Below are 70,837 nucleotides of genomic sequence, written 5' to 3' on the forward strand. Positions count from 1 at the left end.
TTCCGCCTAGAGTAGAGTTATTTGCATAGTTTGTCCTGGTAGGTCGAGTGAACACAAAAGAACGGTTAAGCCGGCTAGAAATTATTAACCAGGAAGATAACGTCTGTGTGCTATGTAACAAACATGTAGAACTTGTGCCCCATTTGTTTCTATGCTGTGAATTTACTTGGCAGGTGTGGAATGCTTGGTTATCAAAGATTGAACAACAATGGTCTATTCTAGGGATAATGAGGGAACACGTTTTGAGTTGGACGGAGGGGCCAAAGAGAAGGGAGGATAGAGAGCAACGATTGAGATGCTTCTGTGCGTGAATATATGGCTGGAGAGGAATAGAAGGATTTTTCAGAATAAAAGCAAAGGTGTTGAAGAAATCACTAAGATGACAGTGTTGAGCTACAACAAATTGAGGTGTAGTCTGGACCCCTTTAGTTGTTGATGGCAATACCAGAAATGACAAAGGAACTTCTTTTGATGAAATTCTGTGATTGTATTTGTTTGTTTATTTGTTCCTATTTAGACTGTTCTATTGTACTGTGTTGAGCTTCTTACGTAAAAAAAAATTAAGATATTTTAAGTTTATGAAAAAAATTAATATAAACTACATTGACTTCTAATAAGTTTAAAAAAAATAAAAATACTTATAATTGAGAAATATAAGAATAATCAAACTGAATGAAATTTACGTTTGACCAATCCAATTTCAAACCCCAAATCATAATAATATTATCTTCTATTCAGTCTTCTGTCTTCGGTCTTCATTAATCTCTTCATTAATCTTCTTAATGCTTCTTATATATATATAAGGAGGTTCTAATTATAAATCCCCTTTTTGTGGACTGGTGCTGGGGAATAAATCCCACACAGAAAAACAGTTGGGTTTGTGTTATCTTCTTATACCTACTTTGTTGGCGGTTCCCTTCTTCGCCACTATTAATTATGACCAACTGAGATGCATGCACGCAATCAAAATTCGTTAATCCATCTAAAATCATATTAGGCCTTTCCTATTTAGTTTAACAAAAATATTATTTAAATAATAAAATTAGTAAAAATATATTTATGTATAAATATATATGTTATTTAATTTATTTTTAATATGTATTTTATATTAATATCTGATTTTAAAATATACCTGATATAATTATTAATTTAATTATACAAAATAAAAAGAATTTCCCATGATGAGTATACAAGTATTGCAAATTGAGTAAAAATAACTGAAATGATAATAAAAAAGAATATATTTGAATAACGTATAGAAGATGCGTGTTAGACGTGTTACAATATCAGATGATCAATATTAATTAAGCTTATATATTATTATCTGAAATATGTGAGGTGGAATGTGCTTCCACGTTTCCAATGTTTAGACGAGTTCCAACTTCCAACCCCCTCTTCATTTGGGAGGTAGATCAACGCGGAGTGGGAAAAAAATAATCCTTTTTCATTCGAGAAATATGATTAATATTGACAAAAAAATTTGATATTGATCCGTGTTGTAATCACTTCAATGAACACTATAAATATTTTTTTCCGGTATCAATAATATTTCTTTGACATATAATTCATTTTGAGCATGTAAGTAAAAGCAAAGTGTTCATTTCGAATTATAATACTTTTAGGTTGCGTTTGTTTACAGGACACACTGAAATATAAATATTGAGATATAAAATTGTGTGTTTGACATAGAAGATATTGATAGAAATAATATATTTAGATACACTAAATTAGTGTATTTTGTGTTCATTCTGACAGGAAAAATACAGAAACACTAACAAAAAACAAAAAACATAAATTATTTTTTATTTTTTTTTATTATTTTCGTTAATTTTTCATAAATATATTTTTTATTGTTATATTTTTTATCTCAAATTTTTTGAATAAAAATAATGAGAATAAATTGAATTTTCATAATTTGTTTTAGTTTATCACCAAACAAAATATAAGAACACAAAATTTTGTGTCTCTGTCTATCGGCAACGTTTGTTTACAGAGATAGGACATTGAGACATGGACACAGAGACACAAAATCATGTTTGACAGAGGAGACAGAGACACTAAATTAGTGTATTTTGTGTCCATCATGAACAGAAAGGACACAGAAACACTAATAAGAAACACAACTTATTTTTCATTCTTTTTTCATTATTTTTGTTAATTTTTCATAATTATATTTTTTATTATTATATTTTTCATCTCAAATTTTTTAAATAAAAAATGAGAATAAATTAGATTTTCATAATTTGTTCTAGTTTATCACCAAACAGAATAAAAGAACACAAAATTTTGTGTCTCTGTCCATCAGTGTCTTGTCCTATCCTGTTCTCAGTGTCTTGGCCTATCCTATTCTCAAAAACAAATGCAGCCAGTGTCTTGTTCTATCCTGTTATCAGTAAACGCAGCCTTAGAGAGTTTCTTTCAATAATTGCAGTAGAAATCGAACCGATAATAAATAAAGGTATATCTATACCTCTACTATTATTGAGGTGTCTTTTTATAGATCTATAAAAGACAATTCAATAATGATAGAGATATATAAAAAAAATATACATAGAATATTGAATATAAATAATAATTATAATCACAAAAATTAGTAATTAGTATAAAATACATATTAAAATATAAATATATATTAAAAATAAATTAAATTATATATATATTTATATAAATATATTAATAATTAATTTTAATATACAAAAAAATATTTTTTAACAAATAAAATCTTATGCAACAGAAACCGTAATTATAAGAAAAGTTGAACATGGAAGTTAGCTCATTGAACCCGTAATATAAAAGTGCTATTTGTGAGTTTTGACAATCTTAGATTAAGACTTACATTATACATAAGATCATCATGACTTTAATTTAAATTCACAGCATATAACATAAATAAGGATGAATATTTCATTTCGGCATCCATGATCCATCGGTGTTAACGTCATTATTGCCAATAAAGAAAGTTATTATATTATATCTATATTAAAATCAATTACTAAAATCTGTTATAAAAATTAATTATTAATATAAAATATAAATATATATTAAAAATAAATTAAATTATATAATTTTATATATAAATATATAAATAACTGATTTTATTGGTAAATAGCATTTTTGTAAAGAAAACTTTTGGTCAAATGAATAACAACAGAATAAAAAGAAAAAGACTTTCTCGTATTATTTTATGTGGATTTTAGCGTTGGATACGCTAGTGTTGCCATTCCAACGAAGCAAATTAAAATTGTAAATCAAATACAGAAACGAAGGGTGAAAATTGAAATGAAAGAACCCCACCACACAAAAATGCAAGTCACATGGGAAATTGTTTAATATTAATTCGTTTATTTCCAATTTTTTATATGGAATGACGCAAGGGAAGATCATATCGTCCATTTAGTATATTATATTTTCATTTTTCAAATAATGCATCTTAAACCATGAATGTATCTCATTTTTTTATAAATAAATATAGATTGACGTAACAGCTAGCATCATTTTGATGAAAACAGCTGAAGTAACAATTACCCTCTTAATTTAATTTTAATTCTGCTACTATAAGAAAATTCTATATCTTAAGCACATGTTTTAAAAACATGTACATATGTTATCTGAATATTTAGTTTCATTTAATAGTCTAATCTTCCTTTCCCAAACAAATTAATTTTTTCTAGAAAATTAAAGACATTAATTAATTAAAAGAAAATATAAAAGCAAAATTTTGTAGTCATAAGTTCAACCTTTTTTAGAGTTTGTGCATCAGAAAATATTAATCACTACTATTAATAATAAATACTAGTTTAATTGAACCATTTTAAAGAAAAAAATTGATAAAATAAATATTAATTAATAATAACTAGTTATGATTTATTTATTTTTTTGAAATTTTATTTAAAGAAAAAATAAAAAAGGGTAAAAACTCAGAAGTGCGCTGAATTTTTATAAAAAGTAATTAACCATGGTTAAGGAGTGGTGGGAGGGGTTAGGTGGATTTGACCGGTCTGGGTTGGTAGGCGTTGGTTCAGTAAATGTAATTAAAGAAGGAAATAATTTTAGTTAGTTTTCCCTCCGAAATTCAGAAAAATGAGAATATAACATGACATAACCCCTCCTCTCTCTCTATTCTCTAACATTCCCTCCTACCACGCCTCTCTCTTTCTCCCACACACAACTCCCAACTACTTCTTCCACCACCCACCAAAACCCTCCCAATCACACAATGGAAGACTCATCAACCTCCATCAAGATTTCGCCCTTCGATCTCATGTCCGCCATAATCAGAGGCAAGCTCGACCCTTCTAACGTCTCCTCCGAGGCCGCCGGCGATGTTGCCGCCATAATACTCGAAAACCGCCAGTTCGTCATGGTGCTCACCACCTCCGTCGCGATTCTCATAGGCTGCGTCATCGCTCTTGTATGGCGAAGATCCAGCTCACACAAGCCCAAGCCTGTTGAGCTTCCCAAGCGCGTCATCGAGAGGGAGCCCGAGCCTGAGGTCGACGACGGCAAGAAGAAGGTCAGCATCTTCTTCGGCACACAGACCGGTACCGCCGAAGGATTCGCCAAGGCCATTGCCGAAGAGGCCAAAGCTAGATACGACAAGGCCACCTTCAAAGTCCTTGATTTGGTAAATAAATTAGATAGCGGAACCTATCAATTTAGCTCTCATGATATAGAAACGCCGATGATTTAGTCCTCAAATAACTAAACAAACTCCAATTCAGAACTACGAGCTTGTTTAGTTCTTTTGAGGCTTGGACTAAATTGGTGATTTATTCAGATGAATACTTATCAGCTGCTTTTCTTTTTTTTTTTCATTAGTTCATTAGTTTATCGGATTTGATGCTTACGTTTTGAGAATGATGATTATGGTAATCAGGATGATTATGCCGCCGATGACGATGAATACGAGGAGAAGTTCAAAAAGGAAAAGTTCGCCCTCTTCTTTGTTGCCACGTAAGCTTCTCTCTCTCTCTCTCTCTCTCTCTCTCTCAGTTTTGAAAAAAAAATAATTGCTGCCTTGTGTTTTGTGATCTTGGTGATTGATGAATCTGTGGTGGGATATGTGTAGATATGGTGATGGTGAGCCAACTGATAACGCGGCTAGGTTCTATAAATGGTTTAAGGAGGTAAGTTTGTTGTCGTTGAGAGAGAGAGATAGAGCTTGCATTGTTTATAGCTTGATTTTGGGTGCATGTGGCTGTGTTGCTGTAATTTCAGGGAAGTGAAAGAGGAGAATGGCTTCAGGATCTTCAGTATGGTGTCTTTGGCCTTGGAAACAGGCAGTATGAGCATTTCAACAAGGTTTGCCCTCACCATTGTTACTTTCTTGTGGATTTGTTAAGCCTTGAGTTCTAATTTTGGAGTTGCATGTTGCTGTTGCCTTATTTTTTTTTCATGACTATGGCTGTTGACACAGGTTGCAAAGGAGGTTGATGATATTCTTACGGAGCAAGGTATCTACCTCTTCCTCATTTCTATCCTTCTTGAGTGTCATGGTTTCCAACTCGCATTTGTAACTATAATATTGCACTAGTATAATTTTCTGAGTGGAGCTTATATGGACATGCAAAAGCAGAAGGTCGAAACTCTTAACAGTTCATCCTGCGAAAGGCGGATCTATTTCTAGCCTCACATTAGCTTTCTGGGTGAATCGTTTTTCTAATCCTTTTGATCTGGTTCCCACGTGATGATCTCACATGTCAAGAGAGAGATTCACAAATCACACACTAAAGTTTTGATGCATGGTTTCTTAAAATAATAAAATCCATCGATAGGGCCCCACAATCCTAACATATATCTCTCTCTCTTTCCACTTATTTCACAAGCCGTGGATTTCAATCCCAAATCTTTTGTACTCTATATGGATTGTTTCCAGAAAAGACTTATTCTTATCACAAGTTCTGCTGGATGTTACTTGTTGTATTCTAAATTCTACAGAATTTATTGAAGTGGCATAACATAACTAGGCACAATTATTGATGAATATGTCTCCAAGGGTCTTAAACAGGGTTAAAATAAATATTGTTGATAATGTAGTTCTCGTACTGCAATGCTTAGTATAGGTTTTATCAATTATTTTTCTTGATGGAATATCTCCCCCGGTCTGATCTAACTTGTCTTCTGCTATTGAAGGTGCAAAGCGTCTTGTCCCAGTGGGACTTGGAGATGATGACCAATGCATTGAAGATGACTTCACTGCATGGTATTGAAATATTCAATTTGACTTGAGTATAGTGAACCAGGACTCATATGCAGATATTGGTCGGTCATTTCTTCCCCCTAACCAATGGCTGTTATTGCAGGAAAGAAGATCTGTGGCCAGTATTGGATCAATTGCTCAGAGATGAGGATGATACAACTGTATCTACCCCTTATACTGCTGCTGTTTTGGAGTATCGGGTTGTTATTCATGATCCATTAGATGCAGCTGCTGAGAAGTGGCATAATGTTAATGGTCATGCTATTGTGGATGCTCAACATCCAGTCAGGTATATTATATTAAAATATTAAATTGCGACTTGGCTATGTCATACAATAATCTGATATGTATGCTTATTCCTGTAGGGCAAATGTGGCTGTGCAAAAGGAGCTTCATACTCCTGCATCAGATCGTTCTTGCACTCATTTGGAATTTGATATTTCTGGCACTGGAGTTGCGTAAGTATCTACCTTTGGAAATAAAACTGTTAAAATATACCACTCCGTATTTAATGTCTGATGCTTCCATTGTCATTGGGGTTATTTATTTATCTATCTATCTTGTAGATATGAAACCGGTGACCATGTTGGTGTCTACTGTGAGAATTTGTCTGAAACCGTAGAAGAGACCTTAAGGTTACTAGGATTGTCACCAGATACCTATTTCTCTGTCCATACTGATAGTGAAGATGGGAAACCAATTGGAAGCTCATTGCCACCACCGTTCCCTCCATGCACTTTAAGAACAGCAATAGCCCGATATGCAGATGTATTGAGTTCCCCTAAAAAGGTACTTCTCATGTGCTTAATGCGTCATTGGTTTCATCCAATAACCCATCTTCTCAAGTTACATACTTTGACCTACCAATTAACAATTGCTTATATTATTTCAGTCGGCCTTGCTTGCATTGGCTGCCCATGCTTCTGATCCATCTGAAGCTGATCGACTAAGACATCTAGCCTCCCCTGCTGGAAAGGTTGTAATCTTATTCCACCATGTGGATTTAGATTAACTTTTTATGCTTACATTTCCAGTTTCTAAGCTATTTTGGTCTATCTGCAGGATGAATATGCTGAATGGGTGATTGCCAGTCAGAGGAGTCTTCTTGAGGTTATGGCTGAATTCCCGTCAGCCAAACCTCCACTTGGTGTATTTTTTGCAGCAGTTGCTCCTCGCCTGCAACCAAGATATTATTCTATCTCATCATCTCCAAGGTCAGTTTGTCTTTTCTATTCATGCATTATTGCTTGTGCTGGTTGGACTGTGTGGATCGAGGCTATTGAATGAAAATCAACCTGGAGTTTGCTGAATTTCTGTTATTTGCTTGTATGCTATCATGATGCAAGATAAAGAATTAGTGCATGAACATATTACGCATTCTTACTAACATATTTCTTATGAAATCCATCTAAACGTATTCTTTACTTAATCAATGTCTTAAGTCTGAGCTTCTGCTCGGTGGTTAGATAATAACCACTTACTGTATTCTACTATGAGCCATGGAGGAAATTTCGCTGTGACATGTTTTCTTTGTTGTAAGTCTTGTTAATCAATAATTTGTGTTGCATTTACACCCTGTCAAAATTGTCTGCAGGATGGCTCCATCAAGAATTCATGTTACATGTGCACTAGTACGTGATAAAATGCCCACTGGAAGGATTCATAAAGGAGTCTGTTCTACTTGGATGAAGGTACTTATATGCTTGTTTCCTACTCTGAAATTATGGTCGTTTGGTTCTTTAACTGTTTCAAGATATCCAATGTTTAATTGTTATTCAAAAAGAATTGGCTTAGAGTATTATTTTTGATGTCCATACAATAGTAAACCCGTCCATCCCCCCTCTTTTTTCTTTTTCTATCTTTTCTCTATTTCTAAACATGACTTCTTGTTTGATTCCAGAATTCTGTGCCATTGGAGAAAAGTCAGGACTGTAGTTGGGCTCCTATCTTTGTTAGGCAGTCTAATTTCAAACTACCCGCAGATAATAAGGTTCCTGTAATCATGATTGGCCCCGGCACTGGATTGGCTCCTTTCAGGGGTTTCTTGCAGGTTTGGACCAACAGATTTGATATTCCTTCTGATAAATCTCGTCTATCCAATCATCTAAGCCAGCTATTTATACTCACTCTTTTTTGGGCACTTCAGGAAAGATTAGCTCTAAAGGAAGAAGGAGTTGAACTTGGCCCCTCTGTTTTATTCTTTGGATGCAGGAACCGACAAATGGTGAGTTACAACCTCAAATTCAATTGCTTGTAAGTGAAGAGTGCTTCAATATAGATTGGATTACCAATTCTTTGTCTATCATTATTATTATAGGACTACATCTATGAGGACGAATTGAACCACTTTGTTAATAGTGGCGCACTTTCTGAGCTCATTGTTGCCTTTTCACGTGAGGGACCCAGTAAGGAATATGTCCAACATAAAATGATGGAGAAGGTACCCACTTCTACCAAGCTTCCAAATTCTCTTACCAATTAAACGTTTCACTGTTCACTCAACCAACACTAAAACTTTTTCTCCAGGCTTCGGATATTTGGAGCATGATATCTCAGGGAGCTTACATTTACGTGTGCGGTGATGCCAAGGGCATGGCTAAGGATGTACACCGTACCCTTCACACAATCTTGCAAGAGCAGGTATTTATGAATTATATTTAGTTTGTCAATTTGTTGTCTTTTATTATTGGCTGACCATAGCCAATTTTTATTGGTTATTGGTGATTTGTAGGCATAGAATTCCAAATAAAATACCTTACAATATATCCTTAATATATGGTCGATTCTCCTATTTGCTAAACTAATCAAGTTGGGTGTGTTTCAGGGTTCTATGAACAGTTCCAAGGCTGAAAGCATGGTGAAGAACCTACAGATGAATGGCAGGTATCTGCGTGATGTATGGTGAAGATCTCCAATGGTAGAAGAACAAAAATAACAAACTATAATATATGAGTCATTGGTAGAATATGTTGGAAGGGCCTATTTGCGACGCCTTCCATTAGTGCCCTCAAATGGGGGAACTACGGTTCTGTTGTCATCACTACAACAGTTCCTATATTCTTTTTCATGTATTCTTTTTTCTTTCTTTCTTTTTCTTTTTTTTTTGGGCTTTTCGGTGTAGCTTATATATTCTGTTTATACCTAGACTATTGAAAAACGCATATTATTTTTTCTTCTATTTTAATGAACCTGTAAGAAAGGTTCAGAGACCTATTCAATACTCTCTATTGTATGAAATTATAAGAGAAAAAGAAATTGTTTGGAGATAAAGCAGCCAAAGTATTGTAATTGGATCAATTTCAATTTTCCGTGTCACTAAGTTCACTGTTTGAGGAATACAAACAAGGTGTTATTAGATTTGTGCTTAGTTTATTCAAGGCTTCCTTTCTTCTCAACGTAATTTTAGGAGTGAGGTGTGGAGCATATTCTTCGAAAATAGTTCAAGGGAAAGTTGATTCAATCAGGCTTCACAACTTATTACATTCCGCATGTTTCAAAAAAGAAACAGGGCTAAATCGATATTTTAATGTGTGATTATATTTATACCAGGAATAAATAAAGTAAATTTGGATGATTAATTCTTTCTTGCATGTCAAGCATATTCAGTGAAATCAAATTTTGTTTCAGTATTTTCAGGTTGTTCAACCTATTTTTAAATTTTTGTGACACGTTTAAATTGAAAAATATTTTGCATTCTAATTTTATCTCATATATTAAGTAAATATAAATATATATCATTTACTATCGGACGAAGCATTAAAATTCATATAGGAATCAAGCCAGGATTAAGGTGACTATATGAGATTTCTACAAGGACTTGTACCAACAAGAGGTGTCACCTAACGTAAGCTTTCGGGATGAGTTAGTAATGCAGATAGATGTGGAAGAGGCAACAGAACTGGAGTTGATGCCATCTGTTGAAGAGATAAAGGAGGCAGTAAGGGATTGCGAGTCAACAAAAGTATCAAAAAGTGACGGATATAATATGAATTTCATCAAGAAGTGTTGGGAAGAAGTTGGGCAGGAGTTTACTGGAGTAGTCTTGGATTTTTTTCGGTCTTCTATGTTACCTAGAGATTCGAATATCACTTGGGTGGCGCTGGCGCCGAAGTTTGTTGGGGCTAAAGAAATAAAAGACCTCAAGCCGATTAGTACAGTGGGTTGTGTGTATAAGGTCATATCTAAGGTATTGGTTCGGAGAATGAGGAAGGTCTTGCCAGAGTTAGTAGGAGAGACATAGAGTGCGTTTGTGAAGGGCAGAAAAATTCATAATGGGGCATTGATAGCCTGTGAGGCTGTGCAGTGGCTGAAGGCTAAGAGGAAGAGTGCCGCGATTATTAAACTTGTTTTTCAAAAGGTATATAACCGGGTCAAATGGAGCTTTGTGGATATTGTTTTGCAGAAGATGGGTTTCGCCATATATGGAAGGGATGGATTAAGGAGTGTGTCTGCTCTGCGTCTATGTCGGTTCTGATAAATGGGTCCCCACTAAGCTTTTCAAGATGAAAAGGGGACTACGACAAGGAGACCCTTTATCGCCGTTTCTGTTTGTGTTAGTTGTTGATGTGCTACATAGGATGATCAGGGAGGCAGTGAGAAATGGCTGCATCTATCCACTTTTGTTTGGAAGGGATAACATTGAGCTGTCGCACTTACAGTTTGCAGATGATACCATTCTCTTCTGTCCTACTGAGGAAGAGACTATCAAGAACTACAAGCGATTGTTACGTTGCTTTGAGCTAATGTCGAGGTTGAGTATCAATTTTGAGAAGTCTAGCTTCATTCCGGTTAACAGTGATCAGCATTGGCGCGGAAGATGTGTTAGTTGCTGGGATGCAAGGAGGAGTCTCTACCAGTCTAATATCTTGACATTTCTCTTGGAGCAAACTCGAGGCTTGTGAAGACTTGAAAACCGGTGATTGATAAGGTGGAAGACAAGTTAAGTCTATGGAAAGCAAAGACCCTAAACAAGGCGGATAAGCTGGTTCTTATTAGGTCTGTTATGAATAGTTTGTCTATCTACTATCTTAACCTATACAAGATGTCGAAGGTGGTAGCGGAGAAGTTGATCTCACTCCAAAGACGCTTCTTGTGGAGTAAAGAGAATGGGAGAAATGAGATACCACTAGTAAAATGGGAAGTGGTAATGGCTCCAAAAAAGGCAGCTGGTATGGGAATTGAAAACGCAGTAATTCGGAATACAGCTTTGCTGTTTAAGTGGTGGTGGAGGTTCTCGAAAGAGGATTGTCCCCTATGGAAGAAAGTCGTCTGCTCCTATAATAACTTGAATCCGAATGAGATGCTGTGTCGTCAGCCTGTACCTACAAGGGGGTCCTTGGAAGGATATATGCCAGTTACAAATCTGTGAGCCACATGTGAGAGAAAAAATGATCAGGGATTTGTATATGGATGTAGGGAATGGCAGAACAGTACGGTTCTGGGAGGATATCTGGTTACCTCACGGTGTTCTTAAAGAGTTGTTTTTAAGGCTTTTCTCGGTCTTAAACCTCAAAGGTTCTGTTATTGGGAATTGCGGGTTTTGGAATGGGTTAGAGTAGATATAGAATTTTCAATGGAGGAGAGAGCTTTTTAAGTGGGAGTTGGCACTAGTAAACCAACTCCATCAAGTTTTACAGTCTGTTCACCTAACATCTGAGAGGGAGGATAGAGTGGTCTGAAAATTTGATAAATCTAGTATTTATTCGACTAACTCATTTGTGCAGGTGTTGCAGGAAGCGGTTCTCCCGGAGGAAATAACAAGCTATAGCTTCACAAGTGCAATTTGGAAGGGTTTCGTTCCACCAAGGATCGAGTTATTCTCTTGGTTTGTATTGGTGGGGAGGTTGAATACTAAGGACAGATTGTGTAGACTATGTGTAATTAACCCAAATGATTGTACATGTGTCTTATGTGGTAAGTCTGTGGAGTTTGCTTTTTATTTGTTTGCTGGTTGTGAGATTTCCTGACAGGTGTGGTGTGCTTGGCTATTCGCTCTTGGAAGGAAATGGACCATGCCTAATACACTCAAACAAACGAATGCTGCAGCAAGAAGAGGTGAGAGGAGGAGGTGGGTGATTGGCTTCTTTGCTGTTATCTGGACAGTTTGGCTAGAACAGGATGATAGAATCTTCAAGAATCAAAGCTCACGTGTGGTGGATATTATTAGTAGATCCTTCTTGCTCTCCGATGAGTGGAGTAGTGGTGAACTCTGATTGTTGATGACAATGCTAAAGATAACTAGGGTTGTCATGACTAGAGTTATCGAATTATTCTTTATTATTTTATATGCTGCACCTTGTTGTGTTGAGCTTTTTCCTTAAAAAACAATTCATATAAGATAGATTTAATTCCATTAAGTTATCATTTTTATTTTATTTGTAATCACAGATATGTTTTATTTGGTCATAGTTTATTATAGCCCCTTCTACGTATTTAACTAACTGATCCAATTAAATTGGTATGACTGCCAACTATCTATATAAGATTTTCTCAATAAATAATTTTAAAACACTTGTTAGGTAAAATGTATATTAAAAATGTTTGATAACAAAACATATTAGTTAAAAATTGTCAAAATTTAATATTTTTGACTTTATTTAATGTATATTACAATAAATAAATAATAAATAAGATAAATTTAGATTGTTTGAAATTATTATTTTTTTTGTTAGTAGGGATATTCTGGTTTCTACATCAATGGCTGTGGCCTTATCTTCAAATTATAGCCTCTACACTCCTTCCCTTTTCTACTCACTACTCACACAAGTCAAAAGTTTTGCATCTTGTGTTTCTGCTTTAATACACTAACGGTGGAAACTAAATCCTAACTAATTTTGTATTTGTTATATATACACTAAATTAATTAATATAAAATACATATTATAAATAAGTTAACCAAATATATATATATATATATATATATATATATATATATAATAACTATTTTAATAACTGATTTTAGTGTACAAATAACATCTTTATTTTTTGATTAACTATATTCATATGAACAATGGAAGGCTCAATAATAAAAAATAAAAAATATTATGCACACATAAAAAATTAATCATAAAATTAGTTACTATACAGTTCCATATAAATATGTGTTATTTAAATTTTTTTAATAGTATATTATATTTTAATATATATGCGTTATTTATTTTAATACATATAAAATAAATTATTAAAATATCATTGAAAAAATAAATTGAAATATGTCATGCATGTATAATGAGTTGAGGACTTGCATTATTCTTCACTTGTAATTATTACAATTTTTAATCGAGAGGAGGTCCACGATGTAGCATTCGGTGATCAACCAAATTATAATTTACTTTGGTTTAATAATTTGATCAGTTTTTCAACCCTTATTAGTGGATGTTATAAATCCACGACACGAAACATCAAGTATTCAAGTTCAGACGTAAGATAAGAGGACCTAAAGTAAGGCAACTTGAACTGAACTAGAGAGATGCATTCTCTCAATTTTTTTAAATTATTTTTGTTAAATCTAATTTTTTATTATATATTTTTTAAATAGGATTAAAAAATATATATGAAAAAAATATTGAACAATAAAAATTATACTTAACATAATACAGAAAAAAAATGAGAAAATCCATTTTCCTAAATCACTGACTTTGGTTTATAATTGCCGTAAAATGTTAGCAAAATAATTTATTAAAGCGAAAATGAATTGCGACTTTAAGCGAAATTTTACTTATTAATTAATGCATACATCATAATACAGATATTCAAATTTTTATAATATAGTTCCATAAAGTGTTTATATAATAATAACAACTGTTTCTCAACCCAATACGTGTAAATAATGAACTCAATTAAAAAAAATATAGATAAATAACTTTTAATCAGTCAATCTTAAATAATTATAATTAATAATTAATAATTTTATATTTTTTAAAAATAAAATTTAAATAATCACTAACTAATGACATTTTAAAAATCATAATTACTAATTAATTACAAATTGGTTGGTAATTGGCTAGCGGAGTTCTTAAAAAAAAAAACTACACAATGTATTGCCAAAATATTAACAGACTAACAGTTATTAAATTGCAGGATAATATTTCTTCACTCTCTTAATGGCTAAAGCGGTGCGCAGTCTGCTTTAAGGGCACTGCCTAAATTGCCGACAAAGAATATACTCTTAAGTCTAATCATTTTTAATTCAAAAATACTATTTGTATACTAAAATCAGCCATTAATTAATATATTTAAGTATAAATATATGTGTAATTTAATTTATTTTCAATGTATATTTATATTTTAACATGTATTTTATACTAGTGACTAATTTTAGTATACACGGAACATAACTCTTCTTAATTACATTCATATTGTCAATGTAAGATTTTTTTTCCTTTGTTGTGAACTTTATAAATCTTTTACACCTCTGGTGTGACATTAGAACCGATATAACATATAAGTTTGGTCCCCCCCCCCCCCCCTTAATATTACTACAAAGAAGAATGATTTTCTTTCAAATAATCATCCCCCAAGCTTTTCCACCAAACTTGTTAACACTTAAAGTTCAATAATCACGTGGAAAGCCGCAGAAGCTGCTAGAGGATTCTGTTAAGTTACGGTTTATAAACCTACCAAACATTCCTACTAGCATTATGGAACCTCAATACCACTTTGAGAAAATGGCCACTAAGTTTAAAAAACAAAATATGTTGTTTTATGAAAAAAGAAAAAAGAAATGTGAACGACACAGCTACTGGCCCAGCATGGCGCACACTCCATAAGATATTGTGATCAGTCTTAATCCTTACCAAACCATTCACTTTTATTTTCTTGGTAGTTGATAGATACTAGATACCACGCCATGAACATGATTTTCATTGTTTTAATTAATCAATTTATTTTTCTTTGTCAATACTTCGGCTTCATTTAACCTATGTTGTATAAATAATTACTTATTATCATACTTACGAGATAATTGCAAGTAAAAACGTAATTAATCCCAAAATAAAATAAGTTTCTTTCAAAACTTATTCATTAGCTTAGAATGATGAGATATGTTTGAAGGATTTGGATCTTCTAAAGTTTGAATTTCACTTTAGAAAATAAAGTGTGATCTTCTACCTTGAATAATTTCTCTTTCATATTTATTCTTAGTTCTACCTATAAAATTAATGGTGAAATATTACACTTTCCTCTCTCAAGTGAAATTCAAACTTTAGAGGATCCAAATTCATGTTGGAAAATGCCTAGCAGACATTTTAGCTCTGTTATGAATGCGTTTCGATAAATTATTACCGCATCGCAAGAATCTGATGGCTAAAACAAATTGAAATTACTAACGACCAATAGTGATAAACATAAAACACCTATCATAGAATCAAGAGAGTCAATTTAGAAATCAATATCAGTTCTAGAATTTACCTTTCCAAAACCTCTAACAGCAAGGTTATATACCAAATTGTCAATGGAATATGGGTTATCACTTATCATCACACAAAACTTTAACCCAATATACAAGCCTGAACATTTATAAGAAAGACCTCACTTTCCAATAGAGAACACGACTATCCAACTATGCAGCAACATTCAAGAAGAAAGCATAGCAGCACCAGACCAGATCAGACCACTACTTCAACTTTTTAAAACTAGGAAAAATCAAATTCAAAACAGTAGAAATCAAGAGGTCTAAACAAGCAGAACATAGGCAACCTATATTGATCCAAATCTCTACACATAAATACACAACCTGAATTTAAGAGGTCTCTAATTATGTTATAACAATGAGATAATTTTATCATTCTAGTCTTCTGCAGCATCATCAATTTCCTCATCCTCAGGCACACCACGAAGGTAGAGAACATTGTTACATCTAGAAATAAAAATAATAAAACAAAACATACTTATTTCCATTCAAGAGGTTTAGTCACACAAATCAAACAGGCCACAGCAATTCATTTTCATGCCAAAGTCACAACTCATAATCACAGATAAAACTAATATATACGTGCTATAGCAAAACAAGGAAATGCATCAACATATACAAAATCTGGATAGAACACATACCTGATTAAAATTTCTCCCAAGTTTCCGGTAAATTGTCCCTCAATGTATTCTTCAGTGTTGGCAAGCTACAAAGAGATCCATCCACACAAAAAACAATGTCAGTAGCTAGGAACTAAGAACCCTAACATGAATAAACTATACAAGAGCAAACAAAATAGGGAATGATTCAGAAAATGCACCTGCAAATTCATATAGGAATCAACTGAAACAAGATAACCTGGAGGGAAAAAAAACATAACCACTAGATGATTAAAATCATGGTTTAAAGTATTTCCGATAACAGTAGAACAATTTGAGAGAGAAGAAAAAAGGAGCATACCTTTGTATTCCATTCCCCACTTCAATTTAACAATAACTGGTTTTCCAGTCAAATTGTTCAAGAAAGGCTTCGGATTCACTGGTATAGTCTGCAAATTTCAGTGTGCAACAAAGATCGCGTGAGTTCAAGGAGTGTGGTCTAGCGTTAATGCAATACAGAGAAGAAGATTAAAGGGATGACAGAGGAAGTTACTCACCGCCATTGGAGGAGGAGATCGCAAAACCTGAAACGCGGCAACAATGGCTGACGTTGGTGGCAACGGCAGCTGAAGTTAGGGTTTAATGAACCAAAAAGAGGGATAAACAATACTTTGATTTTTGTGAGAACTGTACTGGGCTTGGGCTTGTATATTTAATGGGCCTGACAACTTTTCAATTGTCTCCTATTTCTGTAGCCCATTAAGAATGTCAATTTGAAACCTAAAAAAGAAAAAAATGCAATTACTTTTAAATATTTTTATTTCACTATTTTCATATTGCAAAAGTACTACTTGTATATAAAAACCAGGTTTAAGTTTAATTATGCTGTTAAACCTTATTATTTCAATAAATCTAAAATTAGATTTTTATATTTTTTAATTAAGTCTCTATATTACTTTTAATTTTATAATTAGACTATTTTTATGTTAAAAATATTAATATTAGTTAAATATTTTTTAAAAAAATATATGGTCAAAGATCTAGTTAGATTTTTAATTGTGGATATATTTAATTTTCAGAGAAATATTTAGTTAATTTTAATATTTTTTATATTAAGAATGTCCTAATTACAAAATTAAAAAAAGTATAGGAATTCAACTGAAAAAAAAAATATAAAGAATCAATTACAAATTTGGTGAAATTATAATGACTAATAGAGTTATTAAACCTAAAAAATAAGCACTTATATACTTTATAAAATTGTTTAATTTAGTGAAAAAATTTTTTATATTATTGTGATAAGTACAAATAATGATCGATGTGCTTGTTAGGTATATAAGACTACCTATTAGCTCAACCATTTACGCTTAAATCTTTTTTGGTGTCTACTCTTATATTCAAATACATGAATAAACAATACCGAGACATAATAGCCAATCAGCAATAATTAAGATAGATAATTTCAAACCAATACATAGAAAGCACTAAGAGATATTCATGTGCTAAGGGTTGGGTTTGAAATTTGGACACTCAGGTGTCACACAACCCAAATAAAATGTAGTGTAATGTCTCTCTAGTCTCTAGAGACAAATGACACGAACTCCACACAACATCGAATCCCAAAGTGAGGGATTTAAGATCCCAAGTTGAACCGCAACGCGTTGCTTGCGTTCTCAACAAAGCTTGTCACCATTTTTAATTTGTGCTTTTGGTCTCGCTCTTGTGCTGATTCAAATTCAAGCCTCTTTGCTTGTTCATATTACTAGCTTTCTAACACAATATACATAGATGATGTCATGATGGCGTACTATGTATCAACGATTTACCAAAAGCTTATTAGAAGTGATTTAAAATTAGGGTCACATACAAGATTTATTTTATATAGATTTTATACAGATATTTTTGTGTGATTAAAACTAGTGACATGTGTCTTTTTTCCGTTTATTAGAGAGAGTTCCAATATAAATGTAAAGATTGTAATTGTAATACGTACAATTATTTGTAGATTATTATTAAGTATTAATTATTAACTCCGTTTGAAAATGGTTGAAGCAATTAAAAATTAATAAAATTTATTATACTTCTTTTTTTATACAACGACCATGACTTTCTCGATTCAGATTATTGACTCAAGTTTTTTTTTATTTTTTTTTAATATAATATACTAATAGATTAAATAATTTATAATTATATGATGGTAAAATAATACATATTTAACTATTTAAACAATAATAACACATTTTTTTTCTTTACGTCTTTATTCACAACTTTTTAAATGATAATTATAAAGAAATAGTATTCGTATGATATATAAAAAATTGTTAAATATTCATTTATAAGTGTATATTAAAAAAATAATTATAATATAACATGTATTGTTAATTTGTTATAAACATTTTAACATTTTATTAGTTTGTTTTCTTTTCATTTTTACATGAAAATAATTAAACATGTTAAACAAAATTAAGACATTATTAAATTTATGTTTAATTTTTATTAATTAACAGAAATTATTCTAACATGATATATAACTTAGTCAAAGTATATGAACTGTATTTTTTTTATTATTAAAATTATATTGTCTTCACGGAAGAAAGATGATTTTAATTTTACTTCAAATAGTTTTTCAAGTTTATATATCTAACAAGTAAATTCTTAATACAAGATTTCAAACAAAATAAAATTAGATAACCCAATTTTCACTGTTTAATTTAAATACAATTTTCAGCCATATAATATATTTTTTATATGCAACAAAATCATATATCATATGATAACATATATGTGATATTTACTAATTCAAATCACATCAAATAATCATAATCTATCTATTATATAAAAGAGATATAGAAATATTTTGGTGCCTAATTTTTTTTAATGTCTTTTATTGTACAAAATTTATAAGATAAAATATTTTGTATGTGAATAGACTAAATCTAAATATTTATTACATAATTTATATTTTTTAATTTATCTTTTTTTGTATATTTATAGGTTAATATTTTTGTATGAATTTTGTTTTTATTTTTTCTAAAACTAAAAAATATAAAAATAACATTTTTGTTATGATAGACAGGTTGAGTAAAATGGCTCATTTTATTACATGCCACAAAACTGATGATGCAATAAATATTATCTATTTTTTTAAAGAGGTTGTGTGTTTACATAATGTTCTCCAAACTATTGTTTATGATCATAACATAAAATTTTTGAATAATTTTTAGAAGGTTAAATTATACAGTTGGTCCCTATACTTTCAGTGAAATTGCAAATTGGTCCTTACACTTTAAAAGTTTGTTATTGGGTCCCTAAAGAGAACTAAAATTTATAATTTAGTCCTTATCGTTCAAAAAGTGTTGATTTAACAGAATATTCTCAGCATATGCTAAGAATATTCAGTTAAAATAGAGAATATACTGAGAATATTCTGTTAAATCAAACATTTTTTGAACAGTGGGGACTAAATTACAAATTTTAATTTTTTTAGGGATCCAATTGCAAACTTTTAAAATGTAGGGACCAATTTACAATTTTACTGAAAGTGTAGAGATCATTTGTGTAATTTAACCTTTTTAGAATGTTGTGGGATCTGTTGAGCACAAAATTATTATACTCTATTCTAATCAAATTAAAGTGGTAAATCAAATGTTAAGGATCTTATTACATGCTATTGTTGGTAAGAATTTAAAAAATTGAAAAAATTATTTACTTTTTATTTAGTTTGCTTATAGTAGGACCATTCATTCTTCTATAAATTTTTCTTATTTTAAACTTATGTATGGTTTTAATCCTTTTGAACTATTTTAGACTTATTATTTTTATCTTTGAATGATTTTATTAGTTTGAATGCTGAAGATAAAGTTGAAAAGGTTAAAGTAATGCACTTGAAAGCAAGTGAGTTAATTAAAAGGAAAAACAAGTTGACCGTTCAAATAGTGAATAAAGGTCGAAGACAACTTGTCTTTGAATCTAGTGGCTGGCTATGGATTCATTTGAGAAAGAAGAGGTTTCCTACTCAAAGAAAATTCAAATTAGACTCTAGGAGTGATGGTCTATTTCATGTGCTAGAAAGAATCAATGACAATGCTTACAAGACTGACTTTTCAAGTGAATATATGTGCCATCTATTTTTAATGTCTTTGACCTATCTTTTTTTGATTTTGATGCAGGTTCGAGGACGAATCTTTTTTAGGAGAAAGGGAATAATACAAGTTCTGTGGGACAAACTAAAAACTGCCATATATCAATTGCTCCACTTACAAAAATAACAACTAAGAAAATAAAAAAAAATTTGTAAACATGATTAAATCATTTGTCTAGAAAATATATCAAGAATTAGGTAAGATAATGATTAACGATTATAAAAACCTAAATGTTTTACTTTTTATAAATTGTATTAAAGATTCTCATTAGTTAAGGTAGATCAAATAGGCATCACTTTATTATTATTTGTTTTATATTTATTTTATTTTATTTATTTTAGGTCCAATTATGATTTGATCCATTTTTTATTTTAATAAACTTACGAGTTATGGTCTAAATTTAAGAGATATAAACACCTTTAAACTAATCTTGTAGCCATTTTATTTTTTAAATTTTTTGATGAATAATTTTTTTTAATTTTTTTTTGAGAAACTTAAGTGTAAACTAAAAAGATAGAATAATTTCTTTAACTGTTCAAAAAATTAAATTGAGAGAAAAAAATTCATTTCTTCAATTTTCATCTTATTTTAGATTCTGTTCTTTATAAAAAGATAAAATAAAATAAAATAAGAGGCGAAAACAATATTAGAATTTTGTCTATATATTTATATGATGATAAAAAATAATATTAGTGGTTAACATTTAATATCAGTATAATGTTTTTTTATTCTTTATTTTTTAATAACAAGATATTTAATTTTCAATAATTTGTTGTTTGTATTTATTAAAATCATTCGGTATATTTATTTTATTAAATCACTTGATTTTTAATTAATAAAATCTAATAAATTTACAAAAATAATATATCTAATATGGAAAAAGTCAAACTCATTATAATTAAATATACTTCTTCTACTTATAGTTTGAAGTGGATTATACGATTTCGATAGTTTAATCAAATAATATACATATAACCAAATATTTATTATTATATGTAATTTATCTTAATGTGTATTTTATTTATTTAGAAAATTAAAAAAGTAATATCCCAAACTATTTTTTAAAATTATCAAATTAACATTAAATATTTTAAAATATTAAATATATTAACCTCTAATAAAAAAAGGAATAATTTAGGTTATAGTATATTTTATAGGATTTAGTTAATATGTATATTTTGGACACAAAATAAGATTATTATTAGTAAAATATTTTAAATATTTGTATTTAATAAATGTAAAATAAATATATTAAAATTTTAAATTTTTTGTTTATAATAAAAGAATTAATTTATGATATTAACATATATTTTTAAGAGACAAAATAGTTAAACCCTATTTTATAAAGTGACAAATTTCATTTATTTTTCTAAAAATAATTTAATAAAAGAACCAAATTAACAAAAATTGAAAATAGAAAAAGTTAATTTGTCTTTTTATATTATTAAAAAATTAATTTATTCAATAAAATGTCGTGAATTAAAATTTCACTATTTATTTATTAAGTACTAATTTATTTGAAGCAAAATTATTGAAAAAATTAAGAACATTATTTTTGCATACTAATTACTTGTTAAAAATAAAATAAATTCAGCTAATATTAAATTAGTATTATCTTTGTTAATTATTTTTTTAAGTTGTTCGAACAAATTTAATTAAAAACAATGTCTTAATTGTTACTTTTAAAAAAAAATTTTAATTTATATCTAAAATTATTTTATTCTACATGTAGTATAAACGATGTTCTGTAATAATTTTTATTTAATATTATACTAAAAAAACTTTAATACAATCTCAGGTCATCCTTTAATTCTCAAAAATTCCATTTTTACTGTTTCATAATAAAAATAGTAGTCTCTAATTATACTGTAATAATTACCAAGTTTATTTTCTCTTTCTTACATTATCATTACATCACTCAAGCCATGTATTGTAAAATGTATGAACAAAAACGCATATCTTTAAATTTGTATGATTTTTTGCTCTATACACTATAATTCACCTATAGTATGAAATTAGAGTTCATGTTCAAGAAGTCTCTAACAGTAATTAGTAAGGTAAACAAAATCAACAATTTTTTTCATGGTATCTCTGCTTTGGATAAATTAAAAATTAATTTGTCGTAAACTTAAAGCTAGTAAATTTTGCACTCAATTAAGTCAAATCGGAGTTTATGTTCAAAAAGTCTCTAATAATAAATTGTTACATACACAAAATAAAATTTAAATTTTTATACTTACTTAATGAACTAGTAAATTTTACATTCGATTAATTCAAATTGGTTAACAAAATCAACTTTAACCTTGAAACTTGGCCGAGGCTAACTTTGAGTTTGAAATCATGAATGTGTATGTTCTTACGAGGCCGTTCACACATTTGGAAACAGTATATATGTAGTTAGAGCAAGATCAAATATTCATAAATTAAGGTAGTGTTTGTTTAGAGAGACTGATATAAAGATTGAGAGATTGAGATTCAATATTAAAATTTTTGTCTTTATCTCTAAAATTTTAATATTTCAGTACCTCCAAAAAATAGAGATATAAGGGACTAAAATTTTTAGAGATGGAGACTGAAATTTTAATAACATTTTATACCTAAAATACTTTCATTTCAATTAATTAATTCCAATTTTATTCTTTGTGTAAATTAAATTAGAATTTTATTCTTATTTTAATTTTTGTTTCCCATTTTGTACCAAAAAAATACTAAAATTTATTTCAATCTCTGTCTCTTAATCTCTATCTCTCAGTCTTAATATTTATGTTTCGGTCTCTCGAGGAAACACTACCTAAAAGAACATTGAAATTCGAGTTTCCAATAACGATGTAGTAAATTATATTTAACTTTTATTTTATTAATTATTATTAAATTAGATAAATTTTAACTATTTTGTGTTAATTTATTTTGATTACCTGACATTTTCTATTATAGTTATAGGTGTGAAATACAGCTATGAGTGATAGCTAGTAAACACATCATATTTGGGGTTCCTCAACTTGGCAAACCGTTCGGCGACTGCAACGCGGTCGTCCCCACTGTTACTAATTCACACTTCAAATTTCAAGATTGTTTTAACCCTAATTTATTAGTATGTACTACTGTAATCTCGTAGGCAAAGATAACATTGCTTTATCTCTACGCTTTAATTCATTTTCTTATGTCCATCCCCATGATAATTAAACTATAATAGTTATTTAAATTAGTCTTGTGTCTTCACAACAATCACCTGCTACATTCAAATGCAACTAAAACTAGCAATCATTTGTTTTTCCTTTATTAGCTGTTGCATTCATATTTGCATCGGTTTTGTAAAAATAAGCTAATAATCAAATTTCAGACATTTAAATATTTAAAAACTTATATACATTTCAATATTCCAAATTTTTTAAGTTTTAGAACTTTATGTTGACTTTTTCAAAGAAAAAAATTAAGCAATATATATATAATATTCTGAAAATAAATGTGCCTAACAAAATATACCCTGGCACCCAAACAAAGAAAAATTGTATTGAGCTTTATTATTAGATCTATAATTAATAAATTTGAAATATATATACATTAAAATATATTGTCTTTTGTTATAATATATATGATATATGATATATGATATATGACTAGGAGTGGCAACTATCGCCTTCAGGCCAAGCTTTGAGTTTGGTCATAGTTTATTATAGCCCCTTCTATATATTTAACTAACTGATCCAATTAAATTGGTATGACTGCCAACTATATATATAAGATTTTCGTAATAAATAATTTTAAAACACTTGTTAGGTAAAATGTATATTAAAAATATTTAATAACAAAAAAATATTAATTAAAAATAATCAAAATTTAATATTTTTTATTTTATTTAATGTACGTTACAATAAATAAATATTAAATAAGATAAATTTAAATCGTTTGAATTTATTATTTTTTATCATCTTAGCATTACTGAATATATATATATATATATATATTAATAATAATAATTCTAGGATAAACTAAGGAGGAGTGCATGGAATAAAGAAATGGATGCATTTATTTTATGGGGAACACCTTCTTTTGCAATCACAAGCAAACATCCCCACACTCTTCGATCTCGTCCTCTCCCTACCTACAATTACTACCCACTTGCCTAACTTAATTCATTCTCTCTCACTAGCTCTCTGCCTCTTTCCTTTCTCTGTTTTCCACAAATTAATTAAAGCCAGGGAAAAAAGGAGGAAGAGATCAGAGAAAAGTGGAGTTAAGTGAAGAAAGGAAGGGACAAAAAAAAGCATGAGAAGTGTGATTGATGGTGAGGAAGAAACTCAAATAAAAAACAGTACGTAGAGTTGGAGAAGTGAGTTAGATATTTTAGAAAGAGAAGAAAATGAAAAGTTATCATTAGGGGACGTATGCTTTAATAAATGGGCTTGAAAATAGAAAAAACTAAATCAACCCTAGCAAACATAAATTAAAATCGTTCACTATTATAGGATAGATATTAAAATATAAAATATATACTAAAAATAAATTAAATAATATATATAATATTTTTAAAATTCAATGTATATTTATTTATTATGTGATTTAAGAATATATATCAAAATTATTATTAATAAAAAAATTTTATTTTAATAAATATATAATAATTGTATTAAAAATTTTAAAATTATATCTTTTTAATTTTTTAATTAATATTTTTAATGTAATTATTGTGTTAAAATAAAAATATACATATAATTATTGTATTAATGTAAAATTAATAATTAAAAATAATTAAATAATTAAATTATTTGTTAATAAATTATAACTCAAACAGAACAGTTTTTTTATACTCATCTAAAGGGCACAACAGTTCTTTTATACTCATTTAGAGGTAGTGGGAGGGAGGATGCTGGGGTGCGTCGTGCATATAGACACCCATCTGATCCCTTCCGACATTTGTGCTCTTTCTCTCTCTCTCTCCTCTCAAGAAGATCGATCAAGAAGAAGAAGAAGTATATGAAGTCACATACATACATGCAGTGCCCCCAGCAAGAGCTAGCAGAACAAATTTAAAGCCTTCTTTAACTCTCTTTTACCAAACTCCATTCTTCTTCTTAACATTAAATCCCCTTTTCACTTTCACTACTTTAATTTCCGATCCACTTCCATCAGTTTTCATACCTAAGCTACATAACATACCATCCCCTCCTGCATTCATATTTACATCCATCATTTACTCTCTTGTGTGTGCGCGCGTGCGCGTGCGTGTGCGTGTCTCTCTTCTAGTTACTAGGCTACTAGCTTCATCATCAAGTATTGTCCAATATGATGAACAGTTTTGACCCCTCCTTGAAACGGAGATGGCAAGAAAGTAGTGGTAGAAGACAGATCGTGATCGGTGCTGCACCTTCCAGTAATAGTACTAATCCTTCTTCTTCTTTGCCTTTCTATGGTAATAAGAATGGCAAATTGCAAGGCTTCCCTGGCCTCGAAGACGACGATCTAGTTTCCACAGTAGTGCCTGCAGTCACGGTGGTTCTCGAAGGCCGTTCGATCTGCCACCGCATCAGCCTCCATAACCACGGCAGCTACCAGAGCCTAGCAAAGGCACTTCGGCAGATGTTTGTGGACGGTGCAGATTCATCAGGAACAGGAGCAAACTCTGACTATGATGATGATAATAATAATAATAATAATAATAATAATCTTGATCTGTCAAACGCCATTCCCGGTCACCTTATTGCTTATGAAGATATCGAGAACGATCTTCTTCTTGCCGGTGACCTTTCTTGGAAGTAAGCTTCAATTCTCTTAATTTCTTTTTATTTATTTGTTCAAAATTACCGGTAATTATTAATTAATTAATTGGATATTATTTATAATACTAAATTACTAATAATAATTAGGGATTTTGTACGTGTGGCGAAGAGAATCCGGATTGTTCCAGCGAAGGGAAACTCAAGGTCAAGGAAAGGTACAAGTACAAGAGAGGAATGAGTATAGTCTTAGCTACTAGCTAGCTTCTTCATCAGTTGGTTGTTGTTGCTTATTAATTTGGTAATGATTTGAATATGTTGTGTGCATGTAGAAGTAAAGATAGTAGAGAAACTAGTACTCAAATAAATTGGACGGTGGAGGCTAGAAAGAAAATATGTGTGTTGATGATGCATAGAGGAATGAGTCCATACATACAAAAATTCTGGTTCAGTTGTGTGTGCTGGCTATATATATTTGTATGAATAAAAGGGTATTTAATTATTATTCCCAGTTTGAATGAAGCTCTTAGCTTGCATCTTGGTTACGTTTGATTCATTGGAATACGATATCTTTGTTTCATTATTTTATTCTTTTTACCACAGAAAAAGAGAACTGTTTCTTAAATCAATGTTCACATAATACGTTTTCAGTTGGCATGCATTAAGATAGATGAATATGAAAGCTCCATTATTAATAATAAGTGGTATGTAGTAGTGTTTTGTTAGCTTATAGTAGTATAATGGTCCAATATGCATGTCATTAAAAAGTAACAATGTAGTATGTGGAACACTCTCATATTTGCTCCCTTGCTAGGTTAAGTGCACACAAGGGATCATTTAGGCTTTGACATTGATGCATTTCCATATTCATGGACAACTCCTCCACCCTACTTCATTCGCACAGTTTCTCAAGTAGAATCTTCAATGTTCCTTAGATGAAAGAAAAAAAGAAAAAAAAAACGCCTTTTTAAGTCCCCCTCCTTCCTTAAAAATGATTTTTGCACATCATTATATATTCTTAGACAAGCTCAATTAGGGGTCATTTTTTTTAAAATATTTTTTTATCCTAAATTTTAAACCATACATTTTACTTTTTAAATTGTAAATCTTAAATTTTAAATTCTAATCCTAAATCTTAAATCCTGAAAAAAAAGATAAAAAATATTTTTATAATAAAATATTAATTAATATTAACTAATTACAAATTGATTTTTCTTAGACGTATAAAATACATCTAAATTAAGAACTAAATGGAAAATAGATCAATTATTAGTATATTTTACTTTTTCTTTATCGATAACAATGTTGCCCTAGCTCGCTAATATATAGATAGAATTATACAGTATTACAGTATGCCTTTAATAAGAGAATTCAATTCTTAATGAATCGTCAATGGATATAGCAATCCTAATTACATTAGGAAGAAAGCAAATTCCCTCAACAATCCCCCAAAAAAACCTAAGCATTTTAAACTATATACATATTACATGAAGATATCCAAGATTATAAATGTACTGATAACGACGTACTATATAGGAAAAACCCTTTTTCTTTTAGGTACGGTTCTAATTTATGAATAGAAAATATATACAACTCTTGAGTTATCTCGTTTTGCACTCAAGTTTAGTTTCAACTTTCCTTTGATGACAAGTTTGAAATAGTAACAAATAAATAAATAACAATATACTTTGATTATGTATCATTTCTAGTATTGAAATAGTAATGAGTCAAATTAAATATGTCTCTTCCAGTGCCCTTCACTACAAGTGGTTTTGATTCTCTTGTTCTCTAGTTGGTCGTCGATCAAATCTTTAATTATGTCTATACAAAAACTAAAAACTTCTATATTTAATTACTGGACTTTAACAGGAAATGATGAATGCTTACTACCACTTGAAACAATATAATATTTGCTCTCTTAAATAGGCCTGCCCAGGAATTTTCTTCTAGGCCTTTTTTTTTCATGATATCCCACCTTTCAACAAACTAAAATTAATCTGTCACAAATCTGAATTCCATTTAAGTGTCTGTCACTTGTGAATGGAATTTTCTTCTAACTAGATCATGTGAATCACAATCTCCTTGTTACTGTGTTTAACTCCAGTGGCACATCTCTTGGTTCATGTGACAAGATTTGTTATCTTTAGGGTTCAATCTACATATCCATTTCCCTATCTCTCTAATTTCCCCTTCCCTATAATAAATAAGCATAAGAATCACACACTCCTCTATTTAATAAAAAGATTGTTACATGCTACTTGTAGTATATTTATTTATAACCATCCGAGTACTATAATAAACATCTTTCTAAGAGATTAAATTAATTTTAGGATTCACTATGGATCGAATTTTTGACATTTCGAATTTAGCATTTTAATACCATGTTATGATACCACTCATCCCAAAAACTTCAGCTGATGGAAAAAGATAACACTAATGGTTATATCTCTAATACTCCATAAACCTCTATTGTACCTATTGTACAAGTATTCCATTGGTTTCTCATACTTTCCCTTTATTTTATTATGCACACTATATATAATTAGTAGTTTATTTATAACTTAGTTTTTTTAATTTTTTTAATATAACTTTTAATATTGTAAATTAAAATGATTAGTTGTAAATATTTTTAAAGCATGAATTAAACGTATGATCTAAGAGAATAATATTTCCCCTATTATTATTTAGTTCATTTTCAAACAAACATTTTAATTAAAAATATCTTGATACAGTATATTGTACAAATACAGACCTTAAAAAATTTATTTACCTTGCATGCAGATGAGCTTTAATACTATAAGATATTGAGTGACACAAATATATTTTTAAAAAATATATATTTACGTAATTCATTGTAAAATAATAATTTATTTTTTCATTATTTTAGTATCACTGACTCTACTTTATATCTTAAAACACTTCCGAATGAACCTAACATATATTGTGTTCATGTGCATGTGAACCACTACTAACATATATATCTTCCCACATGCTCCTCCCTATTTCTCATCCTACATCCAACTCTAGAGATTCTTTTATCTATCCATTACCAGGTCTTAACTGACCAGATGACAAGTTATGGAACCACCAATTTAAATTTGGAGCCTCTAAATTAGCTTTCAAACCTAAAGGCCAGGGGCAAAATCTTACTCCAATTTATTTAAATCAATAAATATGGACCACAGGAAGATAAATGTAGAGGACCACTGCCAACAAGTCAACAGTTAAGTGAACACTGAAAAGCAGACAGAAGGATGGGGAATCTGATATACATGATTAATGGGGAAGGGGAAAGTTACATTATCCTTGTTTAGTTTGAATAGTTCAAGTAAGTCTTTATGTGTAAATAGAACAATGACATTCCAATTGCTATTGAACAAAATTAATAACATAACATACCCCTTCTGCTATTCAAAAGATTTATTTTCTATTTCCTAATTTTAATCTTTGTACAAAATTAATGATAGAGATGTTGCATGTCAACCTCCCACTCCAAATGACTTGGCTACTAAGTTGGAACACAGGGATTAGTAGTAAATATAATAAGGTAGTGTTTATTTAAAAGCTCCAAACAAGACAACTGAGTTTAAAGTAACATAATGAGGTTTTTATGACCTATAAAAACCAACAAAAAGCCAATAAAGTTGCACTAATTACCAAGTTGGAAATATTATTACCAACAAGCAGTGCATTAGTTATTCTCTCAGAATATATTTATTATTTATTTTATTTCAAAATAGTCAACATTTTTTTCAAAACAAATAGATTGTATTTAAAATTTTAAATATACCAAAGTAATAATCAAACCGACATTTATTTTATAATAGGATAACCAACCAGCTAACACCCGCTTCCAGTTACGTTTCAATCTGTAAATAAACTATGAAAGTTGAAAACCGTTGTTTTATTAGGCAACTTAATTATTACTAGCCTATATAGTAGAGTTTTGACATCAAATACATTCACGTTTTATGCTACATACGTAAGGAAATATGTAATACTAAGCAAATACATAGACCATGGTCCCAAATCCAAAGCCGTATTGGTGAAAGGTGATGGCAACATTATTAGTAGCAGTATTATCAAGAACACAGAATATGAACGTCAAACAATGTAATAGCTGACAATGCAGCAAAAAAAAAAAGACAGAAACTGACATTCTATGGAAATGGATTAATGAGTCATAAATATAGTTGTACATCAGTGGTGCCAGCTTTTTTCTGACCGCAGTGGAAACTGTACGGCATCTGGAGGTTTAACTTAAGCTTCCATTATCTTAGAAGGGTGGTAAACCCCATTCACTAGGGTTGAAATCCATCAATGAGTTTAAGACTAGATCTGCTGTATCATGAAAAGACTTGTCCAGTCTTGGATCCGGAACCATAACAACAAACCTGTGTGACAGATACGTAACAGAAAGAGATCAACATCAAGAATAAATTTAAATCTCTACTACTACATCAAATTGCACAATGTATCTATATTTATCCAAACAACATGCAACTGAATATTGATTTAGGCAAGAAATAGGAACAAGTAAAAACACCACCATCATTACATAGTGTTCAGAGGTACCCGTATCACATTGAATGCTATATTACCATCAGATCAATATCAGACAAAATTTTGTATCCATTTTCTGTTAAGCATGGGATTTGATTGATCACTTTGCTTTTCATTTTTCAAATGATATTATCAGCCCGCTCACGAGTTAGACTTAGATGGAGTACTAAGTTCTTAACTTTTGAAACTAAATATTGTAACATAATTTTTAAAATATTAAAGCTTATCATGCTTGAAATTCCACCAATACCATGCAAGCCATTAGCCACCTCAAACTTTCAGAGCTAACAAATGAGGAGGATTTCAATTCTTGGAATGTTTATAGGTAAGAAATCAATTCATAATTAAGTAAGCAATAACAGATTCCTACTTTGATAACAGAACAGTTGGGACGATCTATCAGACTCAACAGATCCCTTTTTTCAGTGATTGCATCTGGTTGGCAGAACTTATCAGCTGCCGCTAAAAATTAGCTTAGTTTCCACTCAAACTTAAGCCATCATTAGAATATAAAAGAAGGTGGAAGTCAAATCCGCTAACTTGCCTGTGAACACTAATATTTACAATTCATAGTTTTCACTCCTAGGACATACTAAACATATTGCACAACGGTGTGGTGTATCGTATATACTAGAGATTAGAGAAAGAGGCAGAGAATGAAATGATCCTAATTCAAAGTGACATAAAGTCAATATAAAGACGCAATCTGTAATAACTGTTAGGAAGCAATAATGCGACATATGGAACTGATAAATCTATCAACTTATATCCATTCTATTAAACGTCGGAAAATGTTTTTGGAAACAAAATTTGTTTAGATGAAAAAATGAAAATAAAAGAAAAGACAGGGATATTTTTCAATGGCTCAATCTACTTACATCCCAGCATTTTTAGCTGCAAGAACTCCTGAAGGTGCATCTTCAAAAACAAGAATGTTAGAAGGATCTGCCGGTCCACCCTGTTGACCAGCTGAACATTAACTACAACATCACCATATACGACTACTAACTACAGAGTTTGAAATAAAACAATTAAAAACGAATCCAATACCAAGTTCAGATTAGGAAAAAGAAAAGTCAATTGTAAGTTTGTAACCATTCAATCTGCAGTCATTTTTGTCATCTGGTAATTGTAAGGTATTCATAACATGGTAATTGGTATACCTCAAATCTCTTGGCTGCTGCAAGAAATACATCTGGAGATGGTTTGCCTTGTTTAACTTCAGGGTCATCACCAAGAACAACATGATGCATCAAAGCAAAGAGTTCACCATGTCTTTGAGTTTTCAATTCGAAGTGTCGCTTGTGAGAACTGTACATTAAATTTCGATACAACTTCATAAAAAAATTTCCTTCCAAATAGATGCATGACAGAAAACAATCTCTTCTTTATACATCAAAACAAAAACGATAAGAATAAAAAAAAAACATACCCAGTTGCCAAGGCAATCGGAACACCTTTTGCATGTAAATGTCTGAGTAAACGATCAGCACCTATAATATACAAACCAAACAGGGACAATATATAAGCATGGTTGCATATGAAAACAGAAAACTAACCCTTGACAGCAGAGCCAATTTCACCGCTGTCTAAGATATGTGTTTCAAAGCAGCCAAGCATGGCGGCATTGATTTAATTTACTGATATTGCAAAACAAAAAAGTGTCCCGATCTAAGCTACTGCTATTAAAGGCATCTATTTAACAATGCCTGTTTGATAGCATTCTCTAATGATCTTAAATGCCAATTCCAGAATTCTAGTTTCCATAGTTACTAGGGATAGGAATGTTAAATAGAAAAAGAGGTCCAATCTACATTTTTTCAAAATATACCTGGCATGAGCTCACTTGTTGGGAACAATTCCTGAAGCATCTCCTCTCTTTCAACCAAAAACTGCTCGGCGCTAAGAGAATCGCTAATTCCACTCTCTTCAACGAAGACCCTAGCAGCTTCTATTGCTTTCCTTCCCATCATCTTGGCCTTGAGGCTCCAATCGAATGTTTTGTTGTATCTGGCTAGTATCTTTTCCTGAACCTCAGTGTAGAATTTCTCCGTGTCTGCAAAAAAGCGTAATTCTCCATCATAATCATAAATCTCCCTAGCAATAGCACTTGAAATGCAGTTGTTGAATGCATGACTTATGCAAGTAATGTAACAGAAAAGAAAATAGCAGATTCAGAATCCTAAACTTGGCAAAGCTAATAAGAGTGAACGAAGCTGGAGACAAATGGAGAGTATCACATACGAGTAGTGTATAGTAGAGAGAGGTACCGAGCAAGAGACCGTCCATGTCGAAAATGACGTGGGTGATTTGTTTTCTGAGTGAGTTGGGTGCACAAGAATTGGCCATTGCGCTGCGAACAGAGAGAGATCTGATTGGGAAGGAATATTTCTCCCCTGTTCTCTCCTCCAGGTTGCTGATATGGGCTTCTGTTACAAATTTTACGATAGATGGGTGGGCTTTTTTTTAGCCCATTATCACTACTTCAGTCCAAAAAACGGGGTTTATTTTCAGACCAAAAATCCCGCGCACCCAATCACTCTCCACGAATTAGTTTTTGCCGTATATGTCCAATCACAACGAAGCATTTCAGATCCAACGGTGAAAACGTGGAAGTAACTCAATGACACGGATAAGCATCGAATCCAACGGTAGCAAGTGTATCGTCTCATGTTATATAAGCTCCAGATCCCAACTTCATCTCCCACTTCTCACTACACTCGTCACTCATTGTATTTCTTTCGGAGTAGCGTCCATCAGCATCAGCCATGTCTGGAAGAGGAAAGGGAGGTAAGGGCCTCGGAAAGGGAGGAGCTAAGCGTCACCGTAAGGTACTGAGGGATAACATCCAGGGTATCACCAAACCCGCCATTCGCCGTCTCGCAAGGCGTGGCGGTGTGAAGCGTATCAGCGGTCTCATTTACGAGGAAACACGTGGTGTTCTCAAGATCTTCCTTGAGAACGTCATTCGTGACGCCGTGACCTACACTGAGCACGCTCGCCGCAAGACAGTTACTGCCATGGATGTCGTCTATGCACTCAAGAGGCAAGGCAGGACTCTCTATGGTTTTGGAGGCTAAACCTCATCTCAAATTGGGGATTTTTAGCATTGTTTACGGAATTAGGGTCTATTATAGTCTCCGCTTCGATGAATATGCTTTTGTTCATATTATATTGTGGACTAGCTCTTCAATTGAGTATTTAACAATGCTTTTAGTTGTCTCTGAGTTTATATTGTGGATTAGTCATAGGTAGAAGTTGTTGTTTCAATCTGATTGTAGCTCTGGTTTCGTGCAATACGAAATTTATAATAGTATATGATGTTCCGCTTCTGCCTCAGTTCTCCAATTCTATGACGAATTAATCAATTATAGCATATTTGGTGATAATTGTCTATTATTAATGAGTGTACCTTCTTGAAGGTTCATGCCTGGTCTGCACTGGTTGAAACAATCTTGCTCTTTTTTTGTGTATGTTCGGAATTGAACTATGTTCTGAATCTTTGTGAATTAAGGAAAAGTACTGGGCACGTTAGCTGCATTTTGCTCTATGTTTTATTATAATATTCACTCGTTAATAAAAAACTAACTTTGTTCTTCACGATGGAGAATTTTCTACTTCTCTGCTTTGTATATTTTCATTTGAGAATGGAGATTCTCAAACCCATGTATGTTTATGACTGAATGGAGACCAAGCTCTATAATGAAACTGAGTAAATTTTTTTCCTTTAAAAAAAAATGTTTATGATGACTGAAATTGGCCCAAAATGTTAGTAACAAAAAAAAGATTTTCGACCATAAATATACACAATGATCCAATTTAGCGTACAAGTAAGCCAAAACATATATGACATTTTACACCAAGATGAAAAAAAAACATACATGACATTAATGAACTAGAGAATTTAGTACGTAGATTTAAAATAGGTGTTACACAACATATACAAGGGCTTGGTAGAATAACAAGGCGTGGCGGTGTGAAGCGTATCAGCGGTCTCATTTACGAGGAAACACGTGGTGTTCTCAAGATCTTCCTTGAGAACGTCATTCGCGATGCCGTCACTTACACCGAGCACGCTCGCCGTAAGACAGTTACTGCCATGGATGTCGTCTACGCACTCAAGAGGCAGGGCAGGACCCTCTATGGATTTGGAGGCTAAATGAACTTCTCTTAATTTGAGATTTTAGGGTTTAGATTTATTTTCCTAGTTTTGAAGTCGATTTTCTGGATGTCCCTCTTTAGGGACTTGTTTTGTTGATACGAGATTATGACTCTTTTAATGAATGGTGTAAGGCTTTTACTATCAGGTGTATAAATGAAAACTGATTGTTTCCTATTTTCTGAATTTGCTGACTTTTATTAGTTCAATTTGCTCTTTTTGTTGTTGTAGCTTGCAGATTCTTATTATCTGAATATTTATTTGTTTTTGGGTTCTAACTTCTATCTTTGTATAATGTTATGGTTGGGGGATTGATCTTATGTAAGATTAATGTGAATCTTGATTTGTAAGATGAATGTGACTTAGTGCATCTTAATAGATTTTGTTTTTAGCATTTTCATCTAAATGTTTGACAAGGCTATTTTAAATTGAGGCAATCGGTAAGGTATAATTTATTGGAAGCTCAAATGCTCAACAAGACTACTTTAGATCTGAGTTTGTTAAAAGTTGTAAATTTGTAATACATAAGTTACCACACCTGTGAGTAAAAAAGAAAATCGTGTTGCATCTGGCTTTTTATTCGGCTGCTATATGACATCAGGAATTTTTTTCTAATATAAATTATAAAAAATATTATGATTTTTCTGAGATTTGAATAACAATATATTGATATTATTTTTATATATTATTTTTGTCCAAACAATAGTTCTCTGAGTCTATAGCAATCATTATTATCGTCTTAAAAAATATATAGGTGCACTGAAATAAGTTATATTTAACAAATATTTTTTTAATTCAAAATAAAAAAAATAACTATTTCCCCAAAATAAAATACAACTTATTCTTGTGTACTCTTAGGTAGCGTTTGTTTTGAGACACTGGGACAGAGACTGAGAGACTGAGACTCATTATCATGTTTGTTGGCTTAGAGACTGGTACTAAAATTTCTTTCTCTATTCCTAAAATTTCAGTATTTCAGTACCTCAAAAAAGTGAGAACACAAGAGACTGAAATTTTTAGAGATAGAGGCTGAAACTTTAATAACATTTTATACCTAAAATATCCTCATTTCAATTAATTAATTCCAATTTTACTTTTTGTACAAATTAAATTAGAATTTCGTTCTTGTTTTAGTTTCTGTCTCCTACTTTGCACCAAACAGAATACTAAAATTTATTTCTGTCTCTGTCTCTTAGTTTCTGTCTCTTAGTTTCAGTCTTTCAGTCTCTGTCTCTCTACCAAACGCTACCTTATGTACTTTGGAGACCATATAATATTTATCATTGTTAACTTTTCAAATTCAATTTGATGTATTTAAAGTGGAGTTCCTGGGAGAGTAAGGCAAACTCTATAAAATTTATAGAGTTCGTCCGGGTGTAAGCTGAACTTGCTAATTTTTATAGAGTTTGCCGTGGGGTGCGGCGAACTTGCCCAAATACAAAAAAACGTGCATTTGGATAAATAAAGTTTAGAAATGAATTTTGAAAAAATAAATATTTTTCATAATTTATATTAGAAAAAAATCCATGAAATCAGAGTATTCTCTTTCGCCGTAATAAAAAAACAAAAAGTATTCTCTCACAAATATGAGCAAATAAAATACCAATAGTATACAACAACAACAAAAAACGTCTCACTAGGTAAAGGCTATTGACCTCTATCATGTATCATGTCTAAAATGATCTCGTTTATATGTAGATCTCATTTGACCAACTCATAGATAGTATTCCTAAGTATTTCTCTATCTTTCACCCTTTACCCATCTTATATCTCATCCATTCTGCTGACTGGGTATTTTGTCGCTCTTCTTCTCACATGTCCAAATCACTTAAAGCACGATTCTACTATTTTTTCCACAATAGATGCTACCTCAACTCTCTCTCTTATATCTTCGTTCTTTATTTTATCCAATCGCGTATGGCCACTTATCTATTTTAACATCTTCATCTTTGCCACACTTAACTTATGTTGGTGCTCTTCTTTAGCCGTCCAACACTATGTACTATAAAGTATAGCCGGTTTGATAGCAGTGCGATAGAATTTAGATATAAGTTTTAAAGGTACTTTTTTTTATCACATATAAAACCAGATGTACTCTGCCATTTTGACCAACCTGTTTGGATTCTATGATTTACATCCTATTCAATCTCTTCGTTATCCTGTATGATGCACACAAGATACTTAAAATTTTTAACTTTTCGTATGATGTTTCTCCAATCTTCACCTTTGTGTTAAGGTTTCCTCTTCAGTGAGGAACTTACATTCCATATATTCCATCTTATTACGGCTTATGCGTAAGCCATATACTTCTAAAAGCTTCTCTCCATAAATTTAACTTCTTATTTAAGTCTTCCCTTGACTTTTCCATAAGGACGATATCATTGGCAAAAAATATACACCATGACACAGGCTCTTGGATATGCTCTGTAAGTACTTTCAAGACTAATGTGAAAATGTATAGACTTAAAGATAATCTAGTGTAATCTTTGTAAGGTCCCACATCGGTTGGGGAGGGAAACGAAGCATGCCTTATAAGGGTGTGGATACCTCTCCCTAGCATGATGTGTTTTGATGAGTGAGTATGGGGGGCTTCGGCTAACATCCCTATCGTCAAAAGCAAAACCGTAAGGCCTTGTGTGCCAAAGCGGACAATATCGTGCTAGTGGGTGGTCTAGGCTGTTACAATCTTAAACTAATAGAAAATTTCTCTGTCATTGATAAACCGCTATTTTATGATTCATATTGTGTTTAATTGTGTGGTTTTATCAAGTTTTCGCCCACTTATTCATATGATTTGCATGTATTTACAATTCCTTCCTAAAAATATTCTATGATTGGAAACTTGCTTCCTAGAAACCTTTTAGTTGTATATTTTTATTTTCCTTCGTACCATTCGATGCCGTGATCTGTGTGTTAAGTGTTTCAGGCTTTATAGGGCAAGGATGGCGTAAGGGATGAAGAGGAAGCGTGCAAAAGTGGAAGGAACACAAGGAATTGAGGATATGATCAGCGAGAAGTCACACGGTCGCATGGCTCACGCGACCGCGCGAAATAGAAGAAATCACAGTGACGCGCTCGCGTGCTTGACGCGACCGCGCGGATTGGAAGCTGCACGAACGACGCGAATCCGTGGACGACGCGCACGCGTGGTACGAAAAACGCTGAGTGACGCAAACGCGTGGTCGACGCGGCCGCGTGACGTGCGCGATCTGCAAAATTACAAAAGTCGCTGGCATAGATTCTGGGCCGCATTTCAACCCAGTTTTTGGCCCAGAAACACAGATTAGAGCTAGGGAACATGCAGAGACAGAAGAAAATAATTCATTCCGCATAATTTCAAGTTTTTAGATCTGATTTTACTCCTCCCCTAGGTTTTCTCTTCTTGACATTCATAAATTAGGATTTGAAGATTTTTGGCTATAGCTTTTGAGAAGAGTCTACCTCCGGTACTAGTCAATATAGTTTGTTATTTACTTTTCATTTACTCTTTCATATTCTCAATTTGTTCAGAGTTGATATCGAATTGTTTTCATAGTTTATTAATACAAAACTATTTTTACTTTTAATTAATCTCTTTCGTCATTATTTATTATGTCTCTTCTTATTTTTCCTATTGATTTTGTGAAGTTCACATTTATAATGATGGAGTAGTTTTTCAACTTGATTGGGAGTTAATTAAAAGGAGAACCTTGAGTTGGAATACTCAAGAGTTCAATTGTAGTTGGTTTATTGTTGGTTGGCTTGTTAGTCACTAACTCCAATCCTTTCCAAGGGAGAGGATTAGGACTTGTGAATAGAAGTTGACTTTTAATTTGACTTTCCTTCATTTGTTGAGGGTTAACTAAATGAAAACAATGACTAATTATTAATTGATTTTGACAAAATTCTAACAATGATAGAACTTCCAATTAATCTTCTCCCGGTCAAGATTTTATTTAAATCATATAAATTCTCTGATTTAATTTTCTATTCATCAAACTCAAAACGCATTTTGAAAACCTCTGATTGATAAAATAACACATCTTCCTGCAACTCGTTGGGAGACGACCTGGGACTCATACTCCTAGTATTTTATTTCTGAAATTTGTGACAACCCTTTTCTAAATTGACAAGTGGATTTTCACCGGTTAAGAACTGTACTCGCAACGCCATTTCTCTAATGAATTCTTAATCTGCCAATTTCTGCTCACGTCAGTCACGCCACCTTGCGTCTTCACACTAGTTGTAGCCCCATTATACATGTCTATATTTACACGAATATATGCAATTCTTACTCTCTTCCTTTTCAAAACCTTCCATAAGACTTTCCTTGTCACCCTATCATACGCTTTTTCAAATCAATAAACACCATATGTAGATCCATTTTATTACTACGATACATTTCCATCATCCTTCTTAACATGTATCTCGCTTCAGTGGTGGATATGTCTGACATAAAACTAAATTGATTCTCCATTCCTTGTGCCTCTTGTATCAACCTCTGTTCTATCACCATTTTCTATAACTTCATGATATGGCTCATGAGTTTGATTCCTCTATAGTTTTTGCAACATTGTATATCCCCTTTATTCTTGTGGATAGGTATCAAGGTGCTCTTTCTCCACTCATCTAGTATCTTCTTTGACCTTAAAATATTATTAAAAAGCTTGGTTAACCAACTAAAATCTATCTCTCCAAAACTCTTCCAAACTTCCAAACTTCCAAACTTTAAGTTTGGTGTTGTGATGAGCAGATAATTTATACGCTTTTTGACATTGTTTTTAGGTAGTTTTTAGTAGGATCTAGCTACTTTTAGGGATGTTTTCATTAGTTTTTATGCAAAATTCATATTTCTAGACTTTATTATGAGTTTGTGTGTTTTTCTGTGATTTCAGGTATTTTCTGGCCGAAATTGAGGGACCTGAGCAAAAATCTGATTTAGGTTGAAAAAGGACTGTTGATGTTGTTGGATTCTGACCTCTCTGCACTCGAAATAGATTTTCTAGAGCTACAGATCTCCAAATGGCGCGCTCTCAACTGCTTTGGAAAGTAGACATCCAGGGCTTTCTATCAATATATAATAGTTCATATTTTATTCGAGCTTAAATGACGCAAACTGGCGTTCAACGCCGGTTTCATGCTGCACTCTAGAGTAAAATGCCAGAAACATGTCACAAACCAGAATTAAACGCCAAACAGACGTTACAACTTGGCGTTTAATCCCAAGAGAAGCCTCTGCACGTGTAAAGCTCAAGTTCAGCCCAAGCACACACCAAAATGGGCCCCGAAAGTGGATTTCTGCACTTAGACTTATTTCTGTAAACCCTAGTAGCTAGTTTAGTATAAATAGAACTTTTTACTATTGTACTAGGCATCTTTTGACCATGTCTTGGTTATTCTGGTTCCCTCTCTGGGGCCGAAGCCAATGAACACTATTATCACTTATGTATTTTCAATGGTGGAGTTTCTACACACAATAGATTAAGGTGTGGAGCTCTACTGTACTTCGAGAATTAATCCAACTACTATTGTTCTTCTATTCAATTCAAGCTTATTCTTATTCTAAGATATTCGCTGCACTTCAACTTGATGGATGTGATGATCCGTGACACTCATCATCATCCGTCCTTATGAACGCGTGACTGACAACCACTTCCGTTCTACCTTAGATCGAGCGTGTATCTCTTGGTTTCCTTAATCAGAATCTTCATTGTATAAGCTAGAATTATTGGCGGCCATTATTGAGAATCCGGAAAGTCTAAACCTTGTCTGTGGTATTCCGAGTAGGATTCAGGGACTGAATGAATGTCACGAGCTTCAAACTCGCGATTGTTAGGTGTAGTGACAGACGCAAAAGAATCAATGGATTCTATTCCGACATGATCGAAAACCGATAGATGATTAGCCGTGCTGTGACAGAGCATTTGGACCATTTTCACTGAGAGGATGGGAAGTAGCCATTGACAACAGTGACACCCTACATACAGCTTGCCATAGAAAGGAGTAAGGATGATTGGATGAAAGCAGTAGGAAAGTAGAGATTCAAAAGGGATAAAGCATCTCCATACACTTATCTGGAGGTCTACTGGAGATCAGAAATTGCTGAAGAAAGAACAAGATGTTTCTTTTGTTCTATCCGGGCGATCGGAAAGTAAAGAAATGGTTAATATATTCAAGATAATTATGTATTTACAAAATACTGTCTCAATTCATCCTATTTCATCAGATCCGGGATGGGATATGGTTCCGAAGGATGAACTGGACAGTTCCAATAAGATTTCATTCTTGAACAAAAATCCATTTTTTGGTTTATGATTTACATAAGTATCTCTATCTTTATTTTACGTTTTATTTATATTTTAAATTATCAAACTCCATAACCATTTATTATCCGCCTAACTGAGATTTACAAGATGACCATAGCTTGCTTCATACCAACAATCTCCGTGGGATCGACCCTTACTCATGTAAGGTATTACTTGGACAACCCAGTGCACTTGCTGGTTAGTTGTGCGAAGTTGTGACAAAGTGTGATTCACGTTTGAGAGCTCCAAGTCTTTGGCACCATTGTTGATGATCACAATTTCGTGCACCACGCGCCGCCGATGCACCATGCCTCGCCGTCACAACCGCATCGTCGTCACGCACAAGGGGAGGAGAAGGAGAGCGACGGGGAGAAGAGGAAAGGATGACGCCGTGACTGAGCTTGCCGCCGTTGCGTCACAATCGCAGGAGCTTCCAGTTCCACCACCACCATTCGCGCTGTCATCTCCAGTCCGCGCCGTCGTCGTTCGCGAAGAGAGAGAGAGACACGCCGCCCTGGAGTGTGTCACCATGGAGAAGCCACCGCGTTCTGTCGTGGCCGCCATATCTGCTACTGCCGAAACTTCTAGTCAAGCCTCCGTTGCCGAAAACACTGTCGGTAAGATTTTAAGTATTGGGTTTCATTTCTTTTGAGTTTTTGGAAACATTACAATCATTACATGTTAGTTCCAGTTGCCGTCGTCGGAGTCCAGTCGTTGCTGCCGCTTGAGGTGGCTGCAGAAGCTGTCGCTAAACCGGTTCAGAGACCACTGTTGTTTTGTTTTGTTATTACATTGAATATTTACGCTTCAAAAACCCCCGCATTAGTGTTCTGTTCCGTGTAATAGAGTCTTGTGATATTGATGTATTAGGAGTTAGTAACCAAGGTTGCATGTTGTATTTAAAAGTTATTTATGCTGTTGTCAAAGTGTGCGGGGCTGTGATTTGAAGCTGCCATTGAATTCGGGTAGAGACGAAAGAAATTCTGTGAGGCGTTTGGGTTATGGTTTCAACTTATCGAGGTAGGGGCCTTTTTCTGAACACTAAACTTATTCATCTGGAATTGTTATATATGGATACTGATATGAGAAATGTACCTTTAGTGATTGTATAAGTCTTTTGTATTGTTTGATTGTGTTGGATTGATGTGAATGCTTGTTTGACTGGATTATTGTTGGGTTGTGAACGGACTATTTTTGAAGTGTTTCTTTTAAGTTGTTTCTTTTAAGTTGTTTCTTTAAAGTTTTGAAATCGAGTTTAATCCGTTGGAAATTGATTTGAGTTTGAATTGGTTTTCTTGAAATATGAAAATGGTATGCACTTTTAGATCCAGCTTGATTTTGAATTAATTTGATTTTCAACCCATTGAGGAGGGTTGCAGATTGGTTTGGTTAGGACTCGAAAAGGGTAGCAGAGTCCAAGTTTTAGGGGAGGTGCTGCCGAAATTCCTATGAAATCCGAGTCTTTATGAGAAATGTTATGGGAAATTATGAATTTAAGGCCTTTACTATTTTACTTGGAGAATTCTGAATTTAAGACTTTTATTATTTTTATCTGAACTATTTATGGAAGTGATGAAATTATGTTTTGAAAAGAATTATTGAAAAGAGAATTACGACTTAGTCTTGTTTCCTAAGAAAAATATTATGTTTTTGGGTGCAAGTTATTCGGAAGAGATTTATGCTTGAAGGCTGTTTTAAAGGTGAAAAGGGTTTATGTTTTTTTTTATTATTGACTTAAAGATTTTTACTTGGAGGGGTTTTAGTGACTTTGAAAAGAATTTGGATTTCGAATGACAAATCTCATTTTTTGACGTTTTAGAAAAGTTTTAAAGTATTCTTTGAATTTTGGTTTAGCAAAACTAAAATGATTACCGAGCTGTTGGAAACACTTCAAATCTTTATCATTGGGTTGAAATTGGTTTTGGTTCAAGTGAAAGAAATGATTTTGAAAATGTGATTGGAGTAATTCATTACACGACTCGACTTGGCTTAGATTCTATTTTTATTACTCAAATCAAGAAGTTAAGGTGTTACAGATTTTAAACGAATTTAAGGAGATGAGTTATGTTATTCTCCCTTAAAGTCTTGAGACTCTGCTGAGGAATTTTATTACCAAACCCTGTTTTAGGATGGATGATTTTGAGTCTTTCGTAAGAGATTTTCAATTTGGCATTGTTTTGGAAGTTTTAAAAAGATGATGCCGATGATGGCTTTGTTTTGAAAAGAGAACTTACTTTGAGGAAAAATGGCTTATGAGCTTGAAACTATTTGAGAAACGAGCATTTTGAAATTGAGGCAAAGATGAATTTGATTGTTGTTTTCAAAGAAAATTAATTTGAGAAAAAGTATTATATGGTATGAATGATGATTTAACTTGAGAAGGATTGTGTAGGAAGTGCTGTGTATGTTATGAGGCAAATGGTTGGTTATGGATTATGTTATGAGTCGGATGGCTGTGATAAATATTGAATTATGGCTCGGTATGAACTTGTACTTGATTATTGATTAACAATGTGATTTGATGCACTTCCAAATATCTGAGATACGAGTTTTCTTGGGTGAAAGCAGTCGCTAGCCACCACGTGCTCTAGGGTGAGACTCGATACTCTGCTGACCCTATGTCGTAAGTGTGGTCGGACAATATGAAAGTTTTGGATGAGCTCGCCCCCTTGGATAAACACCAGTGTGGGTGTTATATATTATATGATTATGATTGGGAATTACTTGAGTTGGGGATGCATGACAGAGGGACAGTCCAATGGTTAGCTACCAGGACTTGTCGGGTTGGCTTTATAACCGACATATGAGACTCATCAGCCACTAGGACAGGCATGCATCATATGCATATATATGACATTGTTTGGGTGTAGATATTGTATTTGGTTTGTCTATATGAATATTTATATTTATTTGCTAACTGCTCAAATTGAAGTAACTGATTGATTGTGTTTGAATCTTCTTACTCGTGTTTGTGACTGAAAATTAGTTGGATTGTGATGGATTGGCTGTGGATTGAGTTGTTTGGGTCTAGAGTCGTGGTTGATGATGAGGTGGGCCGAAGGCCGTGTTGGGTTTGTGTTTTTGGTTTAGAAAAGTATGAATAACTAAACTGGTTCAGCATAGACTTAATGAACCTATGCTTGGAACACCTTGGTCATTCATACTGTCTAGAAAAAACTTTTAAAAATATTTTTGAATTTTTAAAATATTAACAATTTTCTCTTTTAGAAAGGATTTTGGAGTTTTGATATTAAATCTTTGGTTTTGAAAAGATGTGTAAGGCGATTATTAATCACTATAAAGGTTTTATCTTCATGTATCCTATTATAGTAATTCTCTAATCCCATAGTGAGAACCAGCAAGGACAATGTTCTCACTCTCCTACAGGTCTTTTCTTTTTCAGGTTATGGACGACAGAGTTCAGAAAAGCTCATTTATTCCTTTTCTGTTTTAAACGATGTTTTGTGTTGTATTATTTACTTTTTCCCTCACCTTTATCTTTGCAAGTTTCTATAAGAGGGATAGAAAATTGACTATGTAATGCCTGTAAAGTAATAATATGTGTATATATATATGTATGTATGTATTCTCTGTAAGTATTGTAATTTGTATTGTAAGTATGAATGTATGTTTTGAAAAATTCGGTTTAAATTTTAAACAGACTCATATTTTAGTATTAAATATTTTAAGAGTCATCGTAATACCTGAGCTATTAAAGTGGTGCAGGTGAAAGCGTGATATTTTGATAATTAGGGTGTTACACATGGCTCTTTTTCTAATCACCACTAATCATCATATTTATTTTTCACTTCATTCACCGAGCCTTAGAAAAGGAGGGAGAGAGACCGAAGCTTTCCTTGAAGAAACCGTGAACCTCACCAAAACTTCTGGCATCAATTTTTTATGATTCGTAACTCCTATAAAAAATTTAATCCGATTAAAGTGTTCGTATCTTCCTCCTCTACGCGATGGGGTTACTTTTGTTCAGGAGAAGTTAATGGTGAAGTTACTCCCCCTCCTTTAAAGTTCGGTTCTTTGGTGTTTTCGACGGAAGTTTCTCCGAACTTCGAGTATTTTGATTTCGTACGAAGGTAGGGTTTTGGTAAAATCTCACCGATTAAATGTTAATGTGATAAGTGATTGTTGGTTTGATTGATTATTAGTTGAATTTGATTAAGTTTATGTTAAAATTTTGTTGAATTATTTTTGTTGCATGTGAATTATGATTTTCGGCCAAGAAGAACAGTCCAGCTGGGTTTATTTTGATGATTTTGAGGCTGTTGTGAATGAGAATTATTGATTTACATTTGATGAGGTTTAACTGGCTAAGTGATTGTATAAAAGTTAGGCGAAAAAAGTTAGGCGAATCTACAACTGTAAGACTCAAAAACGAATTAAGATTTAAATATATATTTTGTAAGGAAAATAAGAAGAGTTTTGGTTCTTTGTGAATAGTTGAAATAGTCATGAAGAATTATTTTTGGAGGATATAAATGTATTCTTATGAAAAGATTAAGTTTAATATTATAATTATATAAATTTTGTGGGTAATTTGGGTAATAAATAAAGTTTAGGGATAAATGGATATTTTATAAAAGTTCTGGATTATTATTATAAATATGAAACAAAGAGTAAAGGTTTAAATGTAATTCTATAAAATATTCAGGTAAAAAATAAAAAATTAAGGAGTTCGTGATTTAGAAAGTAATTAATAAAAGTTTAAAAAATAAGGTTTTATAAAATAAGTTTTAAGAGTATTATAAATATTATTTAAAATATTTGTTTAAAATTACTCATTTACATTAGAGTAAATTATTATTATAATTATTATTTATCAAGGGTATTATTTTATAAGAGTATTATTATATATATTATGAAGAATAAAACAGAGAATAGTAAACAGAGTAATTTTAAAAGTTTTAGAGAACACTGACTTAATAAAAGAACCTTATGATTCTTTTTTGATAAGATATTTAGTGAAGGATGAGGGAATAGTGTGAAGATAATTTGATTTATTTATGTCGATAATCAAAAGACTGAAGAAAAGATAAATCGGCACGTGTGATTATGGGAAAGTCACGAGAGGGTGACGATAGTATGGTTATTGTGTCAAAGGATAAATGTTAATAAGTCGTGGGCTTTGTTTGTGAATGATTATGCGGGAACGCTCGTAAATATGGAATGACTTTCAGGAGAAAGAGTCACATGCTCCAGCGGGAGAATCAGCGCCTACAGGAAGTCTAAACTTGCAGAGGTTATGTTGGAAAGCCTTATTCGACTTGCGAGTTGGATAGCGTCAGTGCGGGTCGAAAACAACAAATGAGCTCATCACCTGCACTAGGGTTAGACATGCATCGTACTTGTTTGCGCATACTTCTTGACTTGTGATTTCAGTGTATTATGTGGTTTGTTATGGCTGTGCATGTGTGCTTTCTGATTTATTTCCTCCTGTATCTTTAGTTTGTTAAAAGTTGTTTGTATTCCAGACTTTGTTGCTGTTGGCTAAGTATAGTAAAGAATAAAATGAACTTAGCTTATAACCCCGATCCTACTAAGAACTCTCCAATTCTTACTCCCTATTGCTACCCCTTTCAGTTATAGGTGCGAAAGTTTATTACGAAACTGTAGGAGTATAGAAGAATATGTTTGCAAGTTGAGTCGTTGTTAGAATGTATTTTCTCCTCGCCTTGTTGGTTGGAGTTTTATTCTGAGGGGTAGGTTTTGTAATTGATTTTGTGTATAATACTATAATGTATTATTAATATTAAGTACGTTGATATGCGTTATTCTGTTCTTGTTGAAAAGGTATTTTAACTTTTAGTAAAATCGTCGATAGATTAATGCGTAAATGCTCAATATTAAATAGATAATAAAGGAATTAGGTTGGTAACACCTTACTTTTTGTATGATCATGACGTACCGAAAATTGGGCCGTTACACACATGATGTTAATCTTCCTCGTTGTCATGTTATCCATTACTTCAATGGATTTTCCTGTTAGAGTCCTATGTTTCATGTCTCAAATCTCAATCTTCTGTCGCTTTGACTTATATATTTACCTTTTTCTTTGTGAATTATCTTATTTACCTTCGTCCATTTATGAAAATGCGAAAATCCTTTCTCATTTAATTCTACATGCGAACATTGATGCAGTGACTCTTACTCATTTGACACTATATGCGAGCAATATATCGTGTTGTTTTCGGACAATAACCTAGTTTTATCGCAATAACATTTTTTATCTATGTGATAAAAATTCGACTAAGTTTTTGTATTAATTGTCAAAAATCTAACACAACTTTTTTCTTATTATTCGAAGTTGGGACCAACTATGTACTATAAATATAGCATAGACGGAATTAGCAAATATCAACTGTGTATTTCACTTATTATTGGAGCAAGTTTGAAATTGTTATATGTTTAATAATTATTGCATTTGTTTCTAAAATCATATTATATTTGCGGTTTTTTTATATGAACTTTTAAATAGTTATTTAAGTTCACTTATAAAAATTTGGATCAATTATATAATTCGTTTTTTTAGAATTTATTTGTTGTTAGTATTTTTGGTTAATGATATAATTTTTTGGATACTATTTAAATAATTCATCCTAAATTCCTAATACATAAGAGTTGAGAGATACATAAAAAAATGTTTATTACAATATTCTTAATTTAATTATATTATTTTTATTAATTTTTGTTAAAAATATTTTAAAATTATAGTGCTTTATTATTTCTTTAATAAACGACGACAAACCTTAATGATTCAAATTTCAATTATAATGTTCAAGTGGACTAATGTGTATTACATTATTTTGAAACTCGATAAAAAATATATATTATCTGACTTATACTAAATTAGTAATACATATTTGTTATTTTGAGGAATAATTTGCCTAATGTGAAAATTCATTTGATTCAGCGGTAAATTGCCACGAAATGGAAAGCGGGTCAATCTTCATTCTTCAATCCGCGCCAACTTTGCCTCCACTTATCTTTGGAATTTCGCGTGTTTTCTTTAAGACACATCTCCCAACAAAAATTAAAATAAAAAAGCGCCCGCTACCCCGAATGCCTACAAAATTTCAAATCCGCCAAACACCATTTCAGCCAATGAGAATCAATCGTCACGAATCCAACGGCATAGATCTGAAATCACTCACTCACACGGATCGCTACCCATCCAACGCCCACAAATCCATATCCGAACCCTATAAAATATCGTCTTCCCCATTCACCACATCATTCATTAGCATATTCTTTTCCGCTTCCGGGTTAACCTCATCGTTGTCGAGAGAAAGCTAGCAGCCATGTCTGGAAGAGGTAAAGGAGGAAAAGGTCTCGGAAAGGGAGGAGCAAAGCGCCACCGCAAGGTTCTGAGAGATAACATCCAGGGTATCACGAAGCCCGCCATTCGCCGTCTCGCAAGGCGTGGTGGCGTCAAGCGTATTAGCGGCCTCATCTACGAGGAGACACGTGGCGTCCTCAAGATCTTCCTTGAGAACGTCATTCGTGATGCCGTTACCTACACTGAGCATGCTCGCCGCAAGACTGTCACCGCCATGGATGTTGTCTACGCCCTCAAGAGGCAGGGCAGGACACTCTACGGATTTGGAGGCTAAACATTTCAGAATTGGGAATTTGTTATCACTATGTTAGAATTAGGGTTTATTTGCGTCTTCTTTCTATTCTGCTCTGTTTTTTGTCGATAATTGTATTGTGGATTAGCTTTCCAATTAGGCTCTTTAATTTGTCTACGGATTGTTTCGATGAACTCAAATATCTCGCAAATTTATAGTCCTAGTTAAATCTTGCATCTAATTCAATATCATTTTCGAAACAGTTCAGACTTGTAGCTCTGGCTCTGTTAAATTTGTTATACAGCGTTTTCAAAAGTTGTTTTTCTTCCAAACTTATGGTGAATGCAGAGTATTGTGAATGCAGAATTTAAGTTAGCGTAGTTGTTGCTATCCCTTATTGAATCTATCTTGAGGTTCTGTATTCGATTTGAATTGAATGAGAATTTTTCGTTAAATATCTCCTGTAAATTGTGCTTTAAATTTAAAGGATACCCTGTTGTTTGTTCAGAATATTACTCTGCAGAGTTCGCTCACTCTGTTCGTATCTTGCTCTTCAATGGAATCGTTCGGGTAGTTTTTGAACGTATTCAGCATCTAAATGTTATTTGAGTGTCTGATAAAGCATGGTACATAATTCATTAGTCTAAATCGGTGATACTTTTACTTTTATAACGCTAGATAAGGATTTGAATTTACTGACACATTAGGATTTGGATTACTTTTGTTCTGCTACCTCTGTTTAAACAAGGATAGTTTGAGTTTGAGTTTGGAGAAAAATGGGAGAAGGAAAGACTGTCTAAGTGTACACTACAAGAACTCATAAGTTTTAACATCATACTATTTATGCACAGGAATATTCTGGTTTTGTTGTTGGCAACAAAACCAATTCGTTCTTTCTTCAGGAAAGCTTGGCTTGAACTTTCTGTATTATAATTTTTTTTTGTATATTAAGCTTAAACTTGTTTTCTGCATTCACCTTTATTTTCCCTTATCTTTGCCATCAGTGGGATTTTATTTTTGCATCATGTAACATATTCCACAGGAACATCTTTATTTGGGGTGAGGGAGGTATCCACTATTAACAGAAAAAACATTTCTCAAGACTAGATGTGGATGGACTTTAGACCAAGTGGATGAGTAATTTGGATGACTACAAACTTCACAAAATTAAGGTTAAACTGACTGATTAATAAATACCTTAAGATAATCTGGATATCGATCACAAACACCCCTAGTCCCTGGCACAAGCTCTGAAAAAGGGTTGATGTTAAAATAATATCTTCTTAAGTGTCAGATGACATGATGATTGGGAGGTCAGATGGATCATAAACCAACAGTCGAGTCAATATAATCACAACACTTCTTTTCTCAGATTCTTCTGATTCATAGTTTTTTCCTGCACTTATTGTTGACACTTTGGTTGACACCTTTACAGAGATGATCATCGTGTTGTTCCTCTTTGGAAAAATCCTCATTCCTCTCACGCTGATGGAAATAAAATTACCTTAGCATGGTTAAATTCTGGAGAACTTTTGGAGTGTTTGATCATTTAACAAATAAGTGGTCTTCCTAAAGTATTCTTCTTTTGCTGTAAAGTATTAAAGCATTCTAATACGCCATATTTTTACAAAAATTAGTTTCGTAAATGTATTCTAACTCCCCACATTATTGAGTACAGAACACATTGATGAAACAAAGCACTTACCGGTTGACTGTTGTATGATAATGTGTCTTGGTGCACTTTGTTTTGTCATCTAGCTTTTCTGTACTTTTGAGTCAGAGTCATCGAATACAATTCAAAAGTGGAGAGGTCCACGACGGCGGGTCTATCCATGGTACCATCCTCAGGGTGTTTATTTTGTCAAAGATAACATCTAACCCCAATTCCACGTGCAATAAATTAGCTTCATAAATGAAAGATATGAAACTTAATCAAAACCATCAATTAATACCAAGATTAGAGAAAAATGTAATGCAGCGCTCAAACGAATTTAATGTTATGGGCAACCTATGCTTAAATTCCAACTAAAATAGGCCGGCACATATTTGATTTTTTTTATTCGTAGATGGAGCCATCACTTTCTATTGCAAATTGCAACACATATTATGGAATTCAGAGTATGCAAAGAGTTGGAGCAGTTTCTATTTGACCATTTGCTAATTAATAATAATATTACTAGTGTCTATATTTGTATCTACGTAGGTGTATGTGGTCCTAGTTTTTGTTTATTTTCTTCCTCAACTCTAATTAGGTTCCGTGGCTATAGCCATTGCCCAAAAGAACACGATAAGGTGCACCGCCAAGCACTGAAAACTCATCTTCATGCTAGAGCCCTTGAGTGTGACTACAGCCACAAGAATGGCATGGAATTGTTTTTTCGTGGATATAGACAATGCACTATTCCCTTCCCTTACTTCACCCTCCTCACTATTTTGGGCTTTCTAGATGCCTTTTTTCTCTAGAACCCATCGACAATAAACTTGTTTCGTAAATATCGTTGCATATACTCCAAGCAAAATAAAAAAGATACAAAAGCAAAAGGGCAAACTAATAATTCCCCAACCTCTTTCTTTGTTTTTTCTTCACTCAAATTCATAATAATCACACTGCAGTGAATATATCATGTTGTCATATATATATAACTATTAACTACTCGTATATTTATAAACAAACATTTGCCTCATTTAAAGAAAAGAAAAAAAAAAACAATTCCTCTCTCTCTCTCTCTCTTCCCTTTCACATTTCCTTCAATAATGGAAGAAGAGCATGCTCGTATGATCGAAGACAAGAACAATTATAATGAATTTCAAGAAGTCAAGGAACAAAGAGAGGGAATAGCAATGGTGGAAGAGAAACAAGAGGAAGAGGAAGAAGAAGCGCTCTCACTCTGCGACATGCCGCTCAATCAAAACTCCAGATCGGCCAGCAAGTGCAACAGCATGGACGACGCGTCATTCACCAAGATCCTTCGTCGATCGCCACCGTCGTCATCGTCTATGACGGACACCACGGAGCTCTTCGAGTTCTTTAGCGGATTCAGCAGCAGCAGCAGCTCCGACATGTGCCCCGCTGATGACATCATCTTCTGCGGAAAACTCGTTCCGTTCAAAAACAGACAAGGACCAACGCAGAACCATATGAGGAATCAGGACGTCGTGGAAACGAAGAAACCGCCACTTCGTCGCCGAAGATCCGAGTCACTCTCCTCCGTCGTCACTCGATCGAACAGTGTCACCACCGGTTCTCGCCGCTTCATGATGAGGAACAGCAGGTCTTTGGATTATCGAAGGCTACACGAACATTCCAGCTCCGCCATATCGCAGGTTCCGGAAGTTGATCGGAATTTGTCTTCGAGGAGCGTTGCGGAGGTTGCGACGGCGAAGAAGGCAATGAAGCCGCGGTGGTACTCTCTTGTGTTCGGAACAATGAGGGTTCCGCCGGAGATGGAGCTCAGCGACATGAAGAATCGGCAGGTTCGCCGGAACAGCTCCGGTACGATGTTTCCGGCGATGGACTCCGGCGCCGCCAACCGGAGCTCCGGCAAGGTGTCATGGAAGATTCTAAAGGCGTTGAGTTGCAAAGACCACAGCAGTGTGGCCGTAACGACGTCGTTTGCTTTGCCACAGGCTTCATAGGAGGTCACGTGATGTGCACGCTTTTTTTATTTTTGGTATTGTGACGTGATTGACCTAGGGGATTTAGGTGGGTGACACCAACTGTTATTTGCATGCGAAGGGGTATTTTAGTCATTGAAGTGTTGCTTGGGTGTGAGGATAAATTAAAATGCGAATTTTTAGTATCATAGTAATGATATGGACTTCACGGAGAAGGGAAGATTCTGTACAGTGGCAATCCATGAGGGCATAATCCCTCAGACTAAATGAAAGGATTTGTTTATTTATTATTACTTAGTATTTTCTTTCTTTTATCTTTTTTTCTAAAATTGAAGTTATACTATTTTTGTCTGTTAGGTGGTGACAATTAATAATAGTAGTGAATGATAATCACGAGATCCCCGACAATGACAAGAAGAACGACGGCACCTTATGTTATGTTACATAGGCATCATAATTCAAAATTTGAGATGAATGATGTTATTTGGAACAAATTGATTTTAGTAACGAACTCTATTAATCTTTCACATTTCCTAAACATAATTGACCATGGATTAAGTAGCATTACATGGTGTTTCCTATTCCTAGTTTCATAAGTTAGCCAGCATTATTGCATAATAATAATGTAGTGAAGAGGAAAAAATTGAAGAAATCAAAATTTGATTGATTCTTTCCTCTTTGGCACCTTTGTTTCTCAGAATTGCTTTTGCTTTTGAAGCAAGGATCATATGTCTTTACGAGAAGGTGAAACTTTTTATATCAATTCCTTATTCGTGGTGATATATTATCCCCACACGAATTTTCGAGACATAATAAATATGTATAATATCTTATTTTTATTTTGTTTTATTTTATTCTTTTAAAATTTTTATGTTAGTGTTTTAGACAAATAATAGTATAAGGAAATAATAACCAGTTGAACATTTAACAAATTCGACGTTACGAGATAACCCTGGATATGTCATAATAGTCACACCAATCAAGTCACAAAATTGTCAAATCGTGATACTAAAAGCACAACATAAATACACTAAATGTTAGGAAAACTGCAATTCCATGATACATGATACACTAAAATTCAAATCTAATCATATTCTCAAACACTTAACTAATATAATTTAAGTATCGAAATGTGTTGCAGATTATTTTCTTTTCTGGGCCTAATTCTATTTTCTTTGAAATTAAGATATACAATCTTTCAATTTTTCAATTCGTGATCTCCACTCCTGATACGAACTGTTAAAGTGTATTATTGTCAAATTAGTATAAGTAAAAGTAATAAATCAACTTCTAACATTCTAATTCACTTTGTTTCTTTTACCATGTTTCTCAAATGTTGGACAATAATATCCCTTTTAGTTAACAAGACATATAATGCTACTAATTAGTAATTACCTTCTGCTCCCATTTCCTTGTCTTGTTATTATTAAGCCGAAAACTACAAGATAACCACAGTTAGCTTTAGTTAAAACGAGATGAAAATATCAGAGTTGGATTCAATACATTGCATTACACGTTGTTTGATGAGTGTTGCCTTTTCTGCTTGGGCTAATCCATTAAACTCCGTCATATCACGACCATGAGAACCACGGAAGAACCAACATAATTTTAGTCCCGTGAATTGGATGGAGACTTCTTAGTAAATAGAACCAATAAAGGACAATTGAACAAAGAAGGACATGCGATCGGTTTTTTATTTTTGCCCAAATTAAAATGATGGAATAATTGGCGAAACATGGAATATTGGTTGCGTGTATTAACAAAACATGCGTGACCCCACCATTACTCGATGCTCAATATAAAGCTAAAACTTTCATTGATAAGAACAATATACCACTACGTATTGCACTACGCAATTGGTTTTAATTTCCATTGTATTTTCACTTTTCTCTTGATTATTATTAATAGTACTATCTATGTTTTTCCTAATGATTATCATGCAGACAAGAGACAAGTAGCAATTCCTCATTGGAACAAACAGCACATACATAATAGTAATACTTGAACAAGAGAGATATGATTAATAAGATGAAATAATTATTACAGTTACCTAAATGTATATACCTATAGTTTAAATAATTGGAGTTAATGTGTTCCACTTTACCTTCCGTGATAGCAGGTCTTTTCTCGGGTTTAGTGACACTAATTACCAAGATAAGTGGTCAAAAACTTGGGTAATTATAGTAATAAATCAGCTAAGACAATGAGTTATTTGTAGCAAAAGATTCTCTACTCAATTCCCGTCATAATATTATGGGTCTACACTGCTTGTTGCCTCTGATATTACATTGAAAGAAAGCCTTGCCTCTGAAGCAAGGAAGCTAAGAGAGTTATAAGTGAGTACCGAATAGTAACACAATTATGTTCATGCGCATATGCCATTCATAATTGGATAGATACTTTTTTACTATATTCATCTTTGGATCAACTGAGTTAAGTGAGCAATGGCTTGTTGAACATGATGAAATGATCTATTATTACAACTTTTGGGACTGTTCCCGACCTTGATGTAACAATGATTTTCACTCAATGAACATAGATAAATGTAGCGTATTGATAAAAAAGATTAACTTTGACTATACTTTTGAATAATAAGGCCAATATTATTGTGTCTACAATGATAGTGAAACAAAATACATTTACAGCTTTCTTAAAGAAAATGGGAAAAGAAAAGGGTTTCTATAAGAGAGATATAATCTATCTAATTCAGCACCGTACTATGAGTAGAAAGCATCCATAAGGTGGCAAAAACCAATTACAAGCATGATTGTTCGAAATCAATGGAAGATAATCAACCTTAAAATAATTAATCTCCGTTTTCGAATGATAATTAATTTTCGTTCGTGTTCACTTTTAAAATTTTATTTTTCTACAAATGCATACCAACCCAGCAATGTAACATTACTATTGTTTACCAATCACACCAGTCAAATAAATGGGTGGAAGATAATTTTGTAATTTACATTTTAAGTTTTATAACTCGAATATATTTCAATTATTTTCTTAATCAAGTAAAAATTTAGGTGTACAGTTAGTTAAAGCCGAAAGGAGTATTCACTATTCAGTATTATAGAAAAGTTTGAATTTTAATTGGTTCCACCTTTGGGACATTATTCATTTCTTCATATGTGCTATGAACTCAATAGTATAGTACATCATACATGATCCACCATACTTTAGCTGCTCGTAAATTTTGGAATGAAATTTTCAATTTACATATATACATGATAAATATGTGTTTAGGTTTTGTAACAGATATATAATTTAGTAAAAATTAAAAGAAAAGCTGTTGCTGAATTCATCAAAAGGTTATATAACTGTGGATGAGAAACGGCTAGAAAAGAATATGAAAGGATAAAAAAATAGTTCACTATGCGTTGCACTTTCCAACTTCTTACCAATCCCATCCTAATGCAAGTTTAGAATTTCAAATACCCAAGGGTCTCTTCCCATGCTTGTAAATGGATCCCAGTTAGCAAACTCTTAATTTGACTGATGTTCCAAAACATTAGAATCTCGATTGATTCTCCTCCTTCTTAGCTGATCCATAATGGGATGAAATCCGAATTGAAAATTACAGGAAGCTGAGGAGGATAATGAGTATTATTTTCTAGATATCAATTCGTAGTGTTACCCATTTTCTAGAGGTCAAATGCTCATGTGAACTCCACTCTCAATATGTGACCACCCTAAAAAAATTCTGACTTTAAGACCATAGCACAAGACAGTAATCATTATATTTATTCAGGATCAATTTGATAATACCACTTCCATTTAGGAGATTTAACTCTCAATACAAAGCATGTCTACAACAAAATCTTATCAAATTAGAAGTGACATTATAAAAAATAGAGTGACAATATCCATTCCATAAAAAGATTGTAAAGGATCATATTACCTTTACTTCACATCCCCAATGTCATCAACAACATACCAATTATAGCATCTAATATTTACTATACCAGATTTAGTACAGTCCAAGCTTAATACTTCCCTAAGAGCAAAATCCTTGCCTAGAGTTAAACTAAAGAGATACATGGATAATTGGTTTCTTGAATCCGTGCAACCACCAAATATTGAAGCATGGTTGCACCTTAGCTATGCCTCAAGAATGCTCATTTTGAAGGATTCTTAAAAATGCAGCTCAGTGTGACATTACGAAAACATCAGTACTCATACTAGATCTAATAGCTAGGACCAATACTATACTGTTGCTGTTACTATCTTCAGAAGGTGTTGTTAATTAATTAGTCATCTCTGGTGGTAAATAATGCATTGTGAAGAACAAGTGAAATCCATTGATGTGAAGTATATGACCATAACACAAAGAAACAAAGATTTTCAGACTAATCAGTGCAAGGTACATGAGTACAGGATCAAATATCCAAGAATGCTATATGAACACAACCCAACCAAACCATACAATCTCATTATAACAAAATTAAAGGAGAAAAAAAAATACAGCCCCCTTATAATCAACTATCTGATTACAAATCAATTGCACATGTAAACCCCACTCTCCAATTTATGACTAACCTCATAAAAGTCTGTCTTACCCTCAGAGGCAGGCCGTAGACTAACTCCAGAAAATGATTGAGCTCCTTGTAAAGAGAATTTCACATACCCAACCACCTCAATTTCTTCATCACCTTCACTAGAATCTACCGGCATCCTTGCTCTCAACCTTCCAGGAGAGCCCTTTAACGGGATCTCCGAAACAAGCCACCTCACTTCCTTTTCAGTCCTATTCAACACGGCCTTTGGTGAAAGTTTCAAGAGTGTCGGGTCAACCGGCAGTTTAAGAATGAATGTAACATCAGTCAGAGGAGTCAGCAAATCAGGGTTTGAAGCATATTGTATCATCACAGAGAGTAAACTTCCAGTATGTCGTTTTATAAGCCGAACCCTCAAAGGCAATGGTGTCAGCCTCGGCAGCAAACTATACTTGATTATCGGTATAGGCTCCTCTGAGGCTGCAGTCCTTACATGAAACATCCCATTACCAAGGCTACTAACACGAGAACTCTGCATAGCAAATCTCTTAACAGCACTAGTTCCCTCAACCCGGAATGAGAATTCAGTTTCCTTATCACCAGCAGTTTTAGGTGGCAAAGTCCTGAGGTAAACAACACCCATCAATCCAACCCTTGCAAGCAATGATTCCCTAAACTCTGCACTAATCTCCTCCGAGATATACATCTCAGGACCCTTCATGCTTGTCACCAAATTATCAAGTGGAGTACCAGCACCACTAGCGGCAGCACCCGGTTTAGTTGCAGCATCAGGACCTGTCTGCAACAATTCTAACCCACCTAGACCTTGCGGCTTGGGAGCCTTGGATGGACCCACAAACTCCGAAGGATCAAGCCCACCACCCCAAGCATCATTGAAACCTTCAAAAGCTTCACCAATAGAAACTTGCTCTTGACCAAACTCAACCCCACCATAATTCCCTTCAAACCCTTCAACATTTATCTGCGTAGACTGTGTCGCCTCTGGCGGAGGCAATGTAGTTACCTCAAGCCCCGCCAATGCCAACGTCAAATCAGTAGCAGAAGGATCCTTCGTCTTCTTGAACCCACCCGCAAGATCCTGAGGCTTGTTAATGGCGTCACTGGCGGCAAAAGGGTCCTTTTCTGCCGCAGCCTCCTCCGGCTTTTGCTGCGCCTCGTCCTGATTCTCCGCGGGGACGGGGGCGGGGGCAGGGGATATGGCAGCTGCGATCTCATCACCGGCCTGGAGCGTCTCCGCCGGAAGCTCAAATCGGGTCCCAGAGAAGGCATCGATCGCGGCCTGTTGCTCGAGAGAGTGGATCTCGACGGCTGACCAGGTGTCGGCTCCGCGGATCTTGTTCTCAGTGTCAACGGCAGAGTGGACCATCTTGGCAATAGATTCGCCGTGCAGGGTGGCGAGCATGGCGGCGAGGCGGATATTGCTGACGCCGCGGAGGACGATGTCTAGCGCCATGTAGATCTCAGCGTACTTGCGGCTGAGCTTCTCCGGCGTGACGTCGACGCCACGACAGGCGGTGACGACGACGCTGACGGCCTGGTTGACGATGTGAATGCACTCGAAGACGTTAACGGAGTTATCATGGTCGGCGACGGTTATTCCAAGGACGTAAATTCCGTTGACCAGGCGATACACGATTCGGTAGCGGCTCTCGACGCCGACGATGACCTGGCCGCTGGAGGCGGCAAGGGGGTCATCGCCGATGGACTCTGCTGCGTAGGCGTCATCGGGGACGGCGTTGGGGTTCTTTGCGCTGGTGGCGAAAGCGTGGCGTGTGTGGCGGAAGGCGGAGAGTGCACCGAGGGCGCGTGAGGGTGGGAACCACTCGCGCGTCTGGAGGAGGATGTCAGATCCGTTTGCCGGTTGTAGAGAGAGCGCCAAGCAAGACATTGGCCGTTATAACGGATTTGGATCTGTTAGGGTTGGGTTGGGTTTAGAGATCCAGGTTTTGGCAATTGCAGAAATGAGATTTTGTGTAGCATTCGATTACCATAACTCTAGCTTAATTGGATTATAGAGTCGATAGGGTTCTGATCGAGGTTGAAGGAACGTTTGGCATTCTTGATTTGAGAATTGTAGCTTGGAAGTTGAAGCGGTGAAGAACTGCGTTTTCAAACAGGGAAGAGTGTAGTTGTCAGATGATAGATCAGATCAGACTCACAGTTTTTTTTTTTTTTTTTTTGGTAGTTAAAACGGGGGCTAGACTCATAGTTTGATTCAGAACAGCTTAGACTCGCTTCAGGAATCTACACCATTTCTTCTTCTTTTTTTCTCAACTTATTGGGCCGAATAGTCCATAGGCAGGCCCATAGCTTGTTTGTTTCAGAGTGAACAGCACCATTTGTAGCTGCTATTATTATTATTATTATTATTATTATTATTATGGATTTAGCTATTCTAATGAAAGTTATTCCGTGTTTATATAACATCTAATCATCACCGAGAGTCTAATTATTTTGCTTTGCTGTATATCATATTGTAGTTTCGTCGCCTTATAAGTTAGGGATAAAGTTCAGCCATAGTCTCAAGTATAATTATGAATGAATTATCAGTTCTTCTTACAACGATGCTTAATTTGTCCTTTTTGGAATGAATTTTGATGTTTCATTTGTTCTTCAACAAAACATATTTCATGATCTCAAACCTTGATTGTTATCAACACCAGTGAGCTAAACACTTTTATATTCACAAATTAACATTGTTACAAATTACAAGCCCCTCAAATCCTTTTCATTTATTAGAATGCGTACAAACAGCTAAGCAGCTTGGGCATATATTAAACATGTACCAAAGTAGACGTAACATTATAAATGTTTTGTATCTGTATCTCTATGCTGCTACCAATGATAAATTTTCATAGACTTCTCGTGATAGGTAGCTATAAAATCTAGATGTCAAATTAAATAAATATAAGTTGCACCCGAAAGTAAGTATAAGTGGGAGGGAGAAACAGTGTGGAACTTGCATTAAATATAAGATGAATGTATATACATTTGATACGATATGATTTAGTAGGAACTCCTCTAATCCATGTAGCATGGAGGTTGGTTATCCTTATCCTATGAGTATCCACACATTGGTTGGTTTAATCTCAACTCAACAACCACAAAACAGGAGAAGACTACACTGACTCTGCTGCCCCATTGAACAGACTTGGCTAATTGGCTTATTGAATCCCACATATTCTCTGTATTACTATTTTGTCTCGGGACAATTATCTTATCAAACTGGGCCGACAGCACTCAATAGTGACCCTCCTTATGATTCATGAGGACGACTAAAGCCCTGCACCAAATGCCAAAAACAATCCATTCATGTAATGAAACTCCCCAATTACAAAGCATAACAAGAAAAAAGAATAATCAAATAATATCGTATTAATTTCCATGCATTATCACTGCTGCATTATCAGCTGATTATAACATTTCAATTTTGTAAAAATCAAAAAGTAAGAAATTTCTTTGAAATGAAGCATAGATGCTATGTTTGGGCGGAAAGAAACATGAAAGCTGTCTGCACGTGTTACTTGTGGAAAAATTCACATGTGAATTAAATATCTTGCTAAATGACAATGAACCATCTGATGAAGCAGGAAATGGCAGCATTCATTGTCTCCAGCCAAGTTTATATTAAGTATGTAATATGTACTACCTCACAACAAACTCATGTTTATCTACTTGAAACATTTCAGATGTTATATATAACTGAAACACAAGTTCAAGATTGTAAAATTACCTCTTGAACTGGTTGCTTGAAGCAGCTGTTTAACTCAACTTGAATAAAGCACAAAGGGAACTGCAGTGTAGGAAAAGAAAATACCATTGATTAGCAGGATGGTTTAATATAGAAACTAAGATAGCAAAATCTTTAGCATAGAGGTCTAACACAGGCAAAAAGACTACAATGATTAATCTTGTGCCAGAAAAAAGATAGGAGTACAGAAAATGTGAATATCTTGTGAAAAACTCAACCAGCTATTTAATACCTTATGTTGCTACTATATATAACAATATATTTGTGTTAAATGTGTTCACTATTGATCATCATAATCAAGATTCTACAAATAAAAAGTTTCATGATCTTCTAAAAAAGGTTTATTACTCAACCATAACTCATCACCCGTTTACAGGAAAAATATGGACTCCCAATTTAATACAACATTTTTAACAAGGACATGTGAATAAAGCTAATAGAAGAAAAAAGTAGAGACACATGTCATGCAGATGAAAGTTTTTAGGACCTGGACGTTGAAAAGCTTACCAATGAGAAAAATGGTCAACAATAGAGCAAGTTTAACTTGAACAGAACAACCTTGTCGAAGTTGCAGGGGACTTTGAAATTGTCTGTGACTCAAACCAATACGCCCAAAAAGCTGCAGAGTAAACAAAAAACTCATTAGCATCTACGAGGAAATCATAAATATCAATTTGTGAACATCTTTCAAAATTGAAGAGCATAAACACAGCATCATAGACATTAAATGATTGAATAAAATTCAAATTTTATTTTACATGCATCTATTTCTTAGAACATTATTCATCTAACCTGATTGAACCTAAGACCTGTCCGCATGGCCTGAGGTTCTTCACATTTTTGTTTCCAGAAGAGAGATCTGAATCCTCTCCCTTTCGGAGCTGCATCGACGGTCCATGCAGGTTTAGTTCTCTGTTCATCTTCATTGGCAACTACAATTTTCAAAGCACCATATCCTGGTGAACTCCATGTCTTCCTTGTACTACTTGTTCTATCTGTCTGAGAAACTATGTCATCACTATCTCTAGAAACAGCATCTGTTTTTATTTCTATTGCATAATCTGCATCTCTCTTAACAGCAATAACATCCTTCGAAGCCTTTTCACTATCAATGATATCCCACTTGAAGGCAGCATTTGCATTTAGATTTTTATCTTCTATGTTGCCTTGTCTCTCCAAAAATGAGCTTTTCGAGGAAGACGTACCCTGTAGGCATTCATCCTTATTGTTTTGTATGGTCTGAGAAGTTCCGGATAGAAATGCAGCCAAATCATCTCTCTCTTCTTCATCAAGGTTTACCCACCGAAGCGGTTGCTTACCTTCCTCAGAGTAAGATTCCCTCAGCGCTGTTTCAACCTGTAAAATTTGGCTTTCAATGGCGTAAATAAACTGCCTATGCCTGGTGGTTGCAGTGTCGTCACCATGTCGGTAGCTTAGCTGGACAGCTTTCTCAAATTCTTCCAACTATCTCGGCATGTTCAACAAAAGAAAAATTAGGAAGAAAGATTCCAGAAAATAAAGGAAGAGAGTTGAAAAATAGAGAATCTATAATAAGATAATTAAACATTTTTAGTGCAAACATATATATTCAACTAGGTTAGGGATGAAGAGGAACTCAAAATTAATGATAATAAACAAAAGATTATTGACAAACCTGCCATTTTGCAGTACCCAAAGTAGTTTGCAGCTCTCTACTCAGTTCATAAAATTCCTCAGGTGTTGATCTGTCTCTCTTCTCTCTTAACCATGCCCTATATGTAGATTCCATTCTGCAAAGGAGTAAAGAAAAATGAAATTCACGAATAACAGAAATTACATACTCCGATATACTTCTAAAAGGAGTTTCCAACAAAGAACATAGCATGCTGATGCAGGGGGAAAACTAACAATATTTACCCACATAAAGCAGATAGACTTACCCAATCAGAATATGTGAATCTATGGCATGTTGCTATGCACATCATTTTAAATGCACAATTACTCAAGCTAGATACTGGTATATGATTAACAATATAAGAAACCAGCTCCATGAACGTTATTTAACATGAAATTCAACGAGTCTCGTGATTGAATCAATCAGAAACAACAAAAACACCATTACACGCAACAAAATAAATATTAAAAAAAGGATATTTTTTTTATAATGGAATCGGAGGTTAGGAACGTACATATCAGCTGATTCCTGCACCTCTTCAGCTGCAGAGAAGAAGGCGTCCTTTCGCCATAGATCGAAACTATTAGCTACCAACATCTTCAGAAACAACACAACACAAACCCTCAACGAAAACCAAATCAATCCACCCTCAGAAGGAAGAAAACGAAGCTTAAATCCTTCTAAGCGCAAAGGAAAGCTATATCCGGTGAAATAAACAACACAAGCAGTTAGGTAGGTAGATTCGCTCGTAGATTAGGTTCCTTCTCTCTCTCTCTCTCTCTCTTCGAAGTTATGGCGAAGCAAAGCGAAGAAAGAAGAGAGAGAAAGAAACCTTCACAGAGGGAAAAGAGAGAGAAAGACGTTTAAGCGACCCCTGTCTCCTTTTTATTCCGGGCACTGTCTATGCATAACCGGTTGGGTGTCATCACCTGTGGAAGCCTCCACAGTAAGCCGCCTCCATCTATCTGCCACGTGTAAGATCCGATCAAAACCAATAATATTCTTTGACGTGTCAAGTTCTTATTGGGTAGCAGTTTCAGGGAGTTTTTGGGGAAGGTTGGAGGGACTAGAGAGAAGCGTCGGCGGTTGGAGGGAGAAAAAGACAAGAGGCCAGTGTGTTAATGGCTGTTACATCATTGATTCACCAAAGCAATTTCTGTTTTTTTTTTCTTTTCTTTTTTTTTCTTTTTTCTTTCTGCCCCCAAACTTTAATTTAGTAATTTACTCCAATATTATATAGTTTGGTGCATAGTTGTTTAAATCCAAACCAATCTAAATTAAATCATTCATCTAATTTAATCTAAATCGAAAATCGATTAAAACCGTACTAATGTGGATTTGATTGGATTTTATTTTTTGTAAACCGTTAGATTGAATCGGATTTTAAATCTACTTTTTATAAGCAATCCAAACCACACAGTGTGCTATAATATTATTATTTTATTTTATATTTATAATAATATTTATAACATGTTCAATTTATTATATATTTTTATGTTATTCATATATTATTATTATTTAATACATATTTTATATTCAAAATATGATTTGTTTATTTATTTTAACTAACCTATAATTTTATTTCAAAAATTGTTATATTATCATTAGTTTTTAAGATATTGTTGACACTTGTTATGTCATTGTTGGTTATTTAAAAAATTTGATGTTGAGACTTATCATATATATTTAATTTTTTTAATCTATAAAATCACAAATCCAATCTAATCTAAACCGCTTAAAATTGGATCGGATCGGATCAGAATTTTTTTAAAAAAATCATCCAATCCAAACTATACTGCAAATTAAATGAGTATTTGGATCGAATTAATTTTTTAGTAAAACCGATCAAACTGCACTGCGAATACCTAGTTTGGTGCAGCCACATAATAGATAATACTTATGAATATGAATTTTATTTATTTTCTTACCACACAATATGCTATGATGAATATTTTCAGTTTCATTGGTAGTTTGGAGTTGGACTTGTGATTTAGCTGGCTATAGTAATGCCATTATGATAAAGGCAATGTTTCCTTCTTTTTTAGGTGGCTTCGTACACAAAATAGACTATAAATATTAATATGATTAATATATTTCTTGCGTTTGAGTCATATATTAACTAATTTCTAAATTAAAAATAATATCCCCTAATATTCTCCTAAAAGATATGTTTAAGAAGAATACGGCCATTTGCACCTAAAATGCATCCTAGTCACACTTCACTTACCAATCTCTTTTACCCTCGAATGTTGGGTGGCCTGAAACGAGAATATGCTTTATTTCATTCTTCTTTATTACTTATCTGATCAGCTTCTATAATTTAAACTTACTTGTTATGAATTCACGAGGTTGAAGGGTTGAATGAAATTATTAGTCTTTTATTCATATTTTAGCATGATTAGGTTTAAACTTTAAATGCAAGACTACTGAATTGCTATACGAAGAATATTACACAAATTTTATTATTTTTGCGCCAATCATTTTAATCTGTTAGATACACGAAATATGTCACCATCACAACCGGAAATTTTATTTTATTTGGACACAAAGGAAGAAATAACAAAAAAGCATATATATCGGATCAAATTTTTTTAAAGTGAAATTGATAAAATAGTAAAATAAAAAAATATTTTTAAATTAAAAAATGAGACACATATTTTATAAAATTTATAAAATTAATAGTGATTAATCCTTTACTTTATTATTCTATCAACTTTCTCAGTTTAAATGATCCAAATTTAAACCTAAAAATAGTAGTCCTTTTTTGTGATTAAAAGAAAAAGCTATTCATGATTCACATAACACATTATGTATAATTTAACAAATTTAACAAAGTCAACACACTTGTGAACTAGGAGCGATAAGCCAAAAAGAATCAGGACTGGTGGTGACCAGATTAAACGATGCATATAATTATTGTTAATTAATGTTACTGTTTGGAAGTATTATGTCAATTTTAAGACATTTTTATTGGGTTGAAGTCAAATTAAGACAGCCGAATACTTTAATCCAGATCTACCCTAATTCAACGCAACGTAAGCCCAGGCAAGTAGTTATAATAATCAAGACTCTTCCGACCGCACATTTTAAAGGTAGTGCATGCCCCATTTTCTTTAATTTTGTTGGATTTACAATGCGCATGCTTTTTATTTAAACCAACATTTCATTATTGCAACTGCAAGTACTCTCCACCTAGCCATAGCAAAAGAACACGTAGCGCAAATGGTTACAAGAAGCAACTGCTCTGATCTCTAAATAAAACTCTCTAACCATCTACTCTCCACCTACTAAAATAATACATTCTGAGCTGCCCGCGTGGGTAATCAACATCGGCTATAACGAGTGACAAAGCCAGCCCTAGAGGGGTATATTTTTTTGACAATATGTAGTTAACAATTTCATTTACTCTTCATCTTTCACAAACAAAAAATAATATTTTTGGTTAACTGATTTCTTTGTTTTTTATCATGTTGGCTACAAATCTAGTCGTGTAATATGACTTTTTTTTTTACTCCATTTTCCACAGTGCTATCCTAAATCTTCCAAAGAATCTCGTTATCGTTACAACTGGTGTCCGCGTCACAAACAACAATCCATGGTGATCAATTAGCCTCGTGTGTCCTCAGCCATGCACTTGTTTAATTCATTCGTCAACATGTTGACACCATTATGACATGAGCTTGAAACAGAACACGCAATTCGTCTTTGTAGATTCTTAAAATCCATTGCCAATTTTCCATCCCAGCTGCAGTTTTCTCTGACAACGAAGGCATGTGATAATATCAGAATATATATATATATATAAGTTTTTGCAGCAATTCAGTAATGGCCCTCACCTGTCATCAAAATCGCTCTCACCCATGTTGTCAATCATGTCATCAAATATATATATTAGATCTTCAAGAATTTGCAGCTCATTTTCCAAGTTTCCTTGCAACTGCAAAAGAAAAAAGATGAGATAGAAAAAAAAGTAATGCAATATATTTTAACTAAGGTAGGATTTTGAAAATGAAGAAATGTTATATGCAACATCTCTGAGTACATTTTTCTCATATTTTTTCACTTTTGATAATAAAAGGGATTGATAAAAACTTTAGAAGAATAAAAATATCTCTTATATCATAAAAAAAATTGTACACAGTGATACTAACATCATTTCTCTATGAAAATAGGGTAACAATGAGCTTGCTTAGAGGGTTAATAGCAAGTTTTTCTCTCTCTCATTAAGGCCAAACTACCAATGCATTGCACACGCGAAGCCTACAATTCAAAACTGTAGAAGGCAGATGACACCTGAAATCTAAAAAATTGAAAACAAGAAAAGGTTAAAATTGGGAGAAGGAACAGTACCAAGGTCTTCGTATTCAGCATGGGACTTCGAGATCTCCGAAGATGGTCCAATAATGGAGAGGGAAGGCCATAATAGAATAGGCTGTGATTGTTGGAGAGCCAAGTACCACGCACCATGTGAGTCGTCCAGTTGGGCGGGCATTTATCCTCAACATAATCAACATCAGAACCATCAATATCTGCAAAATGACAGTTAGAATGTCCTATCTAACAGCACACATAAGCAAGCTTGCAACCAAAAGCACGTTAAATTCTGGAAGGGGGCATTGATTGAGATACTTATACGGCATAATATTACTACCTAATGGAATGGTATCATATGGGTTGTCTCCTCGCGGTAAGAAACCATAGAAGGTAATTAGATGAGAACTGGAGAAGTTCCCATAGCTTAAGCAGCATTCTTCTCCAGATTTGCATGGTCTTGATAGACGAAATTTCAATGAATTTGTAGTAGCATCTACTTTGCCATAGTGCAAAATATGTGGGCACAGCTGTTGTCAGGTACCAGAAAAGAAATATAAGAGAGAAAACATTTAAAGGGCTCATAAGGTAGCTATGAAGATCAGTGATATTCTTAATAAGAAAAGCCGAATTGTACAATAATCAATTATATTTGTGGAGCACATCAGGCATCATAAAATGGCAATTCTCAAAAATGAAAAACCAGCTAGAAGCAATATATGCCAGCCCAGCTGCAGAGAATGTTCTATTCTTAATTAAGTACTAATCCACAGCCCAGGTAATTTACAATTTGGTTACCTTTTTTTTTCCGAATACAGCAGCCAATGCACAATACGTAAATAGTCTTTTATCAAAATATTCAATAACGGGAGACAAATAAGGGACATGAAATGATAAAAAGAGAAGATTTATATACTGAATGATTAAGAAAGCCAGCTATAGGGATCAAGCATGTCGTCAGCTTTCCATCAGGGAACATTATCTTCATGCTATTGGAGTAAAAAAGTTCACAAGCCCATAAAAATTTCTCCCATGTATACAGCTCTACTGGAAATATCTCAGGGAAGTTGTTACACAAAGCAGGGAACAACTCGTCATACTGAGCATGCAGGTGCTGCCACAAAGAAGAAAGAAACAACATTCTCTACATGTCAGCAACCTTTAGCAGCTTTAGTTTTTAATGAAACATTGAACAGAAGCATAATTAATGCGTAGGAACATGTTCTTGCAAATTCCAAATGACCTGTATTTATAGCCACTAAATACTTGTGTAAATCTTCTTAGTAGTTTCCAATTCTGGCTTATATTGTTTTTTACTTTCAAAAGCATCCTTAGTTACAACAGATACATGGCTTAACAATATTTCTAACTAAAAAACTCAAGCCCCAACTAAACTACTAAGTTTAGCTTAATTGTTTAACTACACATCAAAGGAAGGCAGAACCTTCAGTTCAGAGCAGATCAAATTAGAGGTCGAAACCTTGGATAACTGATTACCTGTCTTGCTTGCATTATCTCTTCCAACAGCAAGGTTCCATCTAACATTGTAATTGCTTCAATGCCAAAACTCAATCCTGTGAAGTAAAAAATATCAAGGCTATATGGAAAAAAGAGGGAAAGAATAAAGAAAATTCACAGTGGACAGTGCTTTCCATTCAAGGCTGTATATTTGTCATATACTTTATATCTTATTCAGGTATCCCAGATGATTATCCCGAACATCTGTTTACATTTTAAAACCTTGCTCTCCCTTAACCCCAAAAACAAAAAAGGCTCTTTACAGTACCAAACTAACATCCCGCCTCATCAGGCTTAAATGCACAGTAAAGCCACACTAGTACAATGGAAGTATGGAATAAGGATGGAGTAATCAATCTATAAATGAAAACTGAGTTGCATCAGTAGCTATAAAGGTTTCATTCAAAGCCATAGAAACAATTGTAAGGGCTTCAAGTATAAAGGCAAAGCATCACAAAGACCAATTTTGGAGATGCATGAAACATTTATATGTTTATGTGCATAATGCATGGGATACTTTAGTAAGATTACCTGTATTGAATTTTTCCGGGAGTGTGTCAAAGTATATTTTGAATTTTGAATTGACGTTGTACTTCTCTTTCATACTCCACAGCAGCAATATTGTCTCTGAAGATATGCCATCAACCTCTTTTAAGACATGATACTGAATTGGATAAGAAGGAAAAATATCAAATATTAGCTGAAGTGCCAAGCATGTAATATTTATCATCTTTAATTTAAAAAAAAAAAAAAACACAATGTAAAGTGGAAACTAGGGTAACTTGAAAATATCTCCATACCCTTACCAAATCACAGAAATCAATATCCAATTATGTTGTAAATCTTCCCAACAGAGGCAGCAATTGCTCCCATTTGGTAAAGGTATAGAAATATTTACTAGCAACCTATTTGACATTATTTGGTAAGAAAGAAGCTAAATGATGTGTAAGGATAAAATAGGCATTCATGTTCAAGACTGAAACAAATTGGAACCATGCCAAATTGCAGATAAAACCAATGCTAATGCAACCAAAAAAAAGGCAGATGAACAGTAACCAATAAATATTTTGTTTGCTATGAGTGACAGTTAGTCCATTCTAGATTTCTTAAAGTTGAAAACAACCTGTCTCAACTGTTTTAGCTTTAACATACCATATCAGTTTCACAAACAAGCTCCTCGGAAATGATAATGGAACTAGGAATTTCTAAAGCAATGTCTCCAACTTTGAGATCCTCCCTCGCTATTGCACCACGTCCTGCACCTTGGACATCTGTATTTGTTAAGAGGAAAAGAAAGTTGTATCACATTTCCTAAAGATAAAATCCGTGAAAATAAAAGAAATAATCTCTAAAGTCTAAAACCAACTAATAAATGAGTAAGCAATTAAAAAACATATAAATCATAACAAAACTTACAAGCAATTTTTAGCTGTGTCCTTACACCATTGCTTTCTGCCCATTTTATCAGGCGTTCTTCCTGGTCAATACCATGGTCTCTTTCAACTATTCCCTTCACACTATTCTTATCCCCAAAATCAGAAATCAAATCAAGAATTGTTTGTCGTAACAATTCCAGGATATTTGTATGGAGATTTGCACAAGAAAGTGATATGTCAACAAGTGAAAGAATTGAATCGAAAGCCTCTAACTCATTCCTGGGGCTGTAAAACTCCACTAAAGGACATCCATCATCTTCGGCAAAATAAAGTTCCAGCTGCAACTCAATGTATCAGTTAATTCATATAAGTTGATGACATCCCCAAAAGTGAAAAATAGAGTAAATAAAGGAGCAACCCAACAAACAATTGCGGTGCGGTGTACTCAATGTTTTCTTGATGAATAAAGCACAAACGCACTTACATACTTCATACTTGCATATTTCTGGTATTGTAAAGAGAATTATTTGAAATCAAAGAGGAGTGTAAAATCTCTAGGCTACCTCAATCCCCTTACTACAGCTTGTCTTTGACCTAAGATTGATATTGAATAACTGAGTTATTAGGGAAACCAGAAAGGGAAGTACCTCATTTAACTGTATAATTCGCGCAATCTGCAGTAAAACCTTTACGGTAGCATTCACCCAACCAAGCTTTGAGGTACCCTTGAGGTATATTCGTTCCTTGGGTCGAAAACCCTTATTTTCTAGTAATTTCTGAGGAATCATGCAGATTAATCAGTTTTGTAGGACAGATTAGGACTCATACTAAATAAAATCAGAACAAAAAGAAAAGGATAAGATAAAGCACACATCGATAATGTGGCTAAATCATGTTAAAAATATATTGCCTTAAAGTTCACACACATGAAGACATATTATGTGTAGTTCGCTGCCTTTTCATATTTGAAATTTCTTAATGAGAAACATCGATAAAGTTACTTATTAGAAATATAAATTTCCTTTAATCATGTCAATCTGACAGCTTTATCCTTATGAATTATGGAAATACTACAAACAAAAAATTATCTATAAGATGTCGAGAAAAAGAAAAATGCAATATTTAAGTGACTCAATATCTGAGTTTTACCTTCTTTTGTTCAAAGAAAAGATCGTTTTCAGATAGTTCAATAACAAGTGAGTACTCCTCTCCAGTATCCATTACTACAGCTGCAACGAATAGTTTGAAATTACAAATTCATCACAATTCAAAATATCTAAAATAAATAATTATGATATCACTCTAAAGTCTAAAGTCTAAACAAAAACAATAGTAATCATTCTTGGCGCCTTATAAATAATACATTTACCATAGACTGCAAAATTTCCAAGTACTGAAGAAACCATACTTAAGTTACACTTATTTGTTATTACTTATTTCCAATTG

The 70,837-nt window shown here is 33.3% G+C and overlaps 9 protein-coding genes and 2 long non-coding RNA genes across 12 annotated transcripts in view; 5 read left to right on the forward strand and 6 right to left on the reverse strand.

Annotated features, from left to right (window-relative positions):
- The first annotated feature begins 4,051 nt into the window (after positions 1-4,051).
- LOC112698055 (NADPH--cytochrome P450 reductase 2) lies at positions 4,052-9,469 on the forward strand. Its single transcript, XM_025751476.3, has 17 exons — positions 4,052-4,624; positions 4,877-4,953; positions 5,069-5,126; positions 5,218-5,301; positions 5,417-5,453; positions 6,133-6,202; positions 6,303-6,488; positions 6,565-6,657; positions 6,766-6,988; positions 7,092-7,175; positions 7,262-7,413; positions 7,794-7,890; positions 8,100-8,249; positions 8,346-8,423; positions 8,517-8,639; positions 8,726-8,839; positions 9,024-9,469. Exons 1-17 carry the CDS (start codon positions 4,217-4,219, stop codon positions 9,102-9,104), a joined length of 2,115 nt encoding a protein of 704 aa, XP_025607261.1. The 5' UTR covers positions 4,052-4,216; the 3' UTR covers positions 9,105-9,469.
- Positions 9,470-15,576: 6,107 nt separating this feature from the next.
- Positions 15,577-16,889, reverse strand: LOC112698068 (probable small nuclear ribonucleoprotein F). Its single transcript, XM_025751485.3, has 5 exons — positions 16,765-16,889; positions 16,569-16,656; positions 16,429-16,466; positions 16,250-16,314; positions 15,577-16,055 (listed from the first exon to the last, which is right to left on the reverse strand). The coding sequence occupies exons 1-5, from the start codon at positions 16,768-16,770 to the stop codon at positions 15,986-15,988; spliced, it is 267 nt and encodes an 88-aa protein (XP_025607270.1). The 5' UTR covers positions 16,771-16,889; the 3' UTR covers positions 15,577-15,985.
- Positions 16,890-25,184: 8,295 nt separating this feature from the next.
- On the forward strand, positions 25,185-26,599 carry LOC112698078 (auxin-responsive protein IAA33). Its single transcript, XM_025751492.2, has 2 exons — positions 25,185-26,102; positions 26,214-26,599. Exons 1-2 carry the CDS (start codon positions 25,633-25,635, stop codon positions 26,302-26,304), a joined length of 561 nt encoding a protein of 186 aa, XP_025607277.1. The 5' UTR covers positions 25,185-25,632; the 3' UTR covers positions 26,305-26,599.
- A 3,484-nt stretch (positions 26,600-30,083) lies between these two features.
- On the reverse strand, positions 30,084-33,072 carry LOC112698090 ((DL)-glycerol-3-phosphatase 2). Its single transcript, XM_025751501.2, has 6 exons — positions 32,897-33,072; positions 32,458-32,682; positions 32,059-32,119; positions 31,790-31,937; positions 31,505-31,584; positions 30,084-30,457 (listed from the first exon to the last, which is right to left on the reverse strand). The coding sequence occupies exons 1-6, from the start codon at positions 32,973-32,975 to the stop codon at positions 30,340-30,342; spliced, it is 711 nt and encodes a 236-aa protein (XP_025607286.1). The 5' UTR covers positions 32,976-33,072; the 3' UTR covers positions 30,084-30,339.
- A 266-nt stretch (positions 33,073-33,338) lies between these two features.
- On the forward strand, positions 33,339-33,958 carry LOC112698117 (histone H4). The gene has a single exon (XM_025751516.3). The coding sequence runs from the start codon at positions 33,395-33,397 to the stop codon at positions 33,704-33,706; it is 312 nt and encodes a 103-aa protein (XP_025607301.1). The 5' UTR covers positions 33,339-33,394; the 3' UTR covers positions 33,707-33,958.
- Positions 33,959-48,150: 14,192 nt separating this feature from the next.
- LOC112698134 (histone H4) lies at positions 48,151-49,107 on the forward strand. The gene has a single exon (XM_025751532.3). The coding sequence runs from the start codon at positions 48,383-48,385 to the stop codon at positions 48,692-48,694; it is 312 nt and encodes a 103-aa protein (XP_025607317.1). The 5' UTR covers positions 48,151-48,382; the 3' UTR covers positions 48,695-49,107.
- A 712-nt stretch (positions 49,108-49,819) lies between these two features.
- On the reverse strand, positions 49,820-50,798 carry LOC140174558 (uncharacterized). The gene is made up of 2 exons (XR_011864295.1): positions 50,358-50,798; positions 49,820-50,137 (listed from the first exon to the last, which is right to left on the reverse strand). It is a non-coding gene; the product is annotated as an uncharacterized lncRNA (long non-coding RNA).
- A 5,744-nt stretch (positions 50,799-56,542) lies between these two features.
- On the reverse strand, positions 56,543-59,201 carry LOC112698157 (uncharacterized). The gene has a single exon (XM_025751539.3). The coding sequence runs from the start codon at positions 58,667-58,669 to the stop codon at positions 56,762-56,764; it is 1,908 nt and encodes a 635-aa protein (XP_025607324.1). The 5' UTR covers positions 58,670-59,201; the 3' UTR covers positions 56,543-56,761.
- Positions 59,202-59,716: 515 nt separating this feature from the next.
- LOC112698168 (uncharacterized) lies at positions 59,717-63,396 on the reverse strand. Its single transcript, XM_025751543.2, has 6 exons — positions 62,701-63,396; positions 62,187-62,301; positions 61,325-61,996; positions 61,040-61,151; positions 60,515-60,574; positions 59,717-60,064 (listed from the first exon to the last, which is right to left on the reverse strand). Exons 1-5 carry the CDS (start codon positions 62,781-62,783, stop codon positions 60,549-60,551), a joined length of 1,008 nt encoding a protein of 335 aa, XP_025607328.1. The 5' UTR covers positions 62,784-63,396; the 3' UTR covers positions 59,717-60,064; positions 60,515-60,548.
- A 1,905-nt stretch (positions 63,397-65,301) lies between these two features.
- LOC140174559 (uncharacterized) lies at positions 65,302-66,103 on the forward strand. The gene is made up of 2 exons (XR_011864296.1): positions 65,302-65,551; positions 65,713-66,103. It is a non-coding gene; the product is annotated as an uncharacterized lncRNA (long non-coding RNA).
- LOC112698177 (uncharacterized) overlaps positions 65,571-70,837 on the reverse strand; it is a 14,019-nt gene continuing 8,752 nt past the window's right edge. For both annotated transcript variants that reach the window (XM_025751549.2, XM_072200073.1), the window contains 11 exons: positions 70,541-70,620; positions 70,039-70,167; positions 69,432-69,729; positions 69,168-69,286; positions 68,547-68,679; positions 67,995-68,071; positions 67,414-67,611; positions 66,838-67,027; positions 66,537-66,715; positions 66,023-66,123; positions 65,571-65,943 (listed from right to left, as the gene is read on the reverse strand). In XM_025751549.2, coding sequence (XP_025607334.1) covers positions 65,793-65,943; positions 66,023-66,123; positions 66,537-66,715; positions 66,838-67,027; positions 67,414-67,611; positions 67,995-68,071; positions 68,547-68,679; positions 69,168-69,286; positions 69,432-69,729; positions 70,039-70,167; positions 70,541-70,612 — 1,647 coding nt within the window. In that variant the 5' untranslated portion in view covers positions 70,613-70,620 and the 3' untranslated portion in view covers positions 65,571-65,792. The remainder of the gene's footprint in view (positions 65,944-66,022; positions 66,124-66,536; positions 66,716-66,837; positions 67,028-67,413; positions 67,612-67,994; positions 68,072-68,546; positions 68,680-69,167; positions 69,287-69,431; positions 69,730-70,038; positions 70,168-70,540; positions 70,621-70,837) is intronic.

The sequence above is a fragment of the Arachis hypogaea genome, chromosome 1, assembly GCF_003086295.3.
Source record: "Arachis hypogaea cultivar Tifrunner chromosome 1, arahy.Tifrunner.gnm2.J5K5, whole genome shotgun sequence".
NCBI lineage: Eukaryota > Viridiplantae > Streptophyta > Magnoliopsida > Fabales > Fabaceae > Arachis > Arachis hypogaea.

Coding starts and splice junctions, on each gene's coding strand:
- LOC112698157 (XM_025751539.3), bottom strand. CDS start 58,669: ATGTCTTGCTTGGCGCTCTCTCTACAACCGGCAAACGGATCTGACATC.
- LOC112698168 (XM_025751543.2), bottom strand. CDS start 62,783: ATGTTGGTAGCTAATAGTTTCGATCTATGGCGAAAGGACGCCTTCTTC. Junction 62,302..62,700: donor GTGCAGGAATCAGCTGATAT/GTACGTTCCTAA, acceptor ACTCCTTTGCAG/AATGGAATCTACATATAGGG. Junction 61,152..61,324: donor CAGGTCTTAGGTTCAATCAG/GTTAGATGAATA, acceptor TTTACTCTGCAG/CTTTTTGGGCGTATTGGTTT.
- LOC112698068 (XM_025751485.3), bottom strand. Junction 16,467..16,568: donor GTGGGGAATGGAATACAAAG/GTATGCTCCTTT, acceptor TTTTCCCTCCAG/GTTATCTTGTTTCAGTTGAT. Junction 16,056..16,249: donor TTGGGAGAAATTTTAATCAG/GTATGTGTTCTA, acceptor TTTTATTTCTAG/ATGTAACAATGTTCTCTACC.
- LOC112698078 (XM_025751492.2), top strand. CDS start 25,633: ATGATGAACAGTTTTGACCCCTCCTTGAAACGGAGATGGCAAGAAAGT. Junction 26,103..26,213: donor GCCGGTGACCTTTCTTGGAA/GTAAGCTTCAAT, acceptor AATAATAATTAG/GGATTTTGTACGTGTGGCGA.
- LOC112698090 (XM_025751501.2), bottom strand. CDS start 32,975: ATGGCCAATTCTTGTGCACCCAACTCACTCAGAAAACAAATCACCCAC. Junction 31,585..31,789: donor CAGCAGCCAAGAGATTTGAG/GTATACCAATTA, acceptor GCTGGTCAACAG/GGTGGACCGGCAGATCCTTC. Junction 30,458..31,504: donor GCAGCTAAAAATGCTGGGAT/GTAAGTAGATTG, acceptor TCTGTCACACAG/GTTTGTTGTTATGGTTCCGG.
- LOC112698134 (XM_025751532.3), top strand. CDS start 48,383: ATGTCTGGAAGAGGTAAAGGAGGAAAAGGTCTCGGAAAGGGAGGAGCA.
- LOC112698117 (XM_025751516.3), top strand. CDS start 33,395: ATGTCTGGAAGAGGAAAGGGAGGTAAGGGCCTCGGAAAGGGAGGAGCT.
- LOC112698055 (XM_025751476.3), top strand. CDS start 4,217: ATGGAAGACTCATCAACCTCCATCAAGATTTCGCCCTTCGATCTCATG. Junction 4,954..5,068: donor GCCCTCTTCTTTGTTGCCAC/GTAAGCTTCTCT, acceptor GGATATGTGTAG/ATATGGTGATGGTGAGCCAA. Junction 8,840..9,023: donor ACACAATCTTGCAAGAGCAG/GTATTTATGAAT, acceptor GGTGTGTTTCAG/GGTTCTATGAACAGTTCCAA.